The sequence below is a fragment of the Siphateles boraxobius genome, unplaced genomic scaffold, assembly GCF_051911475.1.
Source record: "Siphateles boraxobius isolate OS27281-9 unplaced genomic scaffold, OSU_SipBor_1 30, whole genome shotgun sequence".
NCBI lineage: Eukaryota > Metazoa > Chordata > Actinopteri > Cypriniformes > Leuciscidae > Siphateles > Siphateles boraxobius.
In genome coordinates this window covers 2597279-2669367 of record NW_027508920.1, presented here as the reverse complement: position 1 = coordinate 2669367, position 72089 = coordinate 2597279, and the positions used below count along the sequence as shown (strand labels likewise).

General features: G+C 38.6%; 2 protein-coding genes across 3 annotated transcripts in view; both read right to left on the bottom strand.

Moving 5' to 3' along the window:
• Positions 1–31845: 31845 nt before the first annotated feature.
• Positions 31846–64774, bottom strand: pdcd5 (programmed cell death 5). 2 transcript variants are annotated; one of them, XM_077248121.1, is made up of 7 exons: positions 64688–64774; positions 64485–64603; positions 63655–63698; positions 61974–62035; positions 32532–32623; positions 32382–32453; positions 31846–32287 (listed from the first exon to the last, which is right to left on the bottom strand). In XM_077248121.1, exons 2-7 carry the CDS (start codon positions 64548–64550, stop codon positions 32240–32242), a joined length of 384 nt encoding a protein of 127 aa, XP_077104236.1. In that variant the 5' UTR covers positions 64551–64603; positions 64688–64774; the 3' UTR covers positions 31846–32239. The 2 variants fall into 2 exon arrangements, with proteins under 2 accessions (XP_077104236.1, XP_077104235.1); XM_077248120.1 differs by having other exon boundaries at positions 64485–64704.
• Positions 64775–71756: 6982 nt separating this feature from the next.
• LOC143757160 (uncharacterized) overlaps positions 71757–72089 on the bottom strand; it is a 2639-nt gene continuing 2306 nt past the window's right edge. Inside the window, exon 2 of the mRNA XM_077248107.1 lies at positions 71757–71847. Within this exon, the coding sequence (XP_077104222.1) occupies positions 71757–71847 (91 nt within the window). The remainder of the gene's footprint in view (positions 71848–72089) is intronic.

The window sequence follows — 72089 nt, the reverse complement described above, 5'->3', positions numbered from 1 at the left end:
CGGAACTACTTTACACGCGGGTTCTTTAGGGACATAATCTGAGATTGCAAAGCTGGAATGTGCGTGTGTTGCTGCGTCCCAATTCGCCTACTTATACTACGCCCTAAAAGTATAAAGTATATACTTTTGAGTGTGTAGCAAAATAGTAGGCAAGCTTTGGGACATACTACGTCGTCATCTTTAACGGACAGCTCTATCGCGTGCATCCTGTCACCGTAAACTGCCCTGCCAATCATCTCGTCACAGTTAAAATCCTCCATTCAATCTAATATAATTTCTTACCGTTTCGGAGAGAAATGTTGTTGCACGTTCACCTTCCAGTCGCGGGTCTTTCATGCGGAGACTCTCACTCTCCTCATGTGTTTGCAATTTGAATGTAATGATGCATTTAAAAGTTAATGGCTAAACGTATCTTTACAAAAGTTCACAATGCTGCTGCAGATGCAATAAAATGTAGACAAATTTGAATAAATACATTTTCGTCAGATACTGACAATTAATCACTCAAACCCCTTTACTAAACCTCTACATAACCGCCGGACTCGCGCATCCTCCATGTCTGTAGTTTTTTTTTTTTTTTTACACTTTTCACTCGTGTTTGTAGTTCTAACCGAATCCTCGTCCAACGCGCGATGGGTTGTGGGCAATATCAGCCGTTAGAGTGTGCATTGATCTGCACTTCCGATTCTGACAGGATATAGTAGACCATCTGGGTCTCTTTGGAACACTCATTTACCATTTGGGACTTACTAATTCTATTTTCGAATACTATTTATGACGGATAGTATGCGAATTGGGACGCAGCATGTGTGTGTTAGAGAGAGAGAGAGTGAGAGAGAGGCGCGGGCGCGATCGCGATCAAACAGTGGAAACAATGTTGTTTAGTTTTGTATGTTTTTAATACCTCGTCATTTTGTTGATTCAGGACATCATTCAAATTGCAAAGTGTTAACTTATATTCGTCTTGAGGGAGTTTCTTTCCTATCCATCCTCGCCAGCCATAACCTCCGTCATTGTTCTGACAAAAGCTTAGTCTTCTCACATTCATGAAGTCTAATGACGGGTATACTGTAAAATCCAAATTTAACTGAACCTCCGGCACGATTTGAACATCCATTGACCCAGCAGGAGATTCGCTTTTTATCACGACATTAACTCGTTTCAGCTTCTTCTTCTAATGTTCTGCCCACAGCATGCCCACAGAAATGGCGCCGGGTCTGCAAATGCCCGTTTGTTGTGACGTCATGTTTGAACTATGTATAGCGTCTGGCTGCAGACAAGTGACGTCACTTGCACTCTGGGACTTGCACGCTCAGACACGAGCGCTTCCTCTGCAAGTGACGTCACTTGCACTCTCAGACACGAGCGCTTCCTCTGGCAATCGACGCCTGCTCTCTACGGAACGTGATCGGGGCCAATAGTCTTTAAACGAAACGCGTAAAATTTGACCGCGTCAAACACAGCAATTTTTTACGTGTTTCTTTTTAACGCATAGACACGCTCATTTTGTATGGAACGCTAAAAGGCTCACAATGCGACACTTTCCTACCACGTTTTGTTAAAAAAGCGTTGTAAAAAGCGCCGTTTGAACGGCCAGGACGCCGCTTTTTACGCCGCCAAAAAGCGTAACGCCGTAAAAAGCGCCGTGGGATTGTGTAAACTGCGGCGTATTTTTCGTCGATTCGGAAGCGGCGAAAAAAGAGACGCTCTATATGCTCATGTAACGTCGCTTTTTACGGGACACGTTGTCCCCCATGACGCATATCATAACGAGTTACAAGACGCGTAGTGTTAAATGATAATGATCTCCACCCTGTCTTTTCCAAAGCCAATCAATTTGAACTGTTATCACCCAATCAGTAAAGAACAACAACAGACCACATTAATCCAACCCAGCACAAGGATGAGCTTCCATGCCTCAGCTCAACTGAATATTTAATATTCAATTATTTTAATTATCACAATTACAGTTTTAATTTTATTAAATTGAACAAGCACAACATTCAAATTCTTAAAGATTTATTATTATTATTAATAATATTATTTCAACATTATATCTCGTTATTTCGACATAACTATGTGTGCGTGCAACAAGCAGGATGTGCATTTGCAAATAGTAGCAGCCCCCAATCAGTGGCGAACACTGATGGGGGCCCCAGGCAAAATTAATCAATGAGGCCCTTTTAAAAATATATATTTTATATAGGCAGTTTTTTTTAAATATAATATATAAGATTTATTTTTGTTAATAGGCTATATCTTCATTATCTAGAGATATAATTAAACAAAAAGTAGGTCAAAACACATCTAGCAGAACATAGCCTAAGTTGTTTATTTTTTACAACATTGTGTTCTTATTTTGTTTAATTAACGAAATGTCAATCTTCGTCTCTATAACAGAAGATACAATACAATACAATACAATAATAAAAATCTTATACAGTCTCTTATACAGTCTTATACAGATACAGTCTACAATCTTCACATGTATAACGAATTGTCACCTTATAAACAGTGGTGGAATAAGCAATGCTATATAGAAATATAAGTATCTTAATTTAAACTATTTTATTAGTTCATTAAGTAATTATGCTGACTCAACTTTTTTTTGTAAATAGCTGGATAATTACTAATTCAATAATGTCAAATATTAAATGTAGGCTATTGATTAGAGTTGCCACACACTAAAGATTTTTCTAGACTAGAGTAGCTCTCTCGGTCTGGGTCCCCCATCGCTATCAGATGGGTCTGACCCAACAAAAATCCAGTTTGGCGCTGCCTGACAGTGCGCGTGCACTTCAGTACGCGCTCAGAAAAAGTGCATCATGTACAGAACGCCAATTAAATGTTTACCCGGCATAGCTTTAAAGCACGAGCACATAATGAACTTTTGTGAAATGTACGTTGAGTGTATTGGCACTGAGGCGCCAGAACTGCAGCTGATAGAATGTGTGCTTTACTATATACCATATTTTAGTTTCCATTCTTATTGGGTTTTGTAACGAACGAAACTGTGTATTTACATGCATCACATTATTGTGTGGTGTGCCCCTTTAAGAGACTGATCACGTCATTCATGACGTGCGCTATATGCGTGATGACGCTGTTGAGTTGAGTGTGATCCACCGTAGATGCTAAGCGTGCTCTACATCTTTATATACTTTTGTTTCACTAGTTTTATTTTGTGACGCTGAAAGAGTAATCTCTCATGTGTGAGAGGATTGCGTTGCCTGTGTTACCTGCCATTAAATGTGCGTGATATAGCCTTTACGCCTCTGAACTCTTTCTTCTATTGACTTCGTGAGAGAAATCCTGGTCAAAGCGTTACAATTGGCGCCCGAACAGGGACTTGAATCTGGATCGGTCATCTACTTGGAACCTGATAATTTACAGCTCCGATCGTGTGTGGAGATCTTTGGAAGTGTTCAAGTGGCGTGGCAGAGACTGGTGAGATTAGCTTGCTAACGCTGGGTGACACGTGTGCGTGGACCGCGTGCAATGACAGCTGAGCGATTTTTTACAATTTTTTTCTCTTCTCTCCTTTTCTCCACTTCAACCTGATATTTTTCTTGGAAGTGACAGCTGATTAATTTGATCAATTTGATAAAAAAAGACTGTGTGCTTCCTCAGATTTTTTTATTTTTTTGTCGATGGTAAAGGACTGAGTGAAATAGATCGATTGGGAACGGAGGATTATAATTTTTCCCCATCATTTTTTGGAAGTGATCCAACTTTTTCCTCACTGTTTTCAAACGCAGACTGACATTTGGACCTTTACCTTTCTGTGATATTGTAGCACGGATATAATATATTTTTTTGCTTTGCGTGCTTGGAACTTGAATGTAATGTGTGCACAAACGGACAGCAAAAACAATTTTTTTTTGTCTGAGCTGAATTTGTGAGCACGGAAGAAATGAACATTGGAACAGTTTTCTTGGGAGTTTTCTTTCCTAATTCATTGTGAACTGAACTGCTTGCGCGACTTGGTCGATTTCTAACGTTTTGCACTCATTTGTATGATCAAGTGACTTTGAGAACATTATATTCACTTTGAAGAAACGTGTTCTTTTGCTCTGGGTATACTGATGGACAATATAATAACTGAACTCACATAAAAGGGAGTAAATCTGTATGTTTTTGGTGACATTTGCTATTTCACAGTTAAATGTAGGATTATTGATTTTTTTTTTTTTTTTTTAGTTTCATCTGATGGTGTGTTCATTTTAATGTCAATTTATTTTTCTGGGTTACATTGTGAATTTTACAGTTGTTGTACCACTGTTTATGTGAATGCACAGTTACTGTGATGGCTTACTACCCAGACTTTAAGACTGACTTGACCTACTCATTGCCAGACTCTGTTCCCAGGAGGAGACAAAAGTCAGCGCAGCCTGCTGCAGTGAGTCTGGAGACTCAAGTAGAACTTCTACAAGCTGAAGTATCGGTGCTACAACAGTGTCTCAATGACTCTCTCCAGTTGCAGCAGAGCATATTAAGAAGGTTTGGACCTCAGAATGCGGACACCCTTGGAGCGCCACACGACCAGTTGCCTCCTATGGCCAGTTCTACGCCACACATCCGTGTTTCACCAAGCCAGGTGCCACTACAAGGTACATCTACTGATAATGTTTCCCTCAGAAATGTGACATTCTCACCACAGGCTAATTCTTCTGATGTGAGTAAAACTAGTAGAATCCTTGCATCCGTACTGCACCAGTCAAGGCTTAAGCCACCTGTATTTGCAGGAGATGGACGTGTAAGCCCAGAGGACTGGCTCCAGTCAGTCAATGTTTACAGGACCTCACTTGACTTGACCGATGCCCAAATTCTCCTCGAGCTGCCTCGATTTTTGGCAAAGGAACCGAAAAAATGGTTCACAGTCCTTGACTCTCATGTCGTCACATGGGCCCGGTTCTGTGATTTCTTCAGGACAGTCTTCCTTCCCTCCAATAGTCAAGAACAAATAATGAGGGGAATCCTAGACCGTATACAGAGTCCTGAAGAGCCTCTCCCTACTTTTGTGGCCCACATGCTAAGTGAGTTCAGGAAGCTGAAAACCCCCCCACCCGAGCAAGAACAAATCGACCTTATTTCTAAACATGCTCTTGAGAAATACAGAGTTGCACTCTATGGAACCTCTGTTTCCTCAGTCATGGATCTCCTCCTGAGGGCTCATGAGCTCCATGTGGTTCTTGGACCAAGTAATTGTTTCCCGACTTCAGGGCAGAGTAAAGCTAAAATTGACAAAGGAACTTACTGTTACAAGTGCTCACGTCCTGACTTCACTTCTTGCACATGCCCAGATTGCTATCCAATTCCCAGAAGGAGCTCACAACAAAGCGAGTCCCCTGATGTGCATTCTGGACAGAATCCTGATACAAAGGATACAAACAATGGCGAAAGCAGTAATGGAGGGGAAAACATTCCTTTTGTCGCCGGACGGGAAACTACAGAGGGGGGAGGATGATTCGCAGAGGCAATCCTCCCTCCAGAAGATGAATTTTTTGAATTTAGAAAAAAAAAAATTCAAGCAAAAATTGAAGATGCATGCCTGAGTGTTGCCGAAAAGGAACAGTTGTCAGAACTACTTGGAAGCTTCCCGGACCTCTTCGATGGTCACCTGGGCCGTACTACTCTAGCCGAGCACTCCATAGACACTGGAAATGGCAAACCAGTTCACCTTCCTCCTTATCGAACTTCTCCAGCTAAAAAACGGTTGATCGAGGACCAAATAGGGAAAATGTTGCACGCAGGAATCATTGAACCTGCGGCTGGTCCTTGGGCTGCCCCGGTTGTGATTGTGCAGAAACCTTGTGGTGAACCACGTTTTTGCCTGGACTATCGTGTGTTAAACCAGCTCACCACAAAGGACTCTGAAGGGTTGGTCAAAATCCCTTGCCTCTTCAAATACATCTATAATCATATCCTTTTGAATGCTTATATACTTCCTTTATAAAAATCAATAATCAAATATATTCATTATCACATAATAATTTTTATATTCTTTGTGCTTGTGAAATTATATTGTCTTAAATGCATGTGATGTAAGTAACCAGTTTCTTTTAGGTGCATTCCAATCTTACTTTGAGATTGCACGCAGTACACGCAGGACACGAAGGCCACGTAACCCACGAGGCCGTTTGTCTCTTTCTCTGGTATCAGTAGAGGGTCCTAAAGGCAGCGTGGACACATATGATTCTTCGCTGGACATATGGTCAAGCTATATTGAGCGTTACTATATCGAACTTTAATTGTTGTATTAAAATGTATTCTTTCCAGTATATTTCCTTCCTTCGGAGTAAATGCCAATGATCTGTTTTTCTCCCAAATGAGTGAATGTTTTAGCATTATGTTTTGGTATACTTAACTGATAATAAGGAGCTCAGACTCTCTTCAGCCTTGATGGGAGCTGTTATTTGCTAGTGTCTATTATGTGTGTGTGTGTGTGTGTATGACATTCTATGTAGGTTCTGGACGTTCGGACCAGACACCCCGGCGCCCTTCTCTAACCTGCGAGGCCACCACAGACCTAAATCTAATGAGTGGACGACAACTATCTTGACTAATGGCGATAGGCACCCCTATCTCCTCACATGTGTTAAATTGTTTAGGCTCTAAATGTTTCTTAGCCAATGAGAATCATTCAACCTGTAAGCAATGACGTAGCTTAGACATTGGAAATGGTATAACTGCTGTGATCTTTGTAACTGTAAGCGGGGCGGCCTACGAACTCCTGTGCGAGTATTGAAGCTGACTTCTGCTGATGAAACTGCAAACTATCTTCAGTAAATATTTTCTTTAATTTTTTATAATTCTGACTCTGGGTCTTCATTCTTCATATCTGGTTCTGGGTCTTTAACTGTATACCCCTTACAGTTTGGTGGAGGATGCGGGCAATCATTCCGTGGTGACATCTCTGGCAAATCAACACACAAGGTAGTAAGCTTTTATTAATTGTTAGGGCTGTCTGACTGGAAGAGATTTTGAAGGAAAGCAGAAGAGCCTTCACTCCGATGAGGCGAGTGAAGGAGTAAGTAGCCTTCACTCCGATGAGGCGAGTGAAGGAGTAAGTTGTAGGCCTACTGCTGAGAGGATAAGAAGTCGCTGAGAGCGTCGTTAAGGGTAACGGCAGCAGACAGCGCAAGCGAAGCGTGCTCTGTGGGGGCCCCGCTGGCAATAATGGTGTAGCACCACCCCAGCAGAGTACGTCCCTGGACGGGAGGTCCAGTGGCACCGTAAACCTGCTCAATCTCTTCCATCTCAGATAGGGGATCCCTGAATTTAGTGAATCAGGCAGTTAGGGATACTAACAAAAATAGGGTTGTTTGCCAGGGATGCATCAGGAACGATCCCGAGAGAAAAAAAAAAAGAAAAAAAAAAGTTGTGACCCAAATTGGCATGGACCAGTATATGTAACTGTGATTTTGGAGTATACTTTGCAGTTTCATCACGGAGAAGCCAAGCTGTGTTGTTCAAAGATCGCCGCCTCCATTTCTGCAATGACTTCAGGTGAGTTTGAACTGTTATTAAGATATGGCAGACAAACTGAGTAACTTGATCAGTAACCTGAACAGTCCTGAAACTAATAGTGAGACAGAAAAGAGCGAACGCTGTAAGCAGCTGTGCTCTGAAGCCCTCACTTCAGAGAAATTTGCAGAAATTATTAAGTAAATGGTTGTCTTGATAAGTTTTGCTTCTTTTGGAAATTTAAACAACAACTTGACTGGCTACAAACAAACAAAGAAACTGAAAAATTAAAATGTTTAGCCTTGTATTGCTTATGATGATTACAAAAAGCAAGTATATTAAATTATGGGTCGAAGATGATTTCCTTGGACAAGTGTGACTAAAGTTAAACAGACACTTTGTGAAAACAACTTAGAATATTTTGCAGCTTATGAAAATTAATGTTCTGCCAATAATAATGATGAAGATTATGATTGGGCTATTATGATTAAATCAGCCACTGGTGGACTGTAAAAGAATACAGAGAACTGCTTAATCAGTGGCTCTGTTTGCATTCCTGAATGGGACACACACTGATTCAAGGGTGTGCAGTAAGTTGGAGCCGACAGAGAGTGTTTTAATTGTGGTCAGCAGGACCATCTAACATGTAACTGTAAATGCCCACTGAGAAGGTGTTTGAAAATGTGATAGTGACACATTTCTGGTAATAATGTGGGTTTGAAAGTAGATCAGTGTTTAAATGACGACAGTGACATTTTTCGTCTGAGAAATAAGAGATAAAAAGGTCAAAAGATTGAAGTCTTAAAGTGAATCCTTTTGAAGAAAATATCTATAATAGTCATTTCTATAATAGTAATTTTTATAAGTGAATTGATGAATACAGGTTGATGTAAAATTAATGACTCCAACAGATGTGAGTTGCAAAATATACCAAAGTAACTAAAAGGATGATTGTGTTGTAATTAAACATTTTAAAAAGGTTTTAGATGATATAGAGAGACTAATCTCACAGATGATTTACAATAACTGCAAAAGTATCACAAGCAGAGAGTGCTTGCCTCGTCAAACTTATAGTGTGAATCCTAATTGGAGATTGATAAACTCCAAGAGAAAACTAAAGTTAAATATTAAACTATGGTTGAGAACTTGACAATTAAAATTGAGATTGAGAAATGTGAAACGTTATTGAGAACTAGAATAATTATTTTTATGTAAGAACAAATAAGCAGAAGCAGTACTGGATTAACAGTTACTAAATGCTGATTAAACAAACAGCTTGAAAAGTTGACCATGAAAGAACTAGAAGCTGATGTTTTGCTTTCAAAAGATAAGGTTGTTATTGGCTGTAATGAAACAGTTTGCTTATCTGAATCTGATGTGTGCTGTGGCTGAAACTGCCAGTGCAACAGACTCAATCTGAGTGGAAATTTGTAATGCCTAAATTTCCTGATGTGTGGGCAAAAGACAAATATAAATAATATGTTTATTTGAAACCGTATGTAATATCTGGCAAAGATGCCTTAAGCTGGGATAGAGTTAAAAGATGGTAGATAAAGTTAGACGTTCATGAGAGTGCAGTGTACCAGTCCCTCTCTCATTCAATGTCTCTCTCTCATTCAATGTCAGCTAAAAGCTGTTACCTGAGTCGGTGTCATAAGTGATAAGCTATTTGTAGTGACATCTTTGATTAGGTTATTTTAGGACCAGTAACTTCTTTGTCTGATCTTAGTCCCCACCATGAAAGGGGGCGGGGCCGACGGAAATGTACACTGAATGTACGGTTGTGATGTAAATCCACTGAGTAGCTAGGTTGCTGCTTTTAAGATGGTTAATGGATTTAAGTGATTACATACTGTTGTTATTAACCTGTCTCCCTGTGTTACAACTATTAGGCAGTCCAAATGGCCCTGGTGACTCTTGATTGTGTCTTTCCTGAGCTCCAGAGAACAACAGATTTTGTTGAAGAAAACGGTCAAAGATTCTGTGATGGGAAAAAGCGGTTACCAGTGGGCACGAGTGACTATCTCTATGACGGGTAAGACTTTCTTTGGCCAGACAGGGGGCAACCTAAGGCAGGGGGGGTCACGTAAAGTCACTGGGCATCTCCTGAATGGAGGTTTGTTATGTGAGACAGGTATGAGAGTTGAGCAGGAGCTGTGAGGCCAGCAGCATCCTTATACCGTTAAGGGGAGATGAAGCGGTGACGAGTTACTGCAGTCTGCCCCAGAAACAAAGCTCCTCTGTACCACTCCACAGAAACCGCATTAGTTGTATGGCTTGTTTTTCATTGTGACAAGCGTCTGAAAATATGCCAGGGGGGACAACACCCTGATGGAGGTTATAGATAAAGAGTAGAGCCCGACCGATATGGATTTTTGGGGGCCGATGCCGATACCGATATTAGAGAGAAAAAAAAGCCCGATACCGATATATATCGGCCGATATTATTTATGTGTATATTATAATACAGTAGCAATATTATTTGTGTATTATAGTACAGTATACCAGTCAAACGTTTGGACACTTTCCTATTGGTGTGTACAAACTTTTGATGGGTACTTTACACATGAGCTATAAACAGAATAAATATATTATATAAACAAGTTTTGCAATGATCACTCAAATGTGGTAATCATACACTTGTGTGACAGATATGTAATGGAGGCAGGGGGAATGATAGAATGAGAATTATACAGCTGAGCTGTAACCAAACTAGTTTGCATTGCATGTTATATTATATTCTATTCTATTCTATTCTAAATACTGTTGCATAATCTTCACTAACGACTTTGTCTTTTAATTTAGTCATAACTTGTATCAATAAATATATAAAAAGTGTCACTGACAAAACCTTATTATCTTCTATTTTTACTCTTAATTCCTCTAATCTCTACCAGTGGAGGAACAACTCAGATCTTTTTACTAAAGTAAAATTAATAATATCATAATGAAAACGTTTTTAATTACATGTACAGTACTTTTATACTATTTTAAATAATTAGTAAGCAAAATGTACTAAACGTGAAACTAGGCTACTCTTAATGCAAAATGGCCCTATATAAAGTGTTATAATTATATACATTTTTGGAATATTGCTTGATGTTGTAACGTAGCGTTATCAGGCAGAATGAGCTTTAACACGGTGTCTACACGGCCGTTACTGCTCGCGTCGCAACAGCTGTTTACCCGAGACAAAGCAGAATCAGTTTACTGTCGGAGATCGCTCGCGCCACGCATTTTAATCAATGTTTCATCAACCAATTGCCTTAATAAATAAGAAGTAGGCCTAAATATAGCAGACAATATAATCAGGACTTCTCAGCTGCGCGCTTGCAATAGTCACAAGCTCACACAATACGTGACAGAGGCTTGTAGCAGAGAAATCAATTCTGTGAATTACACTGCGCAAATCACAAGTAGGCTACTACCCACCGGATGAAGAAGGGTTGGCTCTCAGTCTCCACAGGCTACATAAAATATTCATTTTATTTAATTTTATTTTTCGTGTTCGCATTTATGAGGAAAAAACAATGTTACAGACGCGACAGTTCAGCACTACGGATGTGAGCGCTCTGAAAGCGGCACTAAAATATGCTTTGAAACTTTCACATAGACATCAAACAGAAAGCACAAAACCTTTCGTTTCAAAGTGAATTTCGTTTTGTATTAATTGTATCTTAATTTTAATCAATGTTTCATCAACAATTTGCCTGCATTTAATTTATAAGAAGTAAATATAGCAGACGATAGACAATCTCGACACGGAGGCGCATGCGGGTGAACTGGAGCTCGTCTCATGAACCGAAACTCAGCGTATAGACCTGAGAATTGAAATATATCTATATTGAAATGTCTACTTTTAAACAGAACAATTCAAAACGAAAGACAGACAGACTCATGTAATCGTATGAAATGTGCATTTCTCTCTGGCGCGCGCTCACTGAAGATCGCGAGTCAGCATCGTCAACTTCATCTTTGGCTGACACTGACTGAAAACACTAGTTTATTAATAAACAATTAAAATGTCTCCTTGCTATATTTGTTGTATTCATAATCATTACTTTTGCCAGTTCTTGTGACAGCTTTTAGGTGCTTTATTGGCAGCGCACCCTTACATGAATCACCACACCGCATTTTTTAAAATATTCATTTATCGGCCATTATAAATGCCGATACCGATAGTTAGGAAAATGCCTAAAATCGGCCGATACTATCGGCCCGCCGATATATCGGTCGGGCTCTAATAAAGAGCTAACTAGAATGGGCTTTCGGGGTTCAGTCGGGGCCATGAAGTGATTCCCATTAGTTGTTGTCGAGACAGTAATAAAACTTTTTGATGTCGGTTGCCTTATGGGCAAGGAAAATCATAGTGTTGATTTTGAACTAATATGTCTATAACATAGTTTTAACTCTTGAAGGTCGTTAGACATGGTGGTGGCTAAAGATGAAGACAGCTTTTGATTTAAGAAAAGTCTGGATAACAAAGGTGAATGGTCAAAGATTATTGTAACGAATTTAATATTACATTTTATATAAGTTACAGTCTTAGAGATGTATTTATAGTGAGAGAGACTGCTTGAGCGGAGGAAGGGATGGTAACTGTGTCTGGCTTTCTGTCATCGGCCTGCTAGAGCAAGCTGAAGCAAAATAATGATAATGAAACAAAACAACCCAGCTGACCTCGTTAAATTCTAATGAATAATGAACAGGCATGCTTTGAAACTGGTTAAGAGACCATGTAAAATTAGGTAGAAGCTACAGGAAAATGGGAAGTTTAAATTCTTATTTAAAATTTAAATCTTTTAGCAATAATATAAAGAAAAATGAACATTGAAAATGAACAGTTAACATATGTGTGTCTAGTATGAGTGCGTGTGATGGTGACAGCACTTTATGTCTTGTATGTATTAGTTTGGGGTACTATTATTTCCTGATTTTGAGGATATTGTGTCATTAACCTCTGGAATTAGTGTTTTATCATTACAGATGGGTTAAGTGAAATGACCAACTTTAAAAAAGTTGATAATTCTAAGTCAATCTGATGAAAAGACAATGCAGAACATGGGACGAGCTTTAATTGGAGTGGTTCTCCAGCTCTGTCTTCTATTGGTAATTATGAATGCTTTCGTCATTTATGATATTGAACTGAATTACTCTCTGGATTAGTATTTTATATAAATTGGAATTGTAAAGAAGATTGCCGTCCATTCTGGGGTAAAACTCTTGTCTAAATTCAACTGAGGGTCTAAATTTAAATAGACAACTAGGTGGGATCATAAGGATAAACGTAGGAAAAAAAATATATATATATATATATATATATAGACTTGACGGCAGAGAGACAAAGTGACACATTGGCTAAGTCACTATCCAAATTATCCAGAGTGAGCTCCCTCGTTTCTATTGAAAGGCCGGAGGGCGAACAAAGGAGGAGTGAATATAACTTCTAAAAAGAAAAGGTTTTATTTCTCAATCCATTAAATGTATGTATGACATTAGATGTCTAAGAAAACTACAATTTAATAAAGGTAAAAAGAGAAAGCAGCTATATGGCTGTGGGCTGGGATCTGAGTAACATAATATTTTGGTTTCTGTAAAACTGTAAAGATAAGTGGAACTGAGACATACTGTGAGAAGTAGTTATAATGAAAAATAAAGTTGAAGTTAATGATAAGAAAACAAGAGTATTGAAGAATTAATAAAATACCATGATTTCCCTAACGAGGGAACTTTAAGTGTCACTAGGCTGACAGTGGTGAGAGACTCGGATGCAGAAGGAACTGACATGTAGGGCAAGATGGAAGAAATATAGTAGAAAAAAAAATGTATGTTATGAAAATACAATTTCTGATAGAATTTATGGAAGTCAAATTAAGTTTAAATGGTATGGAAAAGTGAGTTTCAAAATAAAAATAATAAGACGTATGATTGACAGGGATTCAAGTGATATAAGGATAAGGAATGAACAAAAGCTTTATTAAGCAGAATGGGGAACGATCCTATATTTTAGTGGTAAAATAATGACTGAAATGATGATGTGAATTTGTTTTATTTTATTTCTATTTTTGAAACAAACAAAAAAGGGTATAAGATGTTATACAATTAAAATGGTACATGCTATGTGACTGTAAACTGAAGGAAGATTTCAGTAAAGACTTAAAGTGCTTACATCGATTATTATGGGCCTTAATTATTAATATTTTATTTGTTTGTTGTTTATTTTTAATTAGACAACCATTGTGTTTTGAACCTAAAGGGTCTATAAAAGGGGTAGTGAAAATAATGGATTAACCATCCAACTTTGTTTATAATAAAAGGATTTGGAAATCATAATTTTATTAAAAAGAAATTAATTTTAAAAAAAAACCTAGTGCTTATATTCTGGTATTCATGATTATAGACAATAGTCTTTATTTAGGATCTGAGTAGTGACTGTGGATCTAGCCCATGCTAGGAATACAGCAATAGTGCTTGCTTATTTAGCCTGGCTTCCAGAGAATAAATATGTACTTGTTTCGTAATCAGTTATGTGTTTTATAAAAATTTTAACCTGACTGATAAACTGAGGAAGAATGACATGGATGTCCTGTTGTGAGTGGAAGGTGGGAGAGCCTCTTAATGGGGACTGGAATTTTTAGTATCCAGCATGTCCGTGACGAGGTGAAGAGACAAGTGTGACGCGTCAGGGGAGCATGCGTCACCACTCCTCCCTTCCGTAGTGACCTCACTGGTTAGACCAGACGTGGCGGTATTGGACCCCACATTGGTCTAAAACGGGGGACTGAAGGGTTGGTCAAAATCCCTTGCCTCTTCAAATACATCTATAATCATATCCTTTTGAATGCTTATATACTTCCTTTATAAAAATCAATAATCAAATATATTCATTATCACATAATAATTTTTATATTCTTTGTGCTTTTGAAATTATATTGTCTTAAATGCATGTGATGTAAGTAACCAGTTTCTTTTAGGTGCATTCCAATCTTACTTTGAGATTGCACGCAGTACACGCAGGACACGAAGGCCACGTAACCCACGAGGCCGTTTGTCTCTTTCTCTGGTATCAGTAGAGGGTCCTAAAGGCAGCGTGGACACATATGATTCTTCGCTGGACATATGGTCAAGCTATATTGAGCGTTACTATATCGAACTTTAATTGTTGTATTAAAATGTATTCTTTCCAGTATATTTCCTTCCTTCTGAGTAAATGCCAGTGATCTGTTTTTCTCCCAAATGAGTGAATGTTTTAGCATTATGTTTTGGTATACTTAACTGATAATAAGGAGCTCAGACTCTCTTCAGCCTTGATGGGAGCTGTTATTTGCTAGTGTCTATTATGTGTGTGTGTGTGTGTGTGCGTATGACATTCTATGTAGGTTCTGGACGTTCGGACCAGACACCCTGGCGCCCTTCTCTAACCTGCGAGGCCACCACAGACCTAAATCTAATGAGTGGACGACAACTATCTTGACTAATGGCGATAGGCACCCCTATCTCCTCACATGTGTTAAATTGTTTAGGCTCTTAATGTTTCTTAGCCAATGAGAATCATTCAACCTGTAAGCAATGACGTAGCTTAGACCTTGGAAATGGTATAACTGCTGTGATCTTTGTAACTGTAAGCGGGGCGGCCTACGAACTCCTGTGCGAGTATTGAAGCTGACTTCTGCAGATGAAACTGCAAACTATCTTCAGTAAATATTTTCTTTAATTTTTTATAATTCTGACTCTGGGTCTTCATTCTTCATATCTGGTTCTGGGTCTTTAACTGTATACCCCTTACAACTCTTACCCATTGCCGAGACTCGATGAGTCCCTTGACTTCCTTTCCCGAGGAAAATTTTTAACCACAATTGACCTTCTCGGGGATACTGGCAAGTCTCCATGGCAGAAAGCTCAAAACCGAAGACTGCTTTTGTTTCACATTGTGGGCTGTTTCAGTTCCGAGTGCTTCCATTTGGTCTGTGTAATGCACCGACAACCTTTCAAAAACTTATGAACAGCAACTTGGCTGGGCTTATATATAGGTCCTGTGCGGTCTACCTGGACGACATTGTTGTGGCTTCGCCCACCTCCAAACAACATCTTGATGATCTCAAGGAAGTGTTTTCAAGGCTTCAGTCCGCCGGGTTGACTATTAAACTAGCCAAATGCCAGTTCTGTCGCAAAGAGCTTACCTTCTTAGGGTATCGGGTTTGTCCAAGTGGAATCCTGCCGGAACAAGACAAAGTAAAGGCTGTGACGGACTTTAACCCCCCTGTCAATGTGAACCAAGTGAGGCAGTTCCTGGGCTTGACAGGCTATTATCTTCGTTTTATGCAAGACTATGCTCGCCTTGCTGAGCCACTCTTCAACCTCACTAAAAACGACGTTCCTTTTGTCTGGGACACGGCTTGCCAGGAGGCTATGGACCTGCTTAAAGGAAAGTTAACTTTGGCACCTGTGTTGAGTTTCCCCGACTTTACTCTCCCGTTCTTCATTCATGCTGATGCCTGTGACACAGGTCTTGGAGCTGCGTTGATGCAGAGAGATCAGAATGGTAGAGATGTGGCTGTGGCATATGCTAGTCGGGCCCTGCATAAAGCTGAGAAACCTTATTCCACGCCCGAGAAAGAGTGCCTTGCTGTCGTCTGGGCCCTGGAGCACTTTAGGCCTTATGTTGAGGGTCTCCACGTCACGATCTTCACTGGCCACAGTGGACTTAAGTAACCTGAGCCATGTGAATAGAGCCAGCCTCGCTGTGAATTCCCATCCTCTCTCCGTTTGTCTGAGCCCTGTGAGTAGAGCCAGCTTTGCTGTTGAATCCTCATCTTCTCTCTGTCTGCCTGAGCCCTGTGAATAGAGCCAGCTACGCTGTTGAATCTACATCTTCTCCCTGTCTGCTGGAGCCCTGTGACGAGTGCCTGCTTCGCTGTTGAATCTCCATCCTCTCTCCGTTTGTCTGAGCCCTGTGAGTAGAACCAGCTTCGCTGTTGAATCCTTATCTTTCAGTTGAGCTGAGGCATGGAAGCTCATCCTTGTGCTGGGTTGGATTAATGTGGTCTGTTGTTGTTCTTTACTGATTGGGTGATAAAAGTTCAAACTGATTGGCTTTGGAAAAGACAGGGTGGAGATCATTATCATTTAACACTACGCGTCTTGTGACGCGTTATGATACGCGTCATGGGGGACAACGTGTCTAGTAAAAAGCGGCGTTACATGAGCATATAGAGTGTCCTTTTTTCCGCCGCTTCCGGAACGACTGAGAGTACGCCGTAGTTTACACAATCCCACGGCGCTTTTTAAGACGTTTCACATTTTGGCGGCGTAAAAAGCGGCGTCCTGGCCGTTCAGACGGCGCTTTTTACGCCGCTTTTTTAACAAAACGTGGTAGGAAAGTGGCGCATTGTGAGCCTTTTAGCGTTCCATAACTTTGGTCGAGTTAAGGCGTCATTTGTTGTCGCGTTACATTTTATTGCGTGTAAAGACGCACAGTTTTACCATGTTAAGACAACCAATTTGAATGTGTTTCTTAACGCGCACATCCTGTATTGAAGTGTAATATTTAAAAAAAGCAGACTTATCGTTATATGTACCTAAATATTAATCCTTTAGTTTATTGCGGCATTGCTTTACATTACTGAGTACTGTGCTAGAGTAAAGTAATCAGTTTACAATGTATATTAAGTAAGTGAAGTGCTAATTATCCATATTATACAATTATTATAATGTAACCTATATGGGTTATTATTTGTTTTTGTTTTAAGTTATAATTTCCAAAAGTATTATAGGCTAACTTACACAGCACATATTTATAACTAAACACACACACACACACACACACACACACACACACACACACACACACACACACACACACACACACACACACACACACACACACACACACACACACACACACACACACACACACACACACACACACACACACACACACACACACACACACACACACACACACACACACACACACACACACACACACACACACACATCAATTTATTCTCTTTCACATAGCCTAATAATGTTTTGTAATTTGGTGTTTAATTGGTTGTATAGTTTGTTTCTGCTGTTATGTCTGTGTTGTTTCCAGGAACATCATCTTGGCTGCAGGCTGATGAGTGCTATAATAAAATTACTACATCATATTTAACGTGTTTTGATATTCATTATACTTTTATTATTAATATGTTATTTACCCATAAACTTGTCTTTAGGAATCCATAAGTTATAGTGGCAAGAATAACTTTGTTAAACCTTTAGGGGCGGTTTCCCAGACAGGGTTTATATTAAAACATGAGTAGGGCTTAATCTACTTAATCATGTTTTTAAAACACAGATTGAGTACAGATTACTAACAAACAGATTTCCAGATTTCTTTTCTTTTATCCCAAAGCTGATGTGTGCAAATTTTTTTTTGCTTGTATTAAAATAATTGTCTCTTGTTTTTGTTTTTTTATTGCAGTCTTTTTTGTTGCTTCCATTCATGCTTCTCAGTTCCCTGCAAGATTTTTTAAGATTTTCTTGGTTCATTCCATACGCGACCTCTGTCAGTTTGTTTTACAGTTTTTTCAAATTGCTAAGACACTACAAGTGGAATTTGAGGCTCACTCGGTGAAACCATTAACTCATGTACCCAATCTTCAGACCAAGTCTGCAAAAATACAAGGACATTATATGCTATTATGCTTTGCACTCAGTTTGCATATGAAAAACAATTTTTTTGCAAACCTCTAAACACATTTCTCTACATTACACGTCATTCAAAACTAACAGCTCTTAGGTTTCATTTGGGAAACACTGCCATTTAAATGCCACATTAATTTACTGATGACCTACAGCCAATAATCATGTGGGAAAACACTTGTAGGCCTACATAAATTGATCACTTAGAAATCAAAACTCAGTTTTGAGAAAGAAAGAAATTATTTTTACTATTATTATATATTAAATTATTTTTTATTATTTTCAAGACATTTTGGACAATTTCATGCTCACAACTTTGTGGGAACAGTTTGTAGATGAAATACATCAAGATGATGCAATTTTTTTCTTTTTATTGTAAATGTCAATTTACAGTTATTACACACAGTTAATGTGCAAAACAAACAAATACAAGGTACAAATAGACAATATACAACATATATAAAAACACATTGGCACATTATTCACTTTGCTCTAGTGTAGTTCGACAGTTTACCTTTAATTTCATGACATCAACTACATGTTCAAGAAACATTTGCATGTCATTCATTAAAGATGAAGCAAAAGGGTTGCAGAGCATCGATTCTGACCTGTGGAAACTCAGCCTTCTCTAATCTCTCAATGGCTTCCGCAACGTCTTGTTCCTCCATACACAAGCTACTTTGGGCAACTGTATATATATATATAGCCAATCAGCCAATCAGTGGGTGGTGAACTGAACACATACTTTGAAGAGAGTTGGCCACAGGCCAGTATTTTCCCGATACCTGCAGATTCAAGGACATCAGAATGGACGATGAGAGATTCATCTTGGAAGTTCAAAAATACAACATTTTGCATGACACCACAGATCCTTTTTATAAGGACCACACCAGGAAGGACAACACCTGGAATATAATTGCATGAGTAGTAGGAGTGACAGGGAATGAAGTTATAACCAAGTTACTAATTACCAAACACATTTGCCTGAATATTACTAGAGTATAGTAGGCACCATTGTAAAGCGTTCATTAATTTTCCTTCTTGAACCTGAGTTTGCATTATTGTTATTATATAAACAAGTAACCTAATTACATTTTCTTAGTTATTTTATGTAGTCTTTATGTTTGATAAATGTTTTTTTGGTTATGTAGTTGTACATTTGTGACAATATATTATTGGTTTTGACAAAAGCTTTTTAGCATTGTTATTATTACATGGTTATCCAAAATTCACAGTAAATGTTGTTTCAATGCATTAAATTGTGTTGGATGTCTTTGCACTTCCATTGTCATGCAAATGTGAATTGTTGATTAAAGGCTGCACAGACTGTCATCACCTCTTTCCCAGTAGTAAAACACTTTGGGTGATTTAAACCACATTGATGTGAGAAACAGACAAAACCACATTTTCGTGCAATTTTATTATAAAATACATTTTTGAAGAATACATAAAAAATGAAGACCTTTAAAAAAACAACTGTGTGAGTATTGAAAGAAATAGCAAAAATACAACAAAGCTATTTACAAATGAATATGATATGGACAAATTCTTTTGGCCCACATTAAGACACTTGGTCATTTTATTACACCATCCTGTCTTGCCAAGACACACTGCCTTCAGGGGAGTTGAAGAAGGTGCAGACTGTGGTCTATGTGCAGATCCAGCATAGACCCCACCATCGCTGGTCCTTCCAAAGTCTCCTACTTGAATCACTCGAAAACTGTAGTCAGCATCTACAAGCGCCAAAAGCACAATGGAAAAAGTTTTCTTGTAGTTGAAGTACTGACTTCCAGATCGTGGTGGTGCTTGTATGACTACATGCTTTCCATCTATTGCACCCAGGCAGTTTGGAAAATTCCATTTGTCCCAGAAACCTTGTGCCACCTCCCTTCAAGTGTCTTGTGTTGGCCTGGGTAGGAACCTCCCCATCATGAGTTTTTCAATGGCTGCACACACCATATGGACAGAGTTGACGACAGTTCTGTGACCAAGGCGATAGCTGAAAGCTAGGCTGACCAGTGAGTCCCCAGAAGCCAAGTACCTGTGAGGGAAGAAACACACAAAGATTACTTACATTTCATATTATTTTATTAACCTGTCTCTATTTTATATTTCAGTTGATGTTTGCAAAGCAAGATGGAAGACATTACAAGATTCTTTTGTGAAGAACCGGAAGAAAAACTTGCCAAGTGGATCAACAGGTGGATCACAAAAGAAATGGAAATATGCAGAGATAATGTCCTTCCTTTTGCCCCACATACAACTGAGAAGGTCTGTATGAATTTTTTTTTAACATTTACAATTTTACTTACATTATAGAAGTCTACAGAAATGCGATTACTGTACGATTACAGCAACAGTGTATTTATTATTTGTGAATTGAAAATCTAGAGAGGGACAAAAATTGAAGGTTGAAACGTCTCATCACATTTTTTTATATTACATAGGCAACATTATTTTAAAGGACTAATTTATTTTATTTAGCTTTTTTTCCCTAATGTAGTTCAAAAAGCAACTTGAGCAGTCTACAGACATCAGAAGTGGAACACAGGGTACACCTAGACCTGGTACACCACTATCTATTTCAGGATCAGATGAACAGTCATCTAGCAGCATCCCGGCTGTACAGGTTCTACAGAGGGCCACATCTAGAAGTGGATCTCTGGCCCTGCTAGTATCGGAATTGACTACTTCTGCGGAGAGGGAAAGGCCCTCCAGGTCCCGTAGTCCGAGGGAGGAGAGGGCGAGACCAGCTGAGAAGGAGACAAGGAGGACACAGACAACAGACATTGGGGAGAGGCTGATGTCTATTCTTCAAGAGCCAGTGCCAAAGCCACACATGCCTGATGGGGAGCTGGATGAGTGTTACCACTTCGCATTGAGTCTTGTGCCAATGCTACATAGACTTGATCATGACAGCAGGCAACATGCCAAAATAACTATATTAAGCACTCTCCACAACATCGGGAAAGGCACAGCTCAGCAACACAGTACTGTTCCCCAACAAAATACAGCTGGTTGGCAACCCATTCAGCCAGCACCCAACACACAACAACATGTCTAAAAAAATGTCTTTATGTTTGATACATTTATAATAAAATGTTTATCAAGCTTGTGGTCAGTGATTTATTGTCTGTGAACTTACCTCAGTCCAACAGCCAGTCTCTGCTTGGGTTCTATGGCAGCTCTGTAATTTGTAGATTGTCTGGCCAGTTCAGGGCCAATGATTGACAGAATTACATCCATCTGCTCTGCACTCATCCGAAAATACTGATGATGTCGTTGGTTGTCCAGCCTCGCTCAGCCACAAGGTGAAAAAAAATCCCCCTGTTGTCTCCTTCGCTGGTTGAGGGGATGCACCCAATACCGACTCCTTCTCCTCCCATCCCCCCGTAGTCTTTCAAGTAGGACAAGAAATGTAAGGGTTCTCCGTCTGCTTACAGGCACTGCATGTGAGATATAGGGGAGAGCCGTGACGATTGAAACAATTTTCAGATATACGTCATTTTAAAATATAACGTCACAGACAGAAATAAGTTGTTGTTCTATCAATACCAGGTGTTATCTTGTTAAAATGTTGAACGACTTCAGTGTAATTTTATACTTTTTAATTGTGTGAAATTTAGGCTATACCTACCAAGTAGGAAATAACAACAGAAAAAACTAATAGAAAGAATTCACTTAATTAAGTAACCCACTTACCCATTGTAGAAGCACAAAGAGGAAAATTTAAGAAAAACAATCAATAAGGTAGCACAATTAACTGTCTGCTCCCGAGCCAAAAGAAGACAAATGAACAACAAATAAACAACGCTTCGATTCTGAGGCAAAATGAAGAAGTCACCAACTTCTGAAAACAGCTGCTGAAACACGTCTGAGACGCTTCCAGTGGACTTTGACGCCGAGCTAGGGACGCATGAAAAACGTGGCGCTGACGTCCCGCGCCGTAGACGGATCCAGTGGATTTTAGGGGTCAGATTGCAAGTCTGCAGCCAGACCCTTCTCCCAAAAAGGGGCGTTACCCTTCGATGACGCAAAAGTAGCGTTAATTCGAGGCTTGTGTTGTTAACGTGAAAATCACGTGACTAATGACAAACGAGGCCTCAGTTTGTGTGGATACGTCATCGGTTCGGTCTGAGTGTCGCTTCCGGATAAAGTGGATTCGAAACTCGCGCTACCTTGTGGGTAAATCTAAAAGCCAAGGGGAGAAATGATGGGCGTGGATCCAGCTGTGTGGGAGACCCCATTCACAACTAACATTAAATGTCGACAGAATTAACAAAAACACCCATTGCTTGGAAGTTGGAAATAATGACGGTTATTTGTTCATAAGGCAAGGCAAGTTTATTTATATAGCACATTTCATACACAATGGTAATTCAAAGTGCTTTACATAGAAAAAATTAAAATAATCAAAAATAATTAAAACAGTTTAGAATAAAAGATAAAATACAGAAATCAGAATAATTAAAACAAAATAAAATACAGTGCAAACAGTCGGACGAACAGTGGCACAACTAAGGTCTGACTCTAGAGACACACCCAGATTCCTGACTTGATTTTTAGTTGTTTGACCCCTAGACTGAAGGTATGCGTTCACCTTGAGAACTTCATCTTTGTTTCCAAACGCAATGACTTCAGTTTTGTCTTTGTTTAACTGAAGAAAGTTTTGGCACATCCAATTGTTTACTTCATCAATGCATTGGCAAAGGGAGTCAATGGGGCTGTAATCGTTAGGCGATAGGGCTAAGTAGAGCTGTGTGTCGTCTGCATAGCTATGGCAAGCGATTTGGTTCTTTCTCATTATTTGGCTCATTGGGAGGATGTACAGGTTGAATAGGAGTGGCGCAAGAATTGAGCCTTGCGGGACTCCGCATGTCATGGATGTCCACTCAGACTTATGGTCTCCTATACTCACATAATAACCTCTGCCTCCTAAGTATGACCTGAACCATTTTAGGATTATTCCAGAAAGCCCGACCCAGTTTTCCAGCCTGTCAAGAAGTATTTTGTGATCGACAGTGTCAAATGCAGCACTGAGGTCGAGTAGTACCAGCACTGATAATTTGCCTGTATCAGTATTTAAGCGAATATCATTTATTATCTTTATGAGCGCGGTCTCTGTACTGTGGTGTGGTCGGAAACCAGATTGAAAATGGTCAAAGTATCCATTCGAGCTTAAGAATTTGTTCAGCTGATTGAACACAACTTTTTCAATGATCTTGCCTATGAAAGGAAGATTTGAGATCGGTCTATAGTTGTTTAATATGGTCTTATCCAGATTGCTCTTTTTCAGGAGGGGCTTGACAACAGCAGTTTTCAGGGAGGTTGGAAAACTCCCAGAGAGAAGTGAGGCATTTACCACTTCTAGGAGATCTGCTTCTAAGCTGTGTAACACATTTTTGAAAAAAGATGTGGGAAGTGCGTCAAGGGCGCAGGTTGATGTTTTTAGGTGCTGTACGGTTTCTTCCAAAATTTTGCCATCAATTTCTTCGAAATCAGACATAGTGGCTACTTTCTCAGGCTGTTGTCTGATCTGCCTGACCCCAGCGCAACTCAAGGATGAGCTGATCACCTTTCTGATATTATTGATTTTCTCAGAGAAGAAAGAAGCAAACTCACTGCACTTTCTCACTGAGAGCATTTCACTGGGAATCTGGCTTGGGGGGTTTGTCAGTCTCTCTACAGTATCAAAAAGAATGCGTGTGTTGTTTATATTGCCGTTTATAATATTCGAGAAGAAAGTCTGTCTAGCTTTGCTTAGTTCCTTATTGAAAGCATGGATGCTGTCTTTGTAGATGTTATAATGGACTACAAGTTTTGTCTTCCGCCACATGCGCTCTGCTTTTCTGCATTGTCTTTTCATATTTTGCACTGCTGTTGAGTTTCTCCAAGGTGCTTTTTGTCTGCCACTCTTCTTCCTGACTTTCACAGGAGCAATATCATCAATTACACTCTTAACTTTTGAGTTAAAAGAATCAAGGAGAAAATCAACAGAGTCAGCAGATATGCTTGGTGTTAAAGATATAGCCTTCATAAATAGTACACTAGTGTTCTCATTTAAGCATCTCTTCTTGACAGACACAGATCTAGCTTCAATGGCAGGAGAGATCAATATATCAAAGAAAATACAAAAATGATCAGACAGTGCTACATCCTTAATAACAATTGATGAAATGTTTAGACCCTTACTGATAAGTAAATCTAGAGTGTGTCCACGATTATGTGTGGGTCCATGTATATGCTGAGTCAGATCAAAAGTTTTTAAAACCGTTTTGATTTCTTTTGCCATATTGTTTTCTGCATTATCTGTGAATGTTAAAATCTCCAGCAATGGCAAAGCAGTCAAACTCTGAGGAATTTGTTGATAACAGTTCTGTTAAGTTCTCAGCAAAAGCTGGAGAGTATTTTGGAGGCCTGTAAACAATGATAAGTAAAATGCGTGGAGCACCTTTTAACACAATACCCAGATATTCGAAAGACGGGTAATTCCCAAATGATATTTGCTTACATTGATAGACATCTTTATAAAGAGCAGCTAAACCTCTGCCTCTTCTGACAGCTCTGCAGACACTCATAAAAGTAAAGTTAGGAGGGGCTGTTTCATTGAGGACCGTTGCACTGCAACTTTCTTCTAGCCAAGTTTCATTTAGCAACATAAAATCCAGGTTGTATGTGGTTATTAAGTCGTTGACTAAAAGTGATTTATTTTTAAGTGAACGGATGTTTAAAAGTGCTAACTTAACAGTCTTACTTTTTGTCCCCACAGCAATCTTAGTATGTCATGTAATAGGCACCAGATTAGATGGGTTTGCTGTACGGCTTTTGAAGGCCTTAGACTTTCTATCATGTAATCGAACAGCAACAGAAAAAGATACAGGCACACTGGGTTCCCGCTTGTTCTGTAAACATTTGAGAAAGTTATTATTATCATAGCGGGGACCCGACACATATCACTGAGAGCTGGTATCAGTTGTTTTTGGTTCACCTCGAGCCGCTGGAGGAGGGTGTGGGCCCTGGCGCTATGGCAGAGGCCGAAGAGCTCTCACAGGAGGAGGGCGAGGGCGAGGGCGAGCTGGGCCCGCAGGCTTTGGTGGTTGTGGGGCCTGGCGTTTTTTGGTTGGTATCTGGGGGCTCGCAGCAAAAGAGTGGGATAGTCTAGTTCCAGCATGCACCAGTTGTTCCATTTTCTCTGAGAAGCACAGAAGTGGAGATGCTGGAGAGAGTGATAACGTTTCCGGTGAGAAGGATTGTTGCTCTGGTGTTATTGGAGGCTGTAATATGCTGTCCTGGTTTCCCTGGCTGTTTTCCAGAAAGTCGTCCTTGGGTGCTGTATCTTGGAGCAGTGCTAGTATGTCACAGTCTGTCTGTGGTGAGCTCTGTGGGCATGGCTCAGCTGAGATTGTGTCCGTGAGCAGAGGTTGTTGTGGCTGAGTGGTGTTATCACTGTCCTTGTGTGATGTGTCAACCGCATGTCCATTCAGGTGCTGAAGTGAAATCCTGTGGTCATTCCTACTGTATCCAGGTGTGTGTGTGCCATTCAGGTTGAGTGGATTGGCACACATTGCAGAAGGATGACGGAGGGAGAAGTAGATATTGTCCTTTAGCACTCTTGAACCAAGTTTGTTTGGGTGGTGGCCATTCTGTTGAAACAGTTGCCTCTGACTCCAGAAAAGATTGAAGTTGTCAATAAAGTTCACTCCTTTTATATTGCAGATTTTTTGCAGCCATGTATTAAGCCCAAGCAACCGTGAAAACCTATTTGTTCCTCTTGCTGGGAGTGGTCCACTGATGAATGTTTGAACTTTCAGTCTTTTAAGTGTTTCAAAAAGTTCATTGAAATCCTTTTTAAGAAGTTCCGACTGCTCTTTATGAATATCATTCTTCCCCACATGAATGATGAGTCGATTTGCAGTCTTATGTTTCATCAGAATGTTCTCAAGTTCCCTGTTTACATCAGATGTTGTTGCTTGTGGAAGGCAGCACGTTGTTGTATCCCTGCTATTAATGTTTCTGATTACGGAGTCGCCCACTATCAGAGTCCTGTGCCCGGCTGCACTGTGAGCTGAGTGCCGCTGTCTGGTCGACCTTGAGCCCCAGTTAGCATCAGTGTTAGCTACTGGCTGATTCAGTCTGTGTGCGATCACATTCACCAAATTTGGGGATTCCTCATTCATTAATACTTCAAATCTGTTCTCAAGATGTATAGGCGGTGGTAGGAGACCAGTGTTTGCAGTCCTTGTCAGAACCGTATCTGGGGTGGAGGATGCTACTGCAGTAATATGTGATGCTCGTGACAATCTGATGTCTCGAGTGCCTTTGGGTCTCGCACCCTGTTTGTGCCATCGATTAGTAAAACGATCGGCTTGTTTCTCTACACTCAGTATGGCCTGTCGAGAAGCACTAGATTCATGGGACTCACCGGCTGTATGCTGAGGACGTCCATGACGAAGCTCTGTTGTGTGTTCCGTCTGGTTTGGTGGTCCCGCAATTAACTTTGTTTCAAGAATTGCAATCCTTTGTAAAAGTCTGTGGCAGTTGGAGCAGCAAGTAGATTCCAGAGGAGGCATTTTCTTATCCTTATGAATGTAGGCAGTTGTGTTTTCTCTTCCCCGGAATGTAAGCTTTCAGTGGGAGGCTGGTCGAATAAAATAATTCTGCTTTTTTTTTGTAGTAATCCAAGCGTTTGAGCACTGTGCTGATTTGCTGAAGTTAAAATTAGATGATAATAGGAGATAAAATGTAGAAATATAAAAGCGATAGAGCAAAGCGCGGAGCAGTAAGCGAGAGCGTCCGAACAGTAGCTGAGCAGGAAGTTAAAGCTCAGGGGATCCATAATGCATATATTTGAACGTAAAATAAGACGATTAAAGACAAGACGGAGGCTCACTGACATACTTTAAAATATATTTCAGCATTTTGTTAATCGACGGCCTACTAACGTTACCCCTGACTGAGTAACTTTAACCCAATCCGATCGCGGCTCTCCCGGTGTTAGTGTTATTCCACAAGATTTATGGATAAACTTTGATTTATAATTATAAAATTATTTTCACATTTCACTTACCCTGCTGTGCACAAACATAGCTGTTCCTCAATTTGTGCGTTTCCCATTTGAATGGTCAGCGTATGAGGCGGCTAGCTGCTGTTTGCGCTGGGACTAGCTTTAGCTTCAATTTTTATGAAATTATTCTCTAATCGGTTGCATATTATGTCATGGATATATCCCTCGAATGCATACTGCAGTCCCTTATGTCTTGCTCTCTCAGATATTTCACATGTTCGCCAAAAATTACTAATTATCTCATTGGGAATATCTGACACGGTGCATACACACTGTAATAGACGAGCAAGGCGCGAAAGCTTGACAGGCGTAGCAACAGTAACTAGGGAGGGCGGGGCTTAGCGAAGGGTCAATTGAGTTGTGTATATTCCGCTATCGCGTGTGTTATAGAAGATATAGACAGCGCATTAATTTTAGAAGAGGAACAGAGAACCGCGATCAAGGCATTTGTCGATGGGAAAGATGTTTTTGCCGTCCTTCCTACGGGATTCGGAAAAAGTTTAATCTATCTCTCAACATATGTCACTTACTCCGTTGCTCGGATTGGTTCTAGGTCTATCCAATTGAGTGCAGAGTCCTTTTATTTCCTGGTTCGGTTGACAAACGCCCCATAATCACAGCCCAATGGAGCAGTTTCAGACTCACATTCTGACTAGAGTCTGAGTATGACGACGTCAGGCTAGAATTATACAGCACAAACAGGAGAGATGGTAGAGATGGGTAGTCGGAACTAATGCGCAAACGGCAATCTCATTGGCTGGCGCTCATCCCGGTTTTGATTTCAGCAAATCAGTTCGAACGAACGTTGACAACGTGATTAAAGGGACATATGTAAGAATTTCTCCCAACTAGCGGTGAAATTGTATTTTGCATTCAAACGAATAGTGCTCTCCAGCGCCTCGCTTTTTCAAATGCGTATTGCATCTAAGGTAGCTGTTATGTACCAAAAAGCTATGACAGGATGTCTTCTAACAGCACTTCGTCGAGTTTTCCTTCGGGTGAACAGGTTTGTTAATTCAAACTGCAACTTGACAACCATAGACTGTAAAAAAAGATGGACGACGCCCCTTTGTTCTTTTCCATTGGCGAGAAGTGAAGCCGCCATTATGGCGCTGACATCTTGGGACTTGAGTCTGAGCAGTTGGGATTTCGGGACCAGACAAGCGCAGTAGTGAGCAGGAAGTAAAGCCGCAAAATCAACGTCCCGCTCTGCTCCCGCCCTCACTCTCGCTGAATCAGTCGTAAGCACGCTCCTCTGCTGCAGAACAAACCATTATGTCGGTATGAAATAATTAATTATAGAAATTTAGATATTAAATTTGAAGCTCCAATCTCCTCAGTCCTCCAAAGATCCTGAAAAAAAGTCCGTTGTTGCTTCAGTGACTACTTTGCTCAGAGAACCTGTCAATCACAGCTGTCAATCATTTACGCCACAGCGCCGTTTTTATAGCATCAAATAACTAACTAAAAACAAACTTATTTTAAAAACAAAAACTTGAAATTATATCAGCGTGATGAAAACTACAGTAAATGACAGAAACTATCTTTGGAAAAAAGATATGTGAAGTGTAATTTAATTGTTTAGTTGGTCTCACGTCCCATTGAATAACTTGGGGAGGAGGGGTTTATGAGCTATAATAGGACCGGTCACCGGGGGGCGATCGAGACACTTTGGCTTCACTTTTCAGGGCTTGTGCGGCACGCTTGGACACAACGAACAAACGAATGTTACAGTATGAACAATACCAGTGCAATGCAGCCTTTTAAACTTGCCAGGGCAGTGACAAGCGCCTCTCACTGCTCTGCTCCTCCATTTCTGCTGCTTTCAGTTACGTGACGCTGGCTCTGAACGAAAACGCGTTGTGGAAACGCGTTGGCCTAGTACTTTGACCCTCTCTGCTATTATAGTTTTTCAAGATGGCGGAACGACATGGAAGCCTCCGTGGAGGTCCTTCTCAAATAATTAGCATATTGTGATAAAGTTCATTATGTTCCATAATGTAATGATAAAAATTAAACTTTCATTTATTTTAGATTCATTGCACACCAACTGAAATATTTCAGGTCTTTTATTGTTTTAATACTGATGATTTTGGCATACAGCTCATGAAAACCCAAAATTCCTATCTAAAAAAATTAGCATATCATGAAAAGGGTCTCTAAACGAGCTATTAACCTAATCATCTGAATCAACTAATTAACTCTAAACACCTGCAAAAGATTCCTGAGGCTTTTAAAAACTCCCAGCCTGTTTCTTTACTCAAAACCGCAATCATGGGTAAGACTGCCGACCTGACTGCTGTCCAGAAGGCCATCATTGACACCCTCAAGTAAGAGGGTAAGACACAGAAAGAAATTTCTGAACAAATAGGCTGTTCCCAGAGTGCTGTATCAAGGCACCTCAGTGGGAAGTCTGTGGGAAGGAAAAAGTGTGGCAAAAAACACTGCACAACGAGAAGAGGTTACCGGACCCTGAGGAAGATTGTGGAGAAGGACCGATTCCAGACCTTGGGGGACGTGCGGAAGCAGTGGACTGAGTCTGGAGTGGAAACATCCAGAGCCACCGTGCACAGGCATGTGCAGGAAATGGGCTACAGGTGCCTCATTCCCCAGGTCAAACCACTTTTCAACAAGAAACAGCGGCAGAAGCGCCTGACCTCGGCTACAGAGAAGCAGCACTGGACTGTTGCTCAGTGGTCCAAAGTACTTTTTTCGGATGAAAGCAAATTTTGCATGTCATTCGGAAATCAATGTGCCAGAGTCTAGAGGAAGACTGGGGAAAAGGAAATTCCAAAATGCCTGAAGTCTAGTGTCAAGTACCCACAGTCAGTGATGGTCTGGGGTGCCATGTCAGCTGCTGGTGTAGTCCACTGTGTTTTATCAAGGGCAGGGTCAATGAAGCTAGCTATCAGGAGATTTTGGAGCACTTCTTGCTTCCATCTGCTGAAAAGCTTTATGGAGATGAAGATTTCAATTTTCAGCACGACCTGGCACCTGCTCACAGTGCCAAAACCACTGGTAAATGGTTTACTGACCATGGTATTACTGTGCTCAATTGGCCTGCCAACTCTCCTGAGCTGAACCCCATAGAGAATCTGTGGGATATTGTGAAGAGAAAGTTGAGAGACGAATGACCCAACACTCTGGATGAGCTTAAGGCCGCTATCGAAGCATCCTGGGCCTCCATAACACCTCAGCAGTGCCACAGGCTGATTGCCTCCATGCCACGCCGCATTGAAGCAGTCATTTCTGCAAAAGGATTCCCGACCAAGTATTGAGTGCATAACTGAACATAATTATTTGAAGGTTGACTTTTTTTGTATAAAAAACACTTCTTTTAGTGGTCGGATGAAATAATGCTAATTTTTTGAGATAGGAATTTTGGGTTTTCATGAACTGTATGTCAAAATCATCAGTATTAAAACAATAAAAGACCTGAAATATTTCAGTTGGTGCGCAATGAATCTAAAATATATGAAAGTTTAACTTTTATCATTACATTATGGAAAATAATGAACTATCACAATATGCTAATTTTTTGAGAAGGACCTGTATATATAAAGATAATAAATTCTTCGTTTACGAGGATAAGTCAGATAATTGGCAGAGGTATTTGTACACCATTGAGGACATATTTATGAATAAAAATATTGATTTTAGATGATAAAATACCTAAAAAACTACACATTGTCCCTTTAAGGATTGATGAGCTGCTGGTTTATGAATGCATTATATATTGTTATTAGTAGTAGGATTATTATCTTTAACTAATAATTAACTTTTTTTTCCCAAACATTGAATGACAAACAATATCTTAAGCACCATCATGGGTGCAATTTATAAGTTCAGTTAAAATGAAAAAATATGCATTAATACATGGTTACCAAGTTTGTTTTTTTCTTCTTTTTTTCAGTTTCAGTTCTAATTACTAAAATTCTATCATTAAATCGTGCTTGATTATCATAATATAATGCTTGATTTAAAAAGCTGTGCCATTTTAAAGATAAACTGATTTGGTGGAATCATACACGGGTGTAAAGTCCAGGGGTCAGAAAGTAAAAGTCCTGCCATATGTTTATACCACCCATGAACTCAGCCAGCTGATTTCACTAATTAGTTCTATCTCCTGGCTGAAAAACTGTGCTAATTAGCAAATCCAGCTGATTTGGAACAAAATACTGAGGATGACTTTTACACCTCTGGAATCATATATATATAAATAGTATATCAGTCTGGCGAGTAACCAAAAAATTTACTAGCTAATGTTGATTCTATTGCCATGGTGTGCGCAGAGGGTTTTTGAGATATGCACATTAACACCATGTCGTAAACAGTCACATGCGACAAGATTCCAGTGACAAGCAATTTGCCTGCCCACAGTGAACCCGCAAATTGCCCATGATAACACAATACACTCAATCACCAAACAATCAGAACAGTACATTTTGTTGGTGTTCCTATAGAAAAGAAGAGATGCTCAGCACAATCATTGCCTGTTAAGACAAAAAAATATATGATTAACATTAAAGAGATACCAGACAAGGCCCAACAAAGCGACGCATGATAAAAGGTTAGTACACAGTGTGAGACAAGCAATGTGACTGATGTAATAAGAATTTCTAAAATTTTTGTTGAAGGCTTTTATTATTCAAACAATTGCATGTCTCCTCAAAAAAGTCCACAAAATCAAAGATACGAGGCCAGTTCCAATTATTGTAAAAACAATAGATCAGAAATGTCCACTGTATATTCAACAAGTCTCTAAAAATGTAGCAGCATTGCTGCAATGTGTTGTTTGAGGCAAAGAAAAAAGCAAGAGAATCTAAACACTAAACTAAAACAGAAACTGTATTTAAATGAAGAGTTCCTGTATCACCACATATCAAAGTTCTTTGGCCGTGATTGACAGATCAATTGTCCTGCCCAAAACATAGTCAATGTCATGCGCTGGTCAGCAGTCACACCAGAGTACAAAAAGTACTGAGTACAGAAACCCAACTGACTTATGACACCTGCTTATTAGTCATCATCCTCTTCATCGGAGTCCATTACCCGACGTCGGTTAAACTGGGAACAAAACAGAGACATTCACAGAACATGTTTATGCTATAATTAAAAATCTGTTCTCAAGATTGTAAAAATGAAAGTGTAAAGTACTTACCTTTACAGTTGTTTTCTTCTCGGTTTGTTGACTAACTTTCTCCAGGATCTCTATTAATCCAGCCTCTGTAATCTAAAGATACAACACTCGACGCTAGAAAAATTTATATTCTAAAACACATTATTAATGATGCTTCATCTGCCATCTTACTTTTCCTCCAAGCTGTCCAAAGCGAGCCATCTGAATCAGGTAATTCTCCACTGCTTTTGCTTTATCTGGCTTTACAAGAGCCAAATTACTCACTAAAGAAAAAGCAGAAGCAACATCAATATTAAAAGTGTTCATACAAAAATAATAATTCTATCATTTATTCACCGACCCCATGTTTTTTTCCAAACCTGTAAGACATTTGTTCATCTTCAAAACGCAAATCAATGCACATGCAACTGTAAGACTGGAAAAACTGGAAGGACTTTAAGAGAGGGCCACTCTCTGAGAAAACAAATGGAATTAACATTTGAACTCCCACTCATGCATTGAGACGAAGGTCTCACCTCCCTCATCCTAATCTACATTTCTCTCCCCCATTCTTCATCCTGGCAGAGATCATCCAAACTCACACAAGAATCTAAATGGTTTAATGTGAATGATTATCATCGAGTTTGATACATGTTTGGTATTATTTGAAATGTCTCGGTGCGACTGGTACAAATGTCTCATTCCCAAAGAAGTAAACCAAAAGGTAATAAAAAGTTCTTAGGAAGTTTAGAAATATCTTCCACACTGGAGGGTGTGTCTTTGAGTTAACACCTTCTGACCATTTGACTGAATGCTAATTTTCCACTGCTAGCAAATGGTGACTTGCAGGTAAATTTCCACTGTGGATGTCGTTTAGATTTGAAATGAAGTCTGGGTATATAATGAAACGCAAAGAGAGCTCAGGGCTCTTTTATGTATCCAGATCAGCCCGTGTGGTCAAGAGCCGAGTCTCTGCCTCACGTATTTCTTGTCGGGTATTTTCCTCTTTGTTCTAGAGCATTTGATGTTTTACCTTTGAATTGATTATGGAATTGTAATGATACATTTACCTGACATTAAATTGTGATATTTAATTATTCTAATTGACTTTGAGATTATTTTCATTCAAGAGTTTAAAAAGAATAGTAAAACATTCGCTCACATTTAATGATGCACAGATATCATTAAAGCCTTTTTTCATTTATGGAGTCAGATGAAATAACGAGTTAATACATATGAGAAAATGTATTGTTTTTAATCAAAAATCCCTTTGCCATGAGAAAAGACGGAACACGCGTGAGACCTTCACCGCTAATTCGAATACCGCCATTTGGATCGAGTTATACGGCCTTACACATGCATATAACACACATCAAACATAGTAAATAGATGCAGAAAAATGTGACCCGTGCTGGCAAAATTAATCGCAATGAGCAAATTTCCAAAAATGAGGCTATTTTCACATTCTCTATCAAAAAACCTTCAAAATGATTTATGATTTGTTGGAATCATAAAAAAAAAATGACTGAGCTACATCTATTTGAAGTCAATTGAGAAAAATCTAATGTTTTCTGAAGGTTCCAAACAAAATCATCTAGCAACCATACCTTAAAATCCCTGGTAATACCACCAAATTTCACACACAAAGTCAAAACCAAGTATCTATAGGAAAAATATATATTCAACTTTTTTCCCCCATGATATCAATTGTTTGATTAAAGGTATTGTAGGTAGAAATCCCCAAAAATACTTTTTCCAATTTTTTTCAAACTGTCTTTATATATCAATGCATAATTAAAATGTAAGTACTCTGGAAAATAAATTATAAAAATCGAGTGTCTGTAGTTCTCTCAGGACTGTAATAAACACAGCTCATTATTCCATTCGGGACGAAAGAAATGATTGGCTGGGGGGACTGTCACTCTCCCTCGCTACCATGGATACCACCTCTGCTGATACAGGAGGAGCCCAAATGCGCGCACCCGTTTGAAGAGGCACGGAAGCTAGTAATAACAATAATGGCAGAGAAAGAACAGTCAAAATTCTCAGTAACGTTACCTGCATATACTGTAGAGGCAGCGAAGTCAGACAAGTTAAAAAAAGGAAGACAGTATTTGAAAAGGCTATGAACAAAAAGTCTTTGGATAAATAAGAAATCATACGAGAGTCAATATCGGCGTGGCTTTCCAGCGTCGGCGACTACTGAGGGATCTCAAGGGGCTGAAAAGTGACTCCATGATGGCTTTATTTCTGCTGGACAGGTAATCTTGCTGTTTTCATTTTGAGGGCATTTATTTTTTCATGAAGCATGTATCATTAGCACACGTAGTTACCTAATATAGCTACCTAACTAAGTATCATAACTAACGATACTGGCTTAGCTATGACAGTGTAACTTTGGTGTCGACTGGTATAACGTTACTGTTAGTGAGCCAGGGTTGAGACGATAAATAAGCAATAGGCCTATCTGCAGTTGAAAGCTGTTTTGTTTAATTTCGCCAAATCTAACTTTAGGTTAAAAAGTTTAGGGGATCTATTTTTATACCTAGCTTTACCCTCTGCCTAAACTTTGTTCCTATTTTCACCGTGAACTCTACCTGCTCCGTTTTTTCACGTTTGGTTTGTTGTTATATGCTCTACATATGTTTACCTATGTCTTTATGTTGTATCTGTATGTGCTATACAATATATGTTGTGTGTGTGTGTGTGTGTTATATTATCTTGGGTCTGCAATGCAGTTGTGAGAAGGTGTTTGAGTGTATGTTACTCAGTTTATCTGTAAACAATCTTATGTTATGAATCTTAAAAATTCACCTTCATCGCAGTTTAACTGATAGTAACGGCAAACGTGTATCAATGAAGCTATATAGCTTCGCCTTATATTGAGTTTGATTCCGTTACGAGCTAGTCAAATATTTTAAACTTTACCAGTATCGATATGCGAGCTGGATAGTGAGTACTTACAGCCATGTTAATTGTTTATATTCATACTGATAAAGTTAGTTATTTTATTACTTGTGATTCTGACATGATGTCACTACATCTGGTACAGCTGGTAAACGCGTCCGACTCTTCCAGCTGAGCGAACGGCCGGGATCGCGCGTTCATTTGTTTTGGGGGCGTGGCTTTGGAAGGAGCCGAGAAGGGAGGGGGTGGGAGTTAATGGAATAATGAGCTGTGTTTATTGCAGTCCTGAGAGGACTACAGACACTCGATTTTTATAATTTCTTTTCCAGAGTACTTACATTTTAATTATGCATTGATATATAAAGACAGTTTAAACAAATTTGAACAAAAAGTATTTTTGTGGATTTCTACCTACAATACCTTTAACATTTAAAATAAGTTTGTTTTCAGTTAGTTATTTGATACTATAAAAATGGTGCTGTGACGTCATGATTGACAGGTTCTCTGAGCGAAGTAGTCACTGAAGGCCCAACAGACTTTTTTTTCGGGATCTTTGGAGGACTGAGGAGATTGGAGCTTTAAATTTAATATCTAAATTTCTATAATTCATTATTTGACACCGACATAATGGGTTGTTGTGCGATTGATTCAGCGAGAGTGAGGGTGGGGCGTTGATTTCGCGGCTTTACTGCTCACTACTGTGCGGGTCTGGTCCCGAAATCGCTACTGCGCAGACTCAAGTCCCAAGATGTCAGCGCCATATCGGGATTCACTTCTCACCAATGGAAGAGATCGAAGGGTCGTCGTCCATCTTTTTTACGGTCTATGCTTAAGACATAACGGATAATGTTTGCGTGAATACTCTCCAAGACAGACATTTTGAAATACTGTAATTTCTGAATAATAGATTAAAACTGAATATTCACAAAGTTGGAATTCTGCACTTTACAACGATACCAACCTTGTGCTGAGGAAACTTGTGCTGAGGGGAAGCATCAGTCGTCGAAAAGCGAGCAGAGAAAAATAAAACCTTTAATGGATTATTAAAACAAAAGAAAGTCAGGAAGGTACACCTCTCAGAAAACATACAAATAAAGATAATTTTAGATGTTTAATTACTATTTGGAGCATTGGGATCACTAGCTTAATGAACTAATTTTTTAGGAAAACCTCAAATTCGACCAAAATTGACATTTTTCACTTGTTTTGCCTGTAGCTCGTAATTGGCCGATCCCGACTCATTTTCCCAGCACGGGTCACAAATGCTTGCTTAATGCGCGAGAACAGACCAGAGATGATATAGAGAGTTAAGTTAAACACAGTTGAGCCTCTGTTTATCATATCTGTTATGCTCTACATACTTATTATCAATGTTTATGTGGGTAAAAGGTGTCTCTCTTTAGAAAGCTATAAACCACTTGCTTAATATGGATTACTTTCGCAATATCTTCATTAACGTTGAAGATTGAAAATTTTGGTTGCTAGGACTTTCAATGGTAGGGCTGTGTACGCATTACAATATAGGGATTAAGATACATTATATTGCGGTAGTGTAATAAAGGCAATATATTGCGATATTTTTTTTTTTTTTTTTTTTTTTAAGAGGATGATCTAATTTTAGAAAAACTGTCAAAGAACATACCACCATATGCATATAACCGTAGCAAAAACAGTGGGATCTGCATTTGCCTTATACAGAGGGAGTATATAAAAAAATTGTAAAATTGTGAGATATTATAATTTAAATTTATATAATTTATTAAAATAATTTTTCTATTTTAAAGTCCCCCTGTAGTCAAAAATTCTGTCCCTTAAAACTCATCTTTGATCACCAACATGACACATAAAAAAAAAAAATCCTGTGAAATAAAATTCTTCATGCCTTAAAGGTACTGTACCCTATTTTTTTCTTCTATTTGGGCAAAATGGTTTAAACCCCAAATAATATATTTCAAAAGCAATCATCTGTGAAAAAAACAGGCTTTATGATGCCATCTACTGTTTATTAGGGCTGGGTATTGACACAAATTTCACAATTCGATTCGATTTCGATTCACAAGCTTGCAATTCGATTCGATTTCGATTCCGATTCAATTCAATATTGATTATTTTGGATATCAGGTACAATACATGGAAAATTTGCTCAAGGAAAACAAATCTCTTAACCAATGCTGTAAACTATGGGAGTCAGTTGTATCATTAAAATTGTTACATTAGCCTAGTATAGCCTAATATTGAAGGTAAAGATTTACTGATTTGTATACAAACACTTAAATTACTCTTTTATTTATTTTTCTAACAATAAAGTTATATGAAATATAAACATTTAAATGGTGGCTGTCATAAAAACTTGCCAGATTTATTCAGACATGCATTAAATATTGAAGAACATAAAACAATTATAATGAATATGTATTATGGTGCAGGTGCATTTATGTAGCAAAATGCTCCTCTCTAGAGTTCATGCCGGTCACTGGGTATGGTTTTGAGGTAAATGTGATGTGACGTTTCATGACATTGTAGCCTATACTTGCTTTTCACTGACGTCTTTCCACGTTTGAAACACTGATTGAGCGATTCCATGTAACTATAAGGATTTCGATAAGTTGTACTCTATCTTTTAACACACTTTCAGATGCTCATTCTTGTTTATGTCACGCTGTAACTGGTAATATTAAGGCGGAAGAGAAGATCATGTGTGGTCGGCGCTGCTGATTCTCTTGAGCTGAGCTGCACGCACCAGAGCGATCTCGCGCCAGAGCGCCAAAGCGGTTATGTTTTTGAATTTCATAAGAAAATGGACATAATTTGAAATCTGAGACTTTGTTTCATATCAATAGTAACAAAGCACGAAGATTATTGCGTTTATTGGATGGGATGTGTGCTATGTTTCATTCTTTCATCAACGGAAAACAAGATGACTAATCGATTCTTGGGATTTAAGAATCGATATCGGTTCGTAAAAATGAGAATCGATTAAAATCGAGAAATCGATATTTTTTACCCAGCCCTACTGTTTATTATAGAGGATTGTAATAGATGAGAACCTTGTTCCAGGGACGTAAAGTCTTGGCCAATAACATGCTCAGGAAAAAGAGGGTTGTGCATACCTGCAAACTCAGAAGGTCTGAAAAAGGTGAAACATTTACAGTGACTTAAATATCTTAAAATTATATAAAACCACTTTTCATAAAGTAGAACACAGTCTTCTTTTCAATGAATGATATATGCATTCTTTATAACTACTTGCATGCATACATCATTCTTTATTCTTTCAAGCAGACATATTTATCTGTATGAATTAAATATAATTAATCCTTATTAAGGCTATTAACCAGCAGTGAATGCCTTTCTCTTTTCCTTTTGTTGCTTTATCAATAAGACACGCTATTACCCACTGTCACTTTAAGACATAGGATCATTTCCAATGACATGCGGATCCAGAATTGCACTGAATCTGATGCACATTCGATACACTCACAACTGTTTAAGACAAAGCCGACATATTTTACGCGAATGCTCTCCCAAACAGATATTTAAAGTTAGACAATGTTGTGTGTGCATTTGTCGGAAACGAAACAGAGCTCAATTCAGTCCTCGCGCGCTGTATAATCGTCTATGGCTGCACGCTTCAGGTCTGGTGTGTGCGCGCAGAAAGATGAGACCAACTCGTGTCCTGCTGGGTAGATCAGCACGTTACAGAACAAATGTGCGCATTAGGGGTGTCCATGGTTAACCGATTAACCGCTAAAAATTGCGTAACCGAGTGAAACATTTTGCTCGGTTAAGTGGCGTCAATGGCGTGCATTGAATTTAGTTGTAATACATTTTTGCACCGCCAGAGCGCTCCCTGACATTTGAATTGTCCACAAGAAGTTCACTTTCATAATTTTAAGGCCGTAAATAGGCTTTCATTTCTCGAATAGTGTAATGTCTTAATTTTAGTTTGAATAGGTCTTAAATTAAGGAAAGACGAGGTGTATTCACCTTGCTGAGGGGGATGTGATCAAAGCCTGGAGTGGAGCGAAAGCACGTTCCTCTCTCCACTCTAAGCATTCTGTAATCACTTCGCTAATAGTCCACTCCTGGTTTTCAATTCCCGCTCACAGAAAAAAACTAACATGTAAAAAGACCGCTTACAAGTAAACATTTTTTTAATAGTTGGTTGGGATGAGTAGCCTAACTGAGTAGCCTATTTAATTGGAATATCAAATAGGTTGTGCGATTATTTAAAAAAAATCTCCATCTCCATGTTTTCGGTGCTGACGCGTTCATGTAATGTAGCCTGGGTTGCACTGCCAATAACCTAAAAGCTATCAAAAAGAACAGGCAAAAGTAATGATTATGAATATGTCAAATATAGCAAGGAGACATTTTAATTGTTTCCAGGCTCACTCAGCTGGAAAGATAAAGTTGACAATGCTGATTCGCGGTCTTCGCAGGGAACGCGCCAGAGAGAAATGCACTTTTCATACGGATTACATAAGCAGAGAGCAGTCTGTTTTCTTTCGTTTTGAATTGTTGTGTTTAAAAGTAGACATTTCAATATACATTTATTTATCAGGTCTGTGAGACAACTAGGCTACCTTATAGCCTACACTGAGTTTCGGAATTCGTTTATGAGATGAGCTCCAGTTCACGCGCCGGCGGCTCCGTATTATCTAATGTCTGCTATATTTACTTATTTCCAGGTAATTGGTTGATGAAACATTGATTAAAATTAAGATACAATTAATACAAAACGAAATTCACTTTAAAGAAAGGCTTTGTGCATTCTGTTTGAGGTCTCTGTGAAAGTTTTAGTGCCGCTTCCAGAACTGCCACGTCCCATTGTTTGTTCCATATAAATGCGAACACGAAAAATTAAATAAAATGAATATTTTATGTTCTGGGGAGAACTGACCCTTCTTCATTCGGCAGTAGTACTTTTGGTTTGTGCAGTGTAATTCACAGAATTAGGTAGCCTAAAACAACATTTTGCCACCTAAAAGTTAAAGATGTTTTGTGCAGTTATTAAAGGTGTTAAAAATGAACTACCCCTTTCTCGTGTGTCTGTATCTCGGGGTTGCGGCGCGTACACTATGGTTAACCGAGTATTAACCGCTAAGGGCCTCGGTTAACGGTTAATGAAAAACTTGAAAACGTGCAGCCCTAGTGCGCATCTACCACAAACGCAGGACATCAGTTCTGACTGGATCGCTTCCAAAATCGTCACTATTTAACATTTTCGTCTAGTTTTTATTCATTGACGAAAATGTCAAAAGATTTTCGTCATAGTTTTTGTCATTCAAATGTAGTTTTTATAATTTAGTTATCGTCTCGTTTTTGTCTGTGAAAAATGTCTGATGAAAATGACGAAAATTATTCGTCAACGAAATTAACACAGTAATGCAGTGGAGGAGATAGCCTTGCCAAAATCCTTCACATTGAACTAACATTGTAACGTTAGGACACAATTTGCTGATCTTACGTTAGCTGACTAGCCGACAAGCTTACTTTCCATTATAACGTTAATGTTAAACATGTTAACTAACAACAAAGTTAGAGAAAACAATTATATTGTTGGCAGATAACAACACTTAACTCAAAACTAATGTCTGTCCAAAGTAGCACCAGAGAATTTCTCAATCCATGGGAAAGCTGCAGCGAGGGGCTTTTCAAAGACGACGCTGCCGTTATCTTGACTGTGATTGGCCAAATGACTCGCGTGATGTAGGCTACCAAAAATGTTTGTGAAGAAGACCGCAGCTGGTTTTTGAAACTCACGTTTACGGGAAATGAATAAACGTGGTACCGGCACATGAACCACGTAATTTTTCAGTAAACAACGCCAGCCAACACAACCGTTTTTGTTTTTGTCTTATCCTGAATCACTACGGTCCACCTATAAGTGTTTATATTCAGACTATTTTTGACTGGTTCGGGTCGTACTGCTGCGGAGTAGCCCAGTACCTGCGTGACTCTTCATAAGCCCTATTCGCATGGGATAAGTATTACCTGGTAACCTCTAGTCATTTGTAATAATTGTGGAGGTTGTCTGTGATCTTAATTCCGTGCGAATCGGCCATGTCTGTAATTTGTAAAGTAAAAATTCCCCCGCCAAATGACCTACCATATTTCGCCGAACACCGAGGTCCAGTGATAATATTAGTCCCGTGCGAATCGGCATCTCTGTGATTTGGAGGGGTCGTTTGTAATTTTTTCAAGGTTTTTGAAACCACTGGAAAGTGCCACCATTCAACTATACAATTTGCAGAAAGAGAAAGCAGAAAACCATCAGAAGAGCAAAAACAAAAAGAATGATTAGATGGAGATGAATGACATGCATAGCAGCATGCGGTAAGCCCATGAATATGCTAATTAACCCCACCTCCATTCACACCAGCTCACAGATTCACTCGGCCAACTTACTGAGGTAAAGGATGGTATTGCTCTTTACGTCGGACACATAAAGGTAATTAATATGATTAGTCTTTTGCTTGACTACGTTATCAAACAGCTAATAATGTGTTGCTAATATAACACAAACTATGTTCCCGTTCGCCATCTAACAATCATCAGAAACGCTTTGAACAACGAAACGCATAGAGTTCATAAGATTGTCATACATCACAGACATTGATGTATTCTGAGTATTGCTAAATCTACCCGATTTTTCATATAAACAAAAAAATATATACTGGGATAACCTGGCATTTCTCGATACTCCTCTGCTAGTTCGATGTTAATGATATGCTAAAGCCCGCCGGCACGTTGACATGATTGGTTACAAGGTAACCGTTTGTGATGTCAGAAACACCAGTGATTTTAAACCGTGTTTTTGAGACTATTTTTTTCACTGCAGTTTTAAGAAGAAAATACTCAGCAATGGCGCCGTTTACTTATGAATTTCCACATGGTTTTTCTTATGAATTTGCACACGGTTTGTCTTAAAGCACATTAAAAACACCACATCCCTTGATATTTAGTCCAAAAGTGTGCTCATTTGGATAAAAACTTAAGGATTATCGTGTTTACGTCAAATAACTTTAGAGAGGAATATTTTTGTTGTATTTTTAGCAATTTCTGAAGGATCATGTGACACTGAAGACTGGAGTAATGGCTAATGAAAATTCAGCTTTACATCACAGAAATAAATTATATTTTAAAGTATATTAAAATAGAAAACCATTATTTTAAATTGTAATAATATTTCACAATAACAGTTTTTCAAAAACTTTAAGAATAGTAATGTTTCCAAACTTTTGACCGGTGCTGTATATTTGAACAGGATTTGTTTCCAGGTATGACTATAAAAATGTGCCTTTGACCTTGACCATTTATATTTGGATTATATTGTTATCTATATTGTAAACAAGCAACAAAAAAAAAAAAAAATTCTTGTAGTTCTCTCTCAAGTCTTTATCTCCTCGTATAAGCAGCAATGGAGGCAAAACCGGTATGAGAGAAATTTCAAAGAGGATTAAAAACAACTGTACCATGTGGGAGCGTTTTACTGAAATAGTTAACCACGACGAATCAAGTGCTGGGTATGTGATATGTAATGGACTAACGGCTGTGAAGCTCTGTATGTAATGTATATGACAAACTAATAAAGCCTATATCCAGCCTTTGCCTGGGCTTAATGTATTTAATGTATTGTGTGTGTGTGTTTGTTTTTGGGAAGTTGCAGTCACAGAAACAGCGACAATTAAAGTTGGAAGGGAGTAAAGCCTATTTATGCTATCAAGGAAATGTAATTTTGCCAAAGAACTTTTATGTTAAATAAATGTTCATTTAAAAGCAGCCTACTTCAGTGTGATAGTGTTAAGCATGATGATATGGTAACATCTGAAGTTGAACAATTGTAATGTGACGATCAGAAAAACAGGTGGGTGGCTGGTGGATGATTTATTTTCAACAGCGGATTCAGGTGACGTTAGAGCTGATCCACGCATCTCTAGCACACAAGCCTCCTTTAAAGTTCCATTCAATGCAAAGACTTTTTCTTTGTTTAATATGCACACTGAACATGGATTGGAGCTCTTAATTTTAAACTCTCAGAGTGCACCAAATTAATGAATTTATCAATTTTCTTGATTTCAACACACCTCAATTTTCAACAGAGGTCCACCAGGGTCCGAAATTAACTTTTTGGCTCACCTGCCACGGGGACTGGTAGATGAAAAAATCCACCAGCCAAGCATATTTTTTACCGGCCAAAATAATAAACAGCCTTTTTGTGTCACATATACATTCATTTCAGTACATTTAATTGAGATAAGTATTATGTTGAATGAATAAGAGTACATAGAAGTCAAATCAGAGCAACAAATATAAGACATGGAAGATGTGAGCATGGAACTAGTGCTCATAACAGTACATTTGAAGGTTTTGTAAAACTATCAGATACTTTACCGAAAGTAAACATAAAATTATGTTTTAAAATTATATATATATACACACACACACACACACACACACACACACACACACATTTAGCTTTTTTGTTTGTTTGCTGCAGGGTAAAAAAAAAACAGTATATATACCCTGTATTTGTTAAATCATGGGGTGCGTCGACACGCGCAACCACACGCGCCTAAAGACATATTTCGCTGAGCAAGCACAATGAAGCAAGGCAAGCGAAAAGAAGTAGCTACTGTGTGGGACCATTTTGACAGAAAGGGCGACGAAGTTACTTGCAAAATATGCTACGTGGTATTAAAATAGCAGTAGGCCTAGTGCAAGTACAATGCAATATCACTGGCGAAGCAAACATCCACAAGCAAATGAAAGGCGCTTTCCGAAATTGGCCACTCTAGCGAGACGTCATCTCTGTATTCCCGGGACATCTGTGCCATCGGAGATCCAGACTCACCCCACATCATGTAGACATATTACTTTTTTAAGTAAAAACTAGACAAGCTGTGGATTGAGGTAGGCCTGCTATTTTTATTTGACGAAAAAACGTAGTCTGATGAAAAAAAACGTTTTTTTCAAAGCTTCAAACTGATTCAGTGTTTTCTTTTTGTCATCTTAATTTGTTAATTCTTTAAGTTAAAATAATATATTTAGTGTTGGTCTATTTTGGGTGTGGAGAAGGTTCACACACGCTTCTTGAGGCACACACACACACACAAGGTCTCTCGCTCTCTGCAGTGCGCGCTAGGGGTGGGGGAAAAAATCGATTCTTAGATGAATCGCGATGCGGACGTGGACGATTCTGAATCGATTCAGAAATGTCAAAAATCGATTTTCAAAAAAAAAATTTTTTTTTTTTTTTTTTTTTTTTAGATATGTAGGCTATTTATAATGACGTAATATTGACGGAACGCAAAAGACGGAACTCTGAAGCGCGGAAGTGCAGCCCCAAGACCGTCTGTCTGTGGCGTGTGGACATAACAGAGATGCGATGGCTGAGCGCGAAATCCAAACACCCTCCTCGTTAAAAGCTGACGTGTGGAAATATTTTGGCTTCTATGAAGTTGAAGGGGGAAAGTACTTGGACAAGAGCCACACTAGTTGAACTTGTAAGCTTTGTAGAATAAAACTAAAATATTTCGGTAACACGACAAATACGAGAAGCCATATGACACGTTTCCACCCAGAGGAGGAAAAACACTGCTGTACCAGAGCCGTTTCTCTCTATGGCTCTGGGCTGTATCGGTGTTCAGACGATTTCTGCTGCCTTGTCGAAAAATGCTACCTAAACGCGAATCGATCACAGATAATGTTGATTCTTTCTCTATTGTTTCCATAATGGTGTAAATCTCACAATATTATGACATCGTTATTTCATTTTAATCAGGGTAAGTGTATGGGGGGCATATTTTGATATTTTAAATGAACTAGCAATTATCACATTTGATATAACAAGTAAAATGATAATATTATATGAAATAAAATTATAATAAAATTCGAAGTTAAGAGTACAGTATAATGTACTGTTTTTATTTTTTAAATCGGGTGTGAAAAGTAAAAATTATCATCAAATATTCATCTTTCACCTGTCAAAGTTTCCTACAAGTCTCCACAGCAAGGATGCATAGATTTATGGGCGTGGTAAGCAGAAGAAGTATGCTCATGCTGCTAGTTCAAGCACACATTTATTTTCTTGTTGGTTCTTTGCAATTTTAATAAAATATATTGTACGTTAATTCTTTATAGGTCATTACTTTGTACTTTTAAAGCAAAGTATTTATATTCACACACACACACACAAAAAGATTCAGATAATCGCTTTAGAATCGAATCGCAGGCCTCTGAATCGTAATCGAATCGTGAGGTGCCTCGAGATTCCCACCCCTAAGATACACGGTTTGGAGCACAGTATGAGCGTGCTCTTTCTTTCTCGCTCGCTCTAGATTCCTGGAGATTTGAACTAATTTGCGGGCATCAGGCAGCCGCTATCAATATGCGGGAGACTCCCGAAACTTCCGCAAGACTTTGGATGTCTGGAACATCCACCCGCCAGTGTGGCGGATAGCCTTTTGAGATTTACTGGCCAAACGGAAAATCTACCCGCATTTGGCGCTTGGCGGGTGCTAATTTCGGACCCTGAGGTCCACCCACCACAGTCTTACAAAGTCCTGTGGGAAACACTATTCTTAAAATATAAATCAATTTATCTTATTAAAATACCTTCAGCCAGTTGAAGACGCAGTACACTTGCAAGTGTGCACATGATCAGGATTTTACCACCTGGTATCACCTACCTACCAGGAAAATGCATTTTTTCCAACATTTCCTGTATGTATATTAGAAAATGAATTCAAAACAATCGCATAAAATTATTTATTGCAGTGTAAATTATATAATTTGATTGGTAACAGCTAGGGATATATATATATATATATATATATATATATATATATATATATATATACACACACACACACGTTACCCGTACTATGAGATATATATCTGTATCAGCGAGTACCAATAATGAAAGTATCGTCTCATTCTGGAAAAAGTGGTATCAGTGCATCCCTAGTAACAGCCCTTTAGAGTCATATTATTAAGATTGAATTTAATGCTCAAATGTAAGAATTTTACATGAAAGATGACACATTAAGATGCATAAAAGGCCTTTATAAAAGTAAATAATGCCCTGGGGTAAATATAAAAAAACTAAGATTTAAGCATGTTAAAGCTGACAGAACACTGATGACTAGTGATCGACCGATCTATCGGTTTACCGATATTTTTCCCGATATTTAAGCATTTTGCCATAATCGGGTATCGGTTTTGTAATATCGGATTTGCCGATAAACGGCACCATCTTGTGGCCGTTTTGAGAATTCCGCCATTGCAGCCCGGAGCCCGCATCTGAGGAGATCAGTCAACAACAACTCTGTGGGAAATACACATTTCTGTCGGAGAAAATATCAGTCATTAGATTACCCAGAATGCAATTTTTTAATTCTTTAAATCAAATTACAAGCGTTTTATCGTCACTGTCGGCGGAAACCTTGCATCTCCATTTATTTTTAAATCATTACTATTGATTACTCACTTTTTAGATCTGTCTGTGGATTTAGAAAATATTGAATACATGAAAGTATTAAAAACAGCTTGGGCCTGAGGTTTACACGACAATGATGTAGTAAAAACAGAAACGTTTTTCCTTTGCGTTTTTTTTCATACAGGCGACAACATTGTCAAACCATTCCCCGTTCACACAGATCTGCAAAAACGATTAAAACCACTCTATTTAGTGGAAATAAAATAAAAAATTCATAATAAATGAAAAACTAAAACTAAACGAAACTAACAACAGTTACTGAAAAACTAACTGAAATAAAATAATAATTAGCAAAAATAAATATTAGTTTTCGTTATTAAGCTCTTTACTTTGGCGGAAAATCTGACCTGTGGCTGATATTGCGCTTCATAAGCGTGAAGTTTCTGAGGCGATTAACCGCTGTCCTGCTGCGACGCGCTCAATGGAGAACCGTAACGTAGAACACATCGCTAGTTCTAAGCGCTGTTCATAAAGGATGCATCTGTTGCAGTGGAATGGGAAATAACAAGGTAATAAGAGGGAAGTTGGACTTCTTTTAACTTGAGCGCAGCATTTTTAGAATGCCGTTTCATTTGCGAGACGCGGGTGCGATAGCAAAACAAGTTCGTCAAGTACAAAAAAACTTTAATGTTCTAGGCTACTATGTTTGAGATGTCATGTTTGCATAGAGGTTGACAGGCTGAAAGGTGCTGTTATTATCTTTGTTTTTATAAAAAAATATTTACTGCTAATAATATCCACGTGGAGACATTTCCCCGCAATGTATGGAATACCAGGACACACACACACACAAACACACACACTATCTTTGTGGGGACTCTTCATAGACGTGATGGTTTTTATACTGCACAAACTATTCTGTCTTCTTACACTAACCCGACCCCTAAACCTACCCATCACACAACTTTCTGCATTTTTACATTTACAAAAAAACTAATTTTGTATGATTTATAGCCTTGTGTACCTCAATGTGGGTCTCCACAGTGACACGAGTCCCCATGAGTCTGTGTGCATTAAGGTTTAAGTCCCCACCAGGATAGAAAAACATATAGACACTCACACACACTGCATAGATACTTCATTGTTTAATCACACTGGCTTCACAGCAGGTTGTGTTGGCTGTAGTCAGATTAATTGAGCTGTTTTTTTATGTACCAGTGGTCACTCTGCCACATTTACAGCTGAAAAAAAGTAAACTAGGCACGTTTAACAAGATTTCATCTTTAATATGAACTAGTTTGTCTGAATTTTTCATATTTTTTTCTTGTATACTTTTAAGTTCCATTTATTTGGTGCTTTGTTCAATCTCAAACCATTATTTTATTTTTATTATTAAGATGTCTTCTCAAGAGTTAACTAATCTGGGCAAACATTAAACTTTGCTGAAATTAATCGTCCCGCTTTGGTCTACACTGGAAGTGTTCTGTTTGCTCTGCTAAACTATAATTACTAAAATTAAAACTGAAACTAAATAAAATAAAAACTAAATAGAAATGTGTTTGCAAAATAAAAACTAAACTAAAACCAACAAAACCATTTATTAAAACTAACTAAAACTAAACTGAAATTTAAAGCAAATTTGAAAACGATATTAAAATGAAAACTAATTTAAAAAAGCAAAACTATAATAACATTGCTGTGCACACATAAAGTATATGCTCTACTTGCTTTGCTTTAATTATTCAACTTTATTTAACATAACAGGCATGCAGAAATGAGGTTTGAGACATAAATGCCTGATATAGTTTATGCAGCTTGGTACTAGAACCCGACCGATATGGATTTTTTGGGGCCGATGCCGATACCGATATTAGAGAGTAAAAAAAGCCCGATACCGATATATATCGGCCGATATTATTTATGTGTATATTATAATACAGTAGCAATATTATTTGTGTATTATAGTACAGTATACCAGTCAAAAGTTTGGACACTTTCCTATTGGTGTGTACAAACTTTTGATGGGTACTTTACACAGTAGCTATAAACAGAATAAATATATTTTATAAACAAGTTTTGCAATGATCACTCAAATGTGGTAATCATACACTTGTGTGACAGATATGTAATGGAGGCAGGGGGAATGATAGAATGAGAATTATACAGCTGAGCTGTAACCAAACTAGTTTGCATTGCATGTTATATTATATTCTATTCTATTCTATTCTAAATACTGTTGCATAATCTTCACTAACGACTTTGTCTTTTAATTTAGTCATAACTTGTATCAATAAATATATAAAAAGTGTCACTGACAAAACCTTATTATCTTCTATTTTTACTCTTAATTCCTCTAATCTCTACCAGTGGAGGAAGAACTCAGATCTTTTTACTAAAGTAAAATTAATAATATCATAATGAAAACGTTTTTAATTACATGTACAGTACTTTTATACTATTTTAAATAATTAGTAAGCAAAATGTACTAAACGTGAAACTAGGCTACTCTTAATGCAAAATGGCCCTATATAAAGTGTTATAATTATATAAATTTTTGGAATATTGCTTGATGTTGTAACGTAGCGTTATCAGGCAGAATGAGCTTTAACACGGTGTCTACACGGCCGTTATTGATCGCGTCGCAACAGCTGTTTACCCGAGACAAAGCAGAATCAGTTTACTGTCGGAGATCGCTCGCGCCACGCATTTTAATCAATGTTTCATCAACCAATTGCCTTAATAAATAAGAAGTAGGCCTAAATATAGCAGACAATATAATCAGGACTTCTCAGCTGCGCGCTTGCAATAGTCACAAGCTCACACAATACGTGACAGAGGCTTGTAGCAGAGAAATCAATTCTGTGAATTACACTGAGCAAATCACAAGTAGGCTACTACCCACCGGATGAAGAAGGGTTGGCTCTCAGTCTCCACAGGCTACATAAAATATTTATTTTATTTTATTTTATTTTTCGTGTTCGCATTTATGAGGAAAAAACAATGTTACAGACGCGACAGTTCAGCACTACGGACGTGAGCGCTCTGAAAGCGGCACTAAAATATGCTTTGAAACTTTCACATAGACATCAAACAGAAAGCACAAAACCTTTCGTTTCAAAGTGAATTTCGTTTTGTATTAATTGTATCTTAATTTTAATCAATGTTTCATCAACCATTTGCCTGCATTTAATTTATAAGAAGTAAATATAGCAGACGATAGACAATCTCGACACGGAGGCGCCTGCGGGTGAACTGGAGCTCGTCTCATGAACCGAAACTCAGCGTATAGACCTGAGAATTGAAATATATCTATATTGAAATGTCTACTTTTAAACAGAACAATTCAAAACGAAAGACAGACAGACTCATGTAATCGTATGAAATGTGCATTTCTCTCTTTCGCGCGTTCACTGAAGATCGCGAGTCAGCATCGTCAACTTCATCTTTGGCTGACACTGACTGAAAACACTAGTTTATTAATAAACAATTAAAATGTCTCCTTGCTATATTTGTTGTATTCATAATCATTACTTTTGCCAGTTCTTGTGACAGCTTTTAGGTGCTTTATTGGCAGCGCACCCTTACATGAATCACCACACCGCATTTTTTAAAATATTCATTTATCGGCCATTATAAATGCCGATACCGATAGTTAGGAAAATGCCTAAAAATCGGCCGATACTATCGGCCCGCCGATATATCGGTCGGGCTCTACTTGGTACTAAAAAATTGAGACGAACTCATGGAGTCACGTAGCGTAGCCTAATCCGTCATGTCCTCCCCCAATAAAGATGTACCTTTCAGGCATGTGACAAAAAAGCAGGAAAATATACCGAGCCCCCTGAATAAGTTTCTTTCTTTTGTTGAAGTTATTTGGAAGAATGTGGGTAACTAAACAGTAGATGTACCCCAGTGATTTCCATAGTATATTTTTCCCTATGGAAGTCAATGGGGACCAGCAACTGTCTGGTTACCCACATTCTTCAAAATATCTTCTTTTGTGTTCAGCACAAGAAATAAATTAATACAGGTTTGGAACAACATTACAGTGAATAAATAATAACAATTTTTATTTTTGGGTCAACTATCCCTTTAAGGACAAGCGGCTGCATGTTTATTATTGGGGCAACGGTCTCTTTAAGACCTGTACGCGACGCGTCTAATATACACGCGCATTTGACAAGCAGATTTCTCTGTTTTCTTGGTTTGCTTTCAGTTTAGACATAACCAACTTTCCTTATGTAAACCTTGTGTGTATTTGAGAGTATTAGCGAAATAAGACTCGAAAGATTACTTAGTCCAGTAACCAGGCGCTGTTAGACAGGCTTTTAGTGCATGTGCGCGTCGGGTGTTCGTGCTCAGTAAAGCGCATGTTAGAACAGCGCATCCGCAGTGAATGACATGTTTAACCGGCAAGGCTTTAAAGCACATGCATATAATTAACTTTTGTGAACTCACTGAACTGATGTGTCCCGTTCCTCTGCGTTAACATTTGATGCGAGTAGGCTATTTGTCGCGTTGTAAGTTACACTAATGCTGTTGAGACGGAGGCGCCAGAACTGCAACTGATAGAATGCACGATATACTGTACATATTTCTACAAAAGCAGTCAGCAGCTTGCTTGGAGCACGGATCACAGCGCAAATTTGAACTATATCGATATATCGCCCAGCCCTACTGGTGGCCTAACGCCGATGTTCTTGTCAACTGACAACGATACCCCTGTAGCGCGAGAGCCACTGAGGTACGGAATTGAGCAGGTGAACAAGCAGAACGCAAATAACGCTACGTCCTCGTTGATACTTGGAAAGGAAGGAAAAATCTGTACGCATGTCAGCATGTTATGTCCTCATATCCTCTCCTTTTCACTCCGACAGCCGACACCCCCCCCCCCCCCTCTTTTTTTTATTTTTTTAAAACATTTTTTACAGATCTGCATGATTCACGTAGGTCACATTTTCAGGTCGGAAAATCCGGAATTCCGGATTAATCCGGAAAAATCACATCCCTGACCTTTACATGAATTAATACAGACATGAATGAGTGCACGTTGAAAATAAAAGCGCTGAATTGAATTCTTTATCTGTTGTATTTGCACACCATTAGTCTTGAAAAAAAGTTTGTTCATATTGCTGAGCACTCACTGGGTTGATGATCAGGAATGCTCAAGCACGGCCACTGAATTAAACTTTTGACAAGATTATCTTAAAACACCCTAGATTATATTATCATTTACTACATAGCAATTATTTCGCTAATACACATCTAAATATGCCGCTTTGTGGAAATTAGGGCTGGGTATTGACACAAATTTCACAATTCGATTCGATTTCGATTCACAAGCTTGCAATTCGATTCGATTTCGATTCGATTCGATTCAATATTGATTATTTTGGATATCAGGTACAATACATGGCAAATTTTCTCAAGGAAAACAAATCTCTTAACCAATGCTGTAAACTATGGGAGTCAGTTGTATCATTAAAATTGTTTCATTAGCCTACTATAGCCTAATATTAAAGGTAAAGATTTACTGATTTGTATACAAATAATTACACTTTTATTTATTTTTCTAATAATAAAGTTATATGAAATATAAATATTTAAATGGTGGCTGTCATAAAAACTTGCCAGATTTATTCAAACATGCATTAAATATTGAAAAACATAAAATAATTATAAAATAACATAAAATGCATATTTAATATGGTGCATATATTTAGGAAAATGCTCCTCTCTAGAGTTAATTTTTTTAGCTGACTAACGGGTTCATGGTCACTGGATATGGTTTTTCTGAGGTAAATGTGACGTTACATGACATTGTTTACAAGCTGTTTCACTGACGTCTTTCCTCGGTTGAAACAATGATTGAGCGATTCCATGTGACAACAAGGTAGGGCTGGGCGATAAATCGATAACGATAATTATCGCGATATGATTTTTCTCGATAAAACGATATCAAGAGTTCGATAAATGTTCGATAATGTTTATGCGCCAAAAGCGGAACGAAACTCATTTGAACCGCGCGCCACACGGACCATTTATCCGCTCGGCTCAAAGTCCAAACGGCAGCACAGCGCAGCGCGAGCTCACGAGAGCAGACGCGTTTACTCTGATCGGTCTCTGTCTCGAGATCCAGTGAGAAGCGTTTGAATTCAGCGAAGAACACAAATGTCTCAGTGATTTAAACCAGTTTAAAGGCAGATGAAACGGCGCGGACAAACAGGAGAAACACTGTGTGAAATGATACAGTCAGAATCTGAATTGATACTGAATCGATTTACTGTAACGTTAGCCTGTAATAACTGCACCATGAAATGTAGGATATACATATTGAATTACATTATATTACGAATGTAGACAATGTATTAAATAACTAATGGAATATAATTACAGTATTTAATAATCTATTTAGGCTACTGTTTTTCATACTAATACCATGGAAACCATAGTTACATTTTGCCATGATAGTGATGTGCTATAGGCTATGCCTGGTTTTATCTGTGGTTATCATGATCTAAATGCATGATACTGGATGACCAATGGTTAATTTTAATAAAACTCAAACAGTCCACAAAAATGTAACCTGTTTTTGTTAATGAACATAAATTTAACATAGTATTAGCTTGAGTTAGGATGTAGATTTACTGTCAACTCACTGCATTTTGAGACAAAACATATAATATTAATATTGCAGCCTGCACTGCAAACTGTGCTGAAGATACATCCCATCAAAGTTAGGCAACACAAACCTGTTTCAAGACTTGAAACAATATCCCCCATTAGCACATGCAGAAACTAAGAAATATATTTTTCTATTCAAATATTTATTTTCTTAAGGAAAAATGACAAATGTTTGAATGTTCTACCTCAGATTTGTGTAATGTTCACCTGTTCGGTAAGTGTTTGTCATGATATGTTCTCACTATAAAGAGTAGTTTAAAACCACAATTAACGCTTCGGTTTCTACAACTTTCCCTTAGGAGCGAAAATCTGCCTTTAAATTTGAAAGAAACAAAGATTTGACATTTATCGTGATAATTATCGATATCGACTGATATAAAAAAAAATATCGTGATAATTTTTTTTGGCCATATCGCCCAGCCCTACAACAAGGATTTCGATAAGTTATACTCTATCTTTTAACACACTTTCAGATGCTCATTCATGTTTATTTCACGCTGTAACTGGTAATATTAAGGCAGAAGAGAAGATTATGTGTGCTCGGCGCTGCTGCTTCTCTTGAGCTGCGCCAGAGCGATCTCACGCCACAGCGCCAAAACGGTATTTATGTTTTTGAATTTCATAAGAAAATGGACGTAATTTGAAATCTGAGACTTTGTTTCATATCAATAGTAACAAAGCACAAAGATTATTCCGTTTATTGGATGGGATGCGCGCTACAATGTTCCATTCATTCATCAACTGAAAACAGGATGACTAATCGATTCTTGGGATTTAAAGCTCCAGTCGGCAAGGCTGCAGATTGAGTGGACTTAGGCAAAATTTTGAATGTTTACAACTCTCATGCCCCTCCCCCACTATCAACGAATACCCTCCCACCGAGTTCGTGGCTTCGTGCTCGTCAGTGCGTGTGCACCAAATTTACTGTGAACGCGCCCGTCTCATCTGCATCCATCAACACCATGAAGTATTTTGTTATTATTGTTTTGTCATTTTGGAGTAGATTGTTACGAAATGGATTACCCACCAATTAAACGTAAATAAACACCATCGTCTGTCTGAAACGCTATTATTGCTGTATGTGGCAGACATGGTCATTGTACATTTTTCTACTGCTTATAACGTTATATCAGAGCTAGTAAGATAGCACATACAATAACAGTAGCTTTACTACTGTTCTTACTCTCTAAGAAAGATAGAGTAGCATTGATTCTTCCTAAAAGCCGAACTTTATCCCTTCATCTGGACATGTTTATCCACCTAACGTTACATTCACACGGATTTCAGTGCAAACAAACGAACCTGCCCAACAAGTGCTAACGTTAGCTATCCATACCAACACATTAGGGCAAACATACATTACTAACATAACACTAAGAAATAAAGGTACTGGTTGATAAAGCACAATTACCTGTGGAATTACTATAACACTAAGAAATAAAGTAACTGCTTGATAAAGCACAATTACCTGTGGAGAAGAAATGTTGCAAGCTCTGCATCCAGCTTGAACCCAATTAAATCACGTAAATCTCTCCACCTTTCAAATGCCGATCCGATGTTGATCCTGGTTTATTTACGCACTTTCTTTCTTTACTTTATTTTCAGCAGGTGTTCTCTTTTCCTGTGTTGTTTTTGACCTCATAGCTCTTGAGGTTAACCGAGGAATTTGAATCTTTTCCACCATCACTCTTCCTTACTGCGCAAACTTCGGGCGTGTGCATGTGATTGTAACGTGCGCGAGGGGTGGCGTGTGCACGACCTGTGATTGACAGTCAGATCTCACACCCCCCTGCGCTGATTGGACCCGATGATCCGGGACGGGTGGATTTTTCCAAAACAAATAACACGCTCCAGGTGGAGTTAGAAGCTCGGTCTTTTTTCTAAAACCACTTTATTTATGTTGTTCTGTCGGATTATAGTGTCGATTTCACTGAATATGATCAAAAAAAATTTGCCGACGGGAGCTTTAAGAATCGATATCGGTTCGTAAAAATGAGAATCGATTAAAATCGAGAAATCGATATTTTTTACCCAGCCCTAGTGGAAATTAATTATTTATTATCTGCACGCGCGATCGCGGTTGAGTAGCCTATATATAGTTCTGTGAGAATGCATAGATGAACAGCACTTTGTCAGAAAGCATTTCATGATCTAGACCTACACAAATATTAATCATAATTAATAACATACTAGTTGGAAAATGCAATGATGTATATAATGTTTTGTTTGTTACTTTCCTGACAATGTTATATTCCAGCTAATATTATTCAGTGAATTAATATTACCCAGTGAATTATTCCTCAATCTTAGTTTAAACCTATTAAACGGCACATAAACCTTCTAAAACTGTTTAAAATGAATTACATTTCTGCAAAGGTGATATGACTCCCCTGTCCATTATTTTCTCCATATGAAAACATTAGACTTTTAACATTTATTTTGCCTATATGCAACATTGTTGCATATAATTTACATATATAAATTATATGTATAATTTAGATATAAATGATATAATGTAATAATATAAATGTTTTTATTTTAATTTGATTTATTTACCATTTATGAAAACAAACGAAGCAGGCTTACAGCAGAATGCTGAAAGACTCTGTTTTCTACACTACAACCTAGTTCTGCTTAACTGGGAATATTAAGTTACACTACTAAAATAGCTACTAAAATTCATGTAATTTCGAATCCCCCCCCCCCCCCCCCAGTATGTTAGAATAATTTTTGTGCTTTATTTTTTACCTCATCAAAGCTTTTATTTTTAAACAAAGGCACTTTATTGAAAATCGGAGGGGTAGAGGAGCGCTTCCTGGACTTCCACGTTTGATTAATATAGAGGTGCTCTTTGGATGGGAAACGAAATACCAAAAATCAAAAGAAAAACTCCAAGACACTCTCAATTGAAAAAGTTAAAAAGCCTTTATTCTTATGGCTTGGTCAAAATATTCTTATGGACCAAGCCATAAGAATAAAGGCTTTTTAACTTTTTCAATTGAGAGTGCCTTGGAGTTTTTCCTTTGATTTTTGGTATTTCGTTTCCCATCCAAAGAGCACCTCTATATTAATCAAACGTTGAAGTCCAGGAAGTGCTCCTCTACCCCTCCGATTTTCATTAAATTGTATATGCACCTGGGATGTGCTTTTAAGGAGCAGCTCCACAGTTAAGTTTTCTGTGTTGGACCTTTTTGACATCTACCATTTAAGATGGAAAAAATCTTTTCCTATTCCCGTGAAGAGGGGCAACGTATTATCGGATCAACATCACTTGTTGGATGATTTACCAGGTGGTGAGTTACCCAGAAATGATCTTCACAAAACCTACAAAGAACTGAGGTACTTGTTGGAGAAAGATGTAAGACTTCACCTAAATTCAGTTTCGCTGTCTGATTACTGGAGAAAAGGATATATTCCCAGGGGCTTAAGAATTAACAAATTCCCAGCCTATGGAGGAGATGACAAGAAGGACTTCAGAGACAGGTGGGAAGCTATTTTAAATAAGTGCTCCTCTGATTTAATGCTGCTCCTGATAGAAGAATCTAATAAAGACAAGGAAGAAATCAATAAGGAAATCACTGAGGTGAGGAAAATACTAGCAGAGCACACTGATAATTCTGTTAAACAAGATCTTCAAGAAAAACTTGAGACAGACCTCTGTAAATACACAAAAAGCCTCAAAGAAGTGAATATACGAAAATTTCAGAGAGATACCATAGACTATAATGAGGGCAATGTCTACAACTGGAAAAAGAAAGTGCTAGGAAATACAGTTGGTGGTCGCTTAGCTGGTAGGAAGCCCAGAACCGTCTCCTTCAACTTCACTAGCAGTGAAGAAGAGGACAACTCGGGATCTTCGGCAGCCCAGGCCCCTCAAGAGGATTTTTTAGAACATCCACCATACCCTACCAGAGGGAGGAGGGGATGGAGACACGGACATGGACGCGGACAAGGAGGGAGCAGGGACAGGAGCAAAGGAAGAGGAGAACGAGGAGAGGTAGAAGGACACGAAGAACCCAGATGGACACAGAGCAGAGCCAGACCCAGGCAGTAATCAACATATCGGGCAAGACCTTGTCAGAGGAGAGCATCCGGGTCTTGTCCAAAGGATTGTCCTTCGCACCAACCCACTCGGGAAAGGAATTTGACACGAAAATTGACCTTTTCCGATTTTACAGAAATCTACATCTCAAAACTTGGTACAAGCAGCAGACCTCAACTTCTACAAGCTCCACAGATACAGGTCAGACAGACACCTTTCCCCGTTTTAAGCCAAAATCTACCTTTTGCCCTTTGGTACAAAATGCTTCTTTACATACATTTGCTAAAAAAGTGAACTTTGATATTGAGAATTTGTTTAAGAATAAAAGGACATTTAAACAAAGTAACCTTTCTCACAAAGAAAAAAGTGCTTTGGAAGCACTATCCAAAGATGGAGATTTAGTGATTAAAAGAGCAGACAAAGGGGGTGCGATTGTGGTTTGGAGCAAAGACTTATATGTAAAAGAGGCTTCCAGTCAGTTAAATAATACAGAGTTCTATCAGCTACTGACCCATAACCCCACGGAGTCTCTTAAAGAGGAATTGGGAAAGATTTTACATCAGGCTAAAACTAGGGGTTGGATCTCAGACCCAGAACTCAGATTTTTGTTCAATGAGAACCCTAGAATGGCATCTTTTTACATGTTGCCCAAGATTCATAAATGTCTGGAGAACCCCCCAGGTAGACCTGTGATTTCAGGCAATGAAAGCCTTACTGAAGCAGTGTCTAAGTATATTGAACATTTCATTAAACCTTTTCTACCTTCACTCCCTGCATATGTCCAGGATACTACTGATGTTTTGAACAAGAATAAAGAACTACAAGATATAGACTCTGAAACCTTCCTTGTAACTATGGACGTGGAAGCATTATATACAAATATCGACCACCAACAGGGACTAGCAGCACTTAGACATTTTTTGAGAGGACGTCCTGAACATGAAATGCCACCCACTGATTTTTTGTTGTCATTAACAGAATGGACCTTGACTAATAACATTTTTGTCTTTCAAGATAAGATCTTTAAACAGACAAAAGGTTGTGCCATGGGGGCATGCTATAGTCCTTCCTATGCAGGTCTGTACCTGGGCAAATGGGAGGAAGACTTTGTTTTCAACCTAGAAAATAATGTGTTTCACAAGTTTATTATTTGGTGGGGACGTTATATTGATGATATATGTCTGTTTTGGTCTGGCTCGGAAACAGAGTTGAAGGAATTTCATGGTTATCTGAATAGTATTAACCCAAACATCAAGTTGTCTTTAGAGTATAGCAAAGAGTGTATTAATTTTCTTGATTTGACAATTTCAAAAGATAACCAAGGAACCTTGCATACATCAGTGAATAGAAAACCGACAGACAGAAACACAATTTTACATGCCAAGAGCTTCCATCCAAATTGGCTTAAAGAGAATGTCCCATATGGGCAGTTTCAGAGAGTAAAGAGGATCTGTGACCAAGAGCACGTATTTAAGAGCAAATCACTAGAGATGATGTCACGATTTAAGGAAGGGGATATAGAAGCTCTACTCTCCAAAAAGCTTACACCAGAGCCCAACATGTAGATAGGTCATCACTACTACAAAGGAACACACCAAAACAAACAAAAGAGAGGATTGTGTTTGTCACTACATACAGTACAGAGGCTGAACAGATAAGGCAAATCATACAAAAAAACTGGGGTATTATAGAAAGTGATGAGGTACTAAGTCAGGTTTTCCCTGAACCACCTCTCATTAGTTTTAGAAGATGTCCCACCCTACAAGATAGACTGGTTCACAGTTATCTTAAACCAGAAGTAAAACAGACATGGTTAGGCCCTAGGCCCATAGGTTCTTACAAATGCCATCACTGCAATCATTGTACTAATGTAAGACAAACAAAAAATTTCTATGATCCTGGTACCCAAAAGGAATTCATCATTAACCATTTTATAATTGTCAAACTAACTTTGTCATTTATAGATTGGAATGTCCTGTATGTAAAGTATTTTATGTAGGAAGAACTAAGCGGCGTTTACTGGATAGACTGGCTGAACATAAATACGCAATCCGCACAGGAAACACCAATTATTCCATGGCAAGACACTATATGGAACATCACAATAGTGACCAATCTACTTTACAGGTTTGTGGGATTGACCACATTCCTTTATCCTTAAGAAAAGGTAATAGACAAAGACAGCTAAATCAACGGGAAGCTTTCTGGAGACATCGCCTGCAGGCTACTAAATATCCAGGCTTAAATGAGGAACTCGACCTCAGTGTATATCTGTGAAGTTCTGTTGTCTTATGGTGGTTTAAAATTTATATACTATGCGTGTATTTTAACTTTTATGTGTCACCGTGTAGTAGGGGTGGGAATTGGCAAAAATGTGACGATTCGATAGTATTGCGATATTTGGGCCACGATTCAATATTATTGCGATTCTCAATATATTGCGATACAGCAAGTATTGCGATTCGATTCTGCGATATTGCGATTCACGTCCCCCATATTATTCAAAGGCATTACAAAAAATTAGGAAAATAAGACCGCTCACCTCACTTTAAATGTCACATTTAATTCTGTAAACATTATCTTCTACACATTAACTGAAGTGCAAAAACTGAAAAACTTGTTCTTGAACATTCGGGACACATTGCAACACTGGTTTCATCACTTGCCCACCGCGGCACCGCAAAAAAAAAAAAAAAAAGTTTAAAGCGTTAAAAATGTTTAACGCAATTACGCAGTATCCGTTAAATCCTGCCTGTATTACACACACACACACACACACACACACACACACACACAGAAAAGACGCGCGTCAGTATCAAGTTCTCTTTCGGGCTTGAACAAACCATAACACACACAAATTATGCCAAAATGTCAGTTTTGTCGAGTGTTCTCATAAGAGCAATCTTGAATTATTTAAATAAACGTAGAGATTTGTGAGAAAATGGGACGCGTGTCAGATCGCGTCTCTGTCCCACATTGCACTGCATTAACGAATGTACAGCTTATGTACGCTCAACGCCTGTCGCTTACTCGTTTTCATTCACTCGGTCAAGTGAACAGTAGGCTATTAGTGGACTAACGTTAACTTAGGGAATAGGCCTAACTTAGTGAATGAGGGTTTAGAGGGCGATTTCAACCCATGTTCTCAAGCAGTGAAAAATAGAGGACAATGACAACGCGCTGACAGACAAGATCGAGCAGATAATATTTAATATGAAACAAACAAAACTCACTGAGCTCCCAGCACATAACTTAAAATTATTTAAATACAATAGAGTAACATAAAGCAGACATAATAGAGTAACATAAACCTGAGAATAATCATAAAACCGAAATTTACCCACACTTTCGATTTGAAAGATGCGGAGCGTCGTGTACAACCGTAATACTGAAGCCATTTTCATTTGAATTTGCTGTCGAATGTACGACAACAATGCACCGCAACAAGCGCCACCTTGTGGATGTAATACGCAAATGTAAATGATCAGAGCAAAACTCTTAGAAAACCGGAAAGTAAAACAGATATTTTTATAATTAAATATCGCAATACTTTGCGCTACTGTATCGATATAATTGCGTGCGCAAAATATCGCGATACTGAACAGAATCGATTTTTTCCCCCACCACTACCGTGTAGGTGTGTATTTAATTGATTAGTTAAAAAGTGGAAATACTGTCATCTGCTTTCCCTTTTGTGTACTAACAATTGTAATCTGAGCATCCTAGTTGACAGATGGAGACTTCTGATAGGTGGACTCTGTTTGTTTGAGTTCGGTTTAAATTCCCAGAAGAAGGCATGTAGCCGAAACGCGTTGGAGTTTTTTAGATGGTTAATTTGACCAAGCCATAAGAATAAAGGCTTTTTAACTTTTTCAATTGAGAGTGGCTTGGAGTTTTTCCTTTGATTTTTAAAGGCACTTTATTTTTTGGACTCAGACCCCTCTATTTATTTGTGTATAAATATAAAATATAAAGGGATATTATATATTATATAGGAGGGAGTGATTATATATTTTTTTTATATATATATATATATATAATATATTATATAGGAGGGAGTGATTGTTATAAATAAAATGGTTTGTTCAGTTCATTTGTGTTGTAATAATTGTGTCAAAAACAGAAGTATAACAGTTAATAAATATCGGTTCTGCATATCGGTTATCGGGCACATTAACATGCAAATAATCGGTATCGGTTTTAAAAAATCAATATCGGTCGATCACTACTGATGACAGTTACACAAATGTTGGATGTAAACAAATAAATATCGATACACTATTTGTCAAACATAATATTGCGATATTCACATGTATCGATATTTTCTTACACCACTAAAAAATAAGATGGACAAAAATGATGAAAGAATATTAAAAATAACTTCTTTGTTTTCCAAAGATGAACGAAAGCCTTATCGGTTTGGAACAACAGCAGAGAACAATTTCTGCTAAGAATAGAGAAACAATATTCGAAGGCAAAGCTGTCTCGGTCAAATTTAAAAACATGCTTACATGATAATACAAGTGATAGCTTGTCAAAGGTTTGTAAATGGACTTACACCTGGCACGGGCAGACTGATCTAAGAGTTGAGCCAATACAGAGTTCCTCATTTCAGTCTCTCTGTGAAAGAAACAAAGTTGAATCACTGTTCTATATTAATGCACTGTCATCATTTAAGCGCACACACACACACGTCACTCGCACTAAGAGATCAGAGATCGCACTGCGCAACACACAGAGACATTCATGAGCACAGAAACATAACTTTTATTAACACGACTTAACAAAATAGCTTCACTACTGAACAAAATAGCTTCACTACTGAATCGCTACATTATATTTCTTAGCAACATCACTGGTTTTGAAGTAATTAAACTCACAGCTTCATGGTTAATAGAGAGAGACACTGAACAGACACGTAATTCAAACAGGCATCTCTCTCTCGATAATTCAAATAAATGCTATAATTCATTCTTTCAAATAAATGTAATCTAAAGTAGAAAATATACTTCGGTTTTTTGTACGCGTACGCGAGCATACTTAATTTGACTCGTACGTGTACACAGGCGTTCGACGAATCGGTCTCTGCGCATTGAAAGACTGTCACTCAGCGCGAAGTTGTTATGCCAACGGACTGTCTTTGAGTGAGTCATTAAACCGTTCATTCAACAAAAACGTTCAAAAAAGCTGATTCCTTAAATGATAGATGTAATTAAACAAGGTGTTAATTATTTTTTAACTTTGAGCTCCACTTTTCAAGGCTCAGCTGGCCAGCAATGCTTCACTTTTGGGCAAAGCTGAAGCAATGCTTCACTTAATAGAGACCAATGGCATTGATTCAATGCGTGACTCGCTCCTTTCCCCCCACGGCTTCCTCGTGCTGTGTAATGCTGACCAGCGCTGACGCCATTCATGGTAAATACCCTTACACGTTAAAAGGATGATAGCCTACGACAACTATTTCGCTTTCCTTGGAAACGGCAACCTTTTCACAAATATACATGACTTGACCTCAAAGACAGACGCAGGTAATCGCACGCGCTCAGTCGAACACATTCACTGTCCGTTCAGGCTTAAGTCCAAATCCACGAATCCTCTGTACAAATCACCATGATAAACAGTCTTGTTATCATTATTAACTTATTTAACATTCAATACACTTGGTACGAACTACGAAGGGTGGCCTTATGAAAAAAGAAAACGCGGTTCGCGATTGCTGCGGTAACTTGCATTCTTCTGCGGTTGGCCTGTCAGTAGCGCGGTACTGCAATATGGCGGTTATCGCGACAGCCCTACTGTATATTCATCAGTGTTAGTGATATTCTCACAATTTATGTATGTTAAGTGGGGGACAGTTTGTAGGCTTGTCAGTCATTTTTGTGAAATACATTTGCTTGTTTTAAAAAAAGCTAATTTATTAGGCTACAATTTTATAGGCAAATTATATTCTGCATTAACAACTTGAATGCAATCCGCTTTGTGCTGGGTGGTTCTTAGCCTCCACGTCCAGCATTAAAATCATTTAATGCACTGCTAGCCGTGGATTATCCCTTAAATAAATTGAGCGTTACATTTTATTTTATTAAAAAAGGTGATAAATTTAAATATATAAGCCAATTTAAGAGACCTTCTGATCTTGAGTAAGAATAATACTACAACTACAAAGTATAAAATAATGCTACTTTTTTTTTCAAAGACAAAAAATTATTAATACAAATAATTATTGTTGTTTGTTTTACCTCTGTTTGGCCTCCTGCTGCCCCTGCTGGTCACTGGAATGGTCCTAAAAGGGGATATGTAAAATTCACACATATTTAATCATTCTATTCCAATTATAACTTTTAATCTATGAAACCTATAAATTAAGAAACGAAACCATTTAAGGAATTTGACTGTTAATCTTAACATGTAAGGAATTTGACTGTAAACCTATGTATGCTAGGACTGACTATTGAACTTCATGTTTTGAAGACATTTGAAATGTGTTTTGGTTGTTTCTGGTTGTTTAACATTGCAGAAATATAAGTTTTGCATCTTCATTTCTAAATGAACGCATTTTTAGTATGAATATTTCAGAGGGCTGTCGCTTGATGTAGCCAAACTAATAGCCACTGCTAGCTAGCTTCCGTTTACTCCACTGAAATCATAAAAAATAACTCTTTGTAACTGAACCTATGTTCAGTATGAAGCTCTGGAGCCCATGAATATATATATATATATATATATATATATATATATATATATATATATATATATATATATATATATATATATTAAACTTTTATTTTTAGCCTGCATAACATTTCACACTTGATTTACCTCAATGGCAACAATTTGCTCTCGGTTTACTAAACAACAGCTCGAGAGCGAGACTAACAGATGTTAAACAAAACAGCTCGAGAACGAGAACAGATATTTGAACGAGGTGGACTTAGTGCGGCCCAGGCAACAAAAACACGAATGATCATGTAGACTGATTTCACTCATATTTAAGGGCCTGACATGTGCTGTTCAATTTACCGCTATAAAAACGCGATATTTTGGTCGTTTCGTTCTCCGTTTCTCTTACCCCATGTTTCGCCTGCAGTTCGTTCATACGTTGCCGTCTAATGGCTTCCAAATCTTCATCAGCCATGGTTTACACAGAGATCTTCCAGAGAGAAATATGACACGATTCGTGTGTGTTCACTGTGAGAGACAGCAGATGAAGCTAGAGACAGCAGATGAAGGATCCAGGTTGTATTAATCACAACCAGAGCGATCGAACCTCACCGATCCATTCATAGGGGCAGAGTTTGGCGAGTTATTTTTTAGCAGTTAGCACTTATGACGCTCAAATTGTATCATTCCTTTCCCAACATACTTATGCCGCGTTCCAAATAGTGGTGGGCAGATCGAGGCTTCGTGGAACAGTTGAATCAAATGTGCCATATTGTGCCGAGGCTTCGAAACAATCCGACACCCGTCTCCACGGTGACCCCTAGTGGTCAAAGCAGTGTAAATGCAACAAAAACCCAGGCCAAACATGCATAAAAACACCTTTTACAATCTATTGCAAATTTTTTACTGAAAAAGTAAAATCTTTCAAATGCTATTAACTAATCATCTAATAAGATTATCATTTGTAAACGTGTTATTTTATCAGTTGTCAGGGTTTGTTTTGTTTGTCCGAATGGCTCAGCTAAACAGGCCAAAGTACCTCACATACTAATGTCTAATTAAAACATCTACAAATGTATAAAACTGATCAGAGATAAGGTAAAACCCACAGACACTTGTTCATTGGTTCTCTGTGACTCCTCATGATTCATGGCATGGGTATGGAATTATTTTTGTGAACGTAAAAATGAACGTAACTTTTCAAGAAATCAATGAAAATATAAATTGAAACTGAATAAAGTGAGATTTGGATTGACAGCTCCTTGAACCGGAAGGAGAGACTTCAGCGGCGCGAATTTTTGTGACAGTCTATTGTGCGTTCACACCGCCGCCGGCGGCGTCGCGTCTTGGGCAGCGAGAGCGGCGAGGAGAAGTTGAAATCTGGTCAACTTTATGGTAATGAGCTATGACGCTGTTCGGCGGCAACCGGCGGCAACGAATCGGAATGTAGAAGTGCTCCGTTTGAGAGGATTTCAGAGAACGCAGTCTGTAAACTTTGGTTCCGACCACATTAGTTCCCAAGCAAAATAGAGGAGACGTTGATCATTTGAATTTAATAAGAAGGCGCGCAACACTATTTATAGGCAAGATTTTCGCGCTAATACACTTTATTTCTGCGGGAATTTAAATTAGAATATAACTTAACCATGAACACAAAAGTCACACCAGACACATGGCTTTTAATTGGTTTATTTCGTTAGCAAACACGTAAGCTGTAATTGTTAAGTTCTTTCCATCGATCAATTTTCTGCAAAAATAACGATCGACATGCTTGTTTGCTTTGCGGGCCCTTTAAATTAAGTTTAAAAAAAGACCAAGCATTCAATCTACGTCAGAGCATCAGAGCGTCCACAAATCTTTCCACGGCGTTGCTGGCAGGGCGGCGAGAGCGAAACTAAGAACTGCCCCTGTTGATGACGCTCCGTGCCGCTCCTGATTACTCATCTCGGTTTTATTAATATTGATGATGTGCTTTAATATAGCCTAGCTGCTACTGTTGTTACTGTACGTTCACACCGCCGCCGACTTGAGCTTCCAAAGCTACCGGAAGTCATTCATTTTCAATGGAAGCTGACTTCTCTCAGCTACAAGGAGCGTCAAATCCATCGGCGTCGCGTTTTGGGCGTTTTGAGCGTTTTGAGCGTCAATCAGAAAGTTGAAAGTAGCTCAACTTTATGGTAATGAGCTATGACGCGGTTCAGCGGCAAGATGCGGCAAAAGCCAGCAACCAATCGGAATATAGACGTCCTGGCTGATTCCAGGGAAACATACCATGTAAACTTTCGTTCCTACCAAAACATTAGTTCCGAGAAAATGGAGAAGCTAATCATCACTGTTGCTGGGTTTCCTATCATTTATAATATCACCATATCACGTCGTTTGAATATAGATAACAGTCCAGGAGGGTGTCATGAACCCAAAATCTCCGAGTCCGACGTCTTTTCCGCAAATACAATACAGCAGCACCAAACACAACAACTTTGCGATTATCCATGATCCAGTGATACACGTTTGAGAATAAGCGCAACTTTTATTTGAAATATTTACGAACGCTCGTTTCAAGCGGGAATGCAAATAATTTGCTCACGGTAACACCGATTTGACCAATTGCACTAATGCAAATAATAATGCAAATAATAATAGCTAATTATTCTTTCCCCCCCCAAAAACGGTTATAAAAATGCTGTCATTATAAAAGGTTTCTTCAATATATTGCTTGTTTTACTGTTTATTACATTTAATGTTGTGACACTTCTCTTCTCCCTGCTACGTCAGAGCGGCCAAAGCGTCAACTAGCTTCCCCGTACTTTTTGATAAGCGTCCTTGGCAGGGTGGCCAGAGCTTCTTTGTCGCTCAAGTCGGCGGCGGTGTGAACGTATAGCTAGACTGTCACACAGATTCCAAAATTCGCGCCACTGAAGTCTCTCCTTCCGGTTCATGGGAGCTGTCAATCCAAATCTCACTAGCCAATGAGAGGAAACCGCTGTTAAGCCCGCCCACACGGTAGGTCTGTGTCAGAATTGCGAACGAAAACTTCAGAAGCGTAAACGAAAACTTCAGAAGCGTAAACGAAAATGTCAGAAGCTTAAATTATACCTCTGGAAGCGCATTTGTAAGTTCAGATCAGCGAAAGAAATATGAGAAATAGTTAGCAAAACATGCAGTGTACTAAAAACAAAGTCATTAAATTTGCCAGCGAGTTATTCTTTTTCAGTTTCAAAGATATTTTATTCAGTTTCAATTTATATTTTCATTGATTTCTTAAAAAGTTACGTTCATTTTTATCAGCACAAAAATAATTCCATAGTATGGGTTGACAGAGATCATTGCTCCGAGCAGTGAACCATTGAAATTTCGAAGTGTTTCAAAACAGTTATGACGTAATGAAGCCTTGTTTACTGAAATCACGTGACTCTCGCAGTTTGATAGACGCTCCGAACCACTGATTCGGAACAAAAGATTCGTAAAGGCTTCGAAGCTTCATGAAGCAGCGTTTTGAAATTGCCATCACTAGTTCCAGACGAAGTCAGAGCTGGGAATTTCAGCGGTGAAATGGAGAAATTTCCCACTTCCGACCTCTTCGAATATGAGGAAAATAATCAAGCAGGAAAACCTCTTCCTCCTCTTCACTAGTGCCGGTGGCGCTGCTCGGCTGGCGACCCGGACTCATGTGCTGCTGGTGCTGCTGTTTTACTATTTTATTTATTTTGTTTGTTACTGTTTTTATTCGTTTTAGAGGAGCATCATGGCGTTATTTGCACAAGGACTATTACTGGTACTGATTGTCTGGCAGCTTCTGAGGATGTGTCAAACTTTTCCATACGTGGAGGGTGGGTTACCACTCATCTACTCCAGAGACACGCTGTTGTCTCTCCATTTCACAGGAACATCATCGCCGCCCGCGGATTTATTCAACCTGCCCGGGGCATTTAAAATCCTGCCGTTTCGCAGAAAACTATGGAAGAGAGGCCGACGTGGGGGGACCCGACAGCGTCTCCGCCGGAGAGGCAGTAGACCTCCGCTGCCTGGTATGATCCTGAGCAATGTTGGCTCGCTTAGGAACAAAATGGAGGAGCTCCGTACCAACATGAGGGTATGTTTTGAATATCGCAAGGCAGGCTTGCTGGTTTTTACTGAGACTTGGCTCCACAAAGACATCCCCAACTCCTTGATCGAGCTAGAGGGTTTCTCCCTTGTCCGAGCAGACAGGGATGAAACTTTGGGGAAAAGTCGAGGGGGAGGTATCTGTGTGTTTGTGAGTGACAGCTGGTGCACGAACTATTCTGTGAGAGAGACTGTGTGCAGCCCTGATATTGAATTGCTGTGAATTTCTCTAAGACCTTTTTACCTCCCGAGGGAGTTTGGCAATATTGTAATTTGCTCAGTGTATGTGCCACCCAGCGGGAATGCGGCCCGAGCTGCAGCTCGTGTTGCAGACTGTGTCCACAATCAACTGCAACGCACTCCGGGAGCCCCAGTCTTTATTCTTGGAGATTTCAACCACTGTAAATTGGAACCATCCCTTCCAGGATTTGAGCAATATGTCAAGTGTGGCACTCGAGACAATAGAGTGTTGGACAAATGTTATGGTAATATAAGACATGCATACAGGGTCAGTCCAAAGCCCCCTGTGTCAAATTCAGACCATAATACAGTCCATTTGATACCCACCTATAAGACTGTTTTAAAGAGCAGTAAACCATTAACTAAGACAGTGACTGTATGGTCTAAAGACAGCATAGAGACACTGAAGGGCTCATTTCTCTGTACAGATTGGGACATTTTTCATGGTTTGGGTATCGATGAAGCCACTGAACACTTTTACAGAGTACATTAAATTTTGTGAGGATTGTGTGGCCACTAAGAAGGTTATTGCAATTTATCCTAACAATAAGCCATATATCACCAGCGAGTTAAAGGACTGTATCAACCGGAAAAAAATGGCTTTTAGGAATCATGATAGGATGGGGTTAAAATCAGTTCAAAGGGAGCCTAATCAGTTGTTAAGGGAGGCAAGAAGGAAACACAGGGATTTCGTAGAACAGAATTTTGCTTCCATGGACTCTAAAAAACTCTCGGCCTCCATGAAAGCTGTTACAAATATGACAACACATAGAAACGGCCTCATAACGCATGATGAGCTGAGTAGGGTAAACAAATTCAATGATTTTTTTCTTAGGTTTGATACACTGGACTATTCTTTGGAATGTAATAATGTACTACAGTCAATTACAACCGACCCCTGCTCAAGGTTAGTAGTTGATCCCTTCAAAATCCAGTCACTTTTCAGAAATGTGTGCAAAAAGAAATCTGCAGGCCCTGATGGCATCTCTGCTTTTCTTCTAAAGACCTTTGCTGCAGAGTTAACCCCTGCATGGTGCCCTGTGTTTCAGAGGTCTGCAGATTCCCTTCTGGTTCCTGCCCTCTGGAAAAAATCTACCATTATTCCCATTCCAAAGAAACCCTGTCCTACAGAAAACAATGATTATAGACCGGTGGCTTTAACTTCTGTTGTCATGAAATGTTTTTCAAAAATTCATGGTGTCTGCACTGAAATCTGAAATTAATACTGAACTAGATCCACTCCAGTTTGCTTATAGGCAAGGAAGGAGTACAGACGATGCAATTAACAGCATCTCCCACCTAACTCTTAAGCATCTGGAGGATCCCAAGGCATATGCACGCCTTTTGTTCATTGATTTTAGTTCTGCTTTTAATACATTACGGCCTCATCTGCTCTTACAGAAAATGACTCAGATGAATGTTAATCCTTTTATTATTAAGTGGTTTCATTCTTTTTTAATAGATAGAACCCAAAATGTCAGGATTAATGATTTACTTTCGGAATCCAAATGCATCAGTATGGGGCACCTCAGGGCTATGTAAGCTCACCGGTCCTGTTCACCCTTTATACTAACGATTGCACCAATAGTCTCCCGGGTAATCTGTTTTTTAAATTTTCTGACGACACTGCCATTCTCAGTCTGCTTCACCAGAACTCAGACCCGTTGTTGTACTTCGCTGAGGTTATTAAATTTGTTCAGTGGTGTGATAAAAACTATCTCACTATTAACATTAAAAAAAATAAGGAGATGGTATTTGACCCTCGGTCGGTGGGGGATCATACCCCATTGTCTATTCACAGGGAGGAGATCAAACAGGTCACTTCTCCAGGAGTGCATCGTGAAACATATATTAGAGTTAGAGTTGAGTAAAGGGATTTGTAAATAATTTTAATAAATAGATTTAAAATGATTTAATATAGAACAGATTAAACAAATATTGCCAATCTAGATAATTACATTAATACAAGATTTGTCTATATTCTTAATTAATAATAATGAATATTAGCTGGTTAGTTAAATGATTTGAAATTAAACAAATTTCAGGGGTTGACTTGATGTAGAACCAACTGTATTGCTGATTTGGCTAAAAATCTAAAATTAACTAGATAACCTGATACAATTTTTACATTTATATTTCATTGTAGATGGATATACGGCATTTTTTCTTGTCGCATGGGAGTAGGTCTGCAAATTAGCAGCAGTCAGGGGAGAATAGAACATGGACAGCCTCTCACCACAATACCACTGTAACAGTGTGACTCTGTGTTTCCCCCCCTTTTTTCTAGTTTTTTGGTTACTGTTCAGTTTTCCCGCTCCTCGTTTGCCTTCAGTTGTTTGATGTGATACAGATGAGGATAGGTGATACAGATGAGGATAATTAACTAAACACAGGTGGTGTTTAGTTAATTATCCTCATCTGTATCACCTGTCTTCAATTCACCTTACTCATCAGTCTCTGTATTTAGTTTCCCTCAGTTTTTTCAGTCTTGGTCTGTTCTCGTTAGCGTTTGTATTTCGTTGAATGTATGACGTGTGTAGCGACATCTGAGTTTTCTTTAAATAAATTCCTGTTCCTCTTCGTCTTCCCCGTGATTCCTCTACAACGTCACATAACCACAGTGTTCCCAAGATTCAATGCAGTCATTGAACCCTAATGTTGTTTTTATTGTCTGTCAATTTCCACCTACATTTCATAAGAAAAAGCAGTGGTATCGCCACAGGATAAACATGAATGTCCTGACATTATTGACACTCAATAAGAAATTATTAATTGTCTTTCACAGTCAAATGAACTGTAATTCATTTTTTGGTTTCTCAGAAAAGTCAGTGCAAAAAGAGAATGAAGTGGAGGCAGAGCAGATTGAAGAAGGCACAGCAGAGAAAGGACAAGATTATGATCCAGGTGAGAAAGTGAACAGAGTTGGTTTGGATAATGTGTCTGGTCAGTTAACAAATACAAATGAAGTTAAGATTTATATACATGTAGTTACCAAACTCGTATTTTTACGTGATTGTCACAGTACAGACACAGAGAGAATGAAGAAGAGAAAGACATGAGGCAGGAGAGAGAGGACAGATGTGCAGAGAAAGATTTGTCAAATGAAGCACAGACATCAGCTGCACCTTTAGATCAGTTTGACTTGACCGGCCCAAATCAGACAAAATTATACTATTATCCCCAGGAGAACTTTGGCTTGCAAAAAGATCACTCCAGCCAAACTGGTTTCAAACTTTTGCTTGGCATGAGTACTCACAGAAGACAGATAATGCCTACTGCTTTGCTTGCTGTGTCTTTGGTAAAAACTTGAAGCATTATGTATTTGTGAATAGTGGATTCAAAAACTGGAAAAAGCTGGTGAAACTTCTGGAAAAAAAACTTCACTAACATGACTCAGGCTGCGTTTAGACTTGGCATTAACATGCAACCTGTATCCGGATGTTGTCCACATACACATGGAAAAGACATTCTTCTGATCGGAATGTTATCCGATCAGCGTGTCCAGGTTCGGAGGCAGTCGGGGACGCATTGTGATCGGATCTCAGTGTAATGTAAACGCAATCCAGCCATCGTGTCTGCATTCACAGGTGGACGTCACAGAAAACCCCACCCACTGTCATTATTCCCCCTCCTCTCTCCGGAACTGAGAGCTCTGTGGTTTTGCGGTACA

Excerpts from the sequence above, each read along its gene's own strand:
- pdcd5 (XM_077248121.1), bottom strand. The coding sequence starts at position 64,550 with ATGGCTGATGAAGATTTGGAAGCCATTAGACGGCAACGTATGAACGAA. Across the intron at positions 32,624-61,973 it reads TCAGTCTGCCCGTGCCAGGT|TGAGTAATTTGGCTCTTGTA; the intron begins GTAAGTCCATTT and ends CTTTTTCTTTAG. Across the intron at positions 32,454-32,531 it reads TTGGACAGCTTGGAGGAAAA|ATTACAGAGGCTGGATTAAT; the intron begins GTAAGATGGCAG and ends TTGTATCTTTAG.